This window comes from Petromyzon marinus, chromosome 11 (genome assembly GCF_048934315.1).
Source record: "Petromyzon marinus isolate PM22_M1 ecotype Great Lakes invasive population chromosome 11, UKy_Petmar_22M1.pri1.0, whole genome shotgun sequence".
Lineage (NCBI taxonomy): Eukaryota > Metazoa > Chordata > Hyperoartia > Petromyzontiformes > Petromyzontidae > Petromyzon > Petromyzon marinus.
The window spans coordinates 6,905,593-6,977,681 of NC_133677.1; the positions used below are offsets into that span (position 1 = coordinate 6,905,593).

The 72,089-nt window shown below is 44.9% G+C and overlaps 1 protein-coding gene and 1 long non-coding RNA gene across 2 annotated transcripts in view; one reads left to right on the plus strand and one right to left on the minus strand.

The window, feature by feature from the left end:
• The first annotated feature begins 9,521 nt into the window (after positions 1 to 9,521).
• ERGIC1 (endoplasmic reticulum-golgi intermediate compartment 1) lies at positions 9,522 to 57,193 on the plus strand. The gene is made up of 10 exons (XM_032952169.2): positions 9,522 to 9,870; positions 17,129 to 17,190; positions 36,435 to 36,507; positions 37,343 to 37,437; positions 41,629 to 41,753; positions 42,631 to 42,735; positions 43,642 to 43,702; positions 44,600 to 44,700; positions 48,690 to 48,812; positions 54,173 to 57,193. Exons 1-10 carry the CDS (start codon positions 9,851 to 9,853, stop codon positions 54,278 to 54,280), a joined length of 873 nt encoding a protein of 290 aa, XP_032808060.2. The 5' UTR covers positions 9,522 to 9,850; the 3' UTR covers positions 54,281 to 57,193.
• An 11,505-nt stretch (positions 57,194 to 68,698) lies between these two features.
• The window catches only part of LOC142924278 (uncharacterized), a 5,266-nt gene continuing 1,875 nt past the window's right edge, over positions 68,699 to 72,089 (minus strand). The window contains exon 2 of the long non-coding RNA XR_012941466.1: positions 68,699 to 69,786. This is a non-coding gene — a long non-coding RNA (uncharacterized LOC142924278). The remainder of the gene's footprint in view (positions 69,787 to 72,089) is intronic.

Below are 72,089 nucleotides of genomic sequence, written 5' to 3' on the forward strand. Positions count from 1 at the left end.
CACCACTCGACCATCATTGGTTCTGCGGGCTCGAGTCAACTCCGGCTTAACTTGTAGTATCCACCAACCACCCCAAGATCGCCCAGACGTGCCGAGGGGGTCAGATTGGCCCGGGATTCACGAATGTGTGTGTATTGTGGCAAGTTCATATATTTGATGGAATACGTGCTTTCTTTTTTGCTGTCGAAAGACATCGAGATGTGGGTTTGAACACCGTGGATGGTGGAATAAGGAATTCTGATCCCTGGGCCCTCCAGCAAACCTCTGGGCGGCCCTGTTCATCGCAATCACCGCTCGACCATCATTGCTTTCGCGTGCTCGCATCCGCCCCGGACAACATCTAACATTCGACCCTGCATGACCACCCAAACTCCACCTCCACAGGCCACCGAGCTTGACTGCTTGAAATCCCCCCCTCCGCCCCCACCGCATCAAAGGGAAACGCCAAATAAAAGGGAACAGATAACGAAGGTTCGGCGCCTACGACAAACAGATGGTGACTGGAAGAGCAAGGCGAGAGAGAGAGACACACACAGAGAGAGAAAGAGAAGAAATCCCCCACAAAACCTTCCAGGCTATTGCACCATGCTTCGCTAGACAATGGAAAAAAGGAAATAACGCACGTGTGGACAGGGCGGCTTCACGGACGACGCAATAGGGGCAACTGGCTGGCACGCTCGCAATGATGTGTGTGGGCGCCCCCCCCCCCCCCCCCCGTCTGTTGTACGAGTGGTTGGCGTTTTGAGAGGAGACGGGCCCACTTGAGTGCCAGTAATTGCTGACTAAAAGAATCTACTCCCCAAACGGAAGTGGGGGGGGGGGGGAAGCCCCCCATATAGCCTGGCGCGGCTTTATCTCGCAGGCTCTCACAGTCGTAGTTTCCACACTTCACGGTCATACTTCTCGATCGCACACCGGTACACGCTCATGCTAAGACAAATACCCCCCCCCCCCCTTGTATAGTCATAACAAATCGTTGGGGCAAGTGCTGTTAGCGAGCAGCACCAATGAATGACGGCACGGCACACTCGAGGGGGTGGGTGACCACTAACTACGCGCGGCCGCCTTTGACTCCCGAGTGGCGATGTTCTACAACATCGCACCAGTTACTAATTTCAGGCTGAGTCGACCTAGGGAAGGCCCCAGGACCGGTTCAGATAATCGTCACTGGTGTTGGCCGTGAGCGGGGATTCGAACTCGTATCGTCGGGTTCGTGGCGCAGCGCCCTAACCGCTACACTACCGCTTCCCATATAGACAAAGACACAACCACGACAAAGTTCACATTTACGCACAATGGCGGTGCGCGTATCTGCTTAAGTTGGCAACAATGCAGCGAGGTATGTGTGTGTGTAGGAGGCGGGGGTGGATAGTTATGTGCACAGTTCAATGAAAATCCCAGTCGTCCGCGTTCTATACGCCTGTTACAGATAGCCAAGCGAAGTCATCATCGTCAGCCATGCTCAATCCACTGTTGGATGAAGGTCTCCCCAAGCAGTGCCAAACTCTAGCACGGGCCTGTAATGCAATCACTCGTGTCGCTCCTGCTGCACGTGGCCTGCCTTTATCGATTTATCTCCGTGGTTGGACTTAGGCCTGTTCTCTCTCGTGCGTTCACTGATTTGGCTGCCACTCCTTCATTAGTCTCGACCACCAACCATCATCCCTTGTCGCGACGCGTCCTGCAAGCCCAAGCAGTCGAAATTACGCATGTAATCTTTCATACATTCTCTATCCACGTGTTCCTCTTTTAACCTCAATATAATTACAAGCGTGCATCAATCCATGTTTTTTCGCACACATTTCGGCGAACTGGCATGTTTGAAACAAGCAATTTCAGATTCACGATGACTACTATGATGGAGGGAGCTATCGGTTTCATTCTCGACCATAATAAAAGTCGGTGGGTCCGGTGTTGTGATATCCGAACCCGTTCTTGGGTCTGGTAACTTCACCAAGACGCACTGACCAGCATGGTCAAACAACCCTTTGCTTACCTTTCCTATACTTTACTTTGCACTCCCATCGTTTAAAAAAAAGTTAATTGTTACGTTCTGACCCGCCCCTATTGTATATTTGTGAAAGAAAAAAGAGCTACATAGCTAATCGGATTTCTCCAGGGTAAATAAAGATTCTGAACCCTCCGAATGACAACGGCGTGGGGGCATGAGTATTACGCTGTCCTCGCTCTAGCCTCACTTGTTAATTAATTAATAAATAGAAACACGGATGCTGTGACCCAAATCCCTTTGCATAATGTACTGTAAAATGATTCATATTCCAATCCGTTATCTCTGTGTATTAATGGAGGGCCGGGCTACTCGTGTGCTTACGTTACGACCTCGTCTACTAAAATGCACGAGTCAATAAAATGAGAACCACTTTTGTGTGGGCAAATCAACAGCAGATGGAATATAGATACACCTGCCCCCGTCATGGGAATGTGGAATTAACCACCAGTGGCTCAGGGGCTGTAAACAGGAGATGTGCAACAGTAAAACAAATCAATGGACTTGTCAAAGACACGCGAAGACAAATATACCCCGTGCAGCCTTTTCATCAGACTGCTGAAGCAAGTAATTGGCGGTGAGCGCCTATTGAGGCCGAACCCAGCGCACGAGGTCATATGCACAAAGTAAAGAACAAAAATATTCGCCACAATTATAGCCCCAATAGGTTATAATTGGGGCAAGTGCTCTTAGGGCGCAGCCTACGACGGCCGGCCAGAACCACGCCCGGCCTCCTTTGTCTCCCTAGTGCTATTTTAAAGCGAAGTCGACATGCGCGCGCACCTACGTGGACACACATACACACACACACACCAAATGCACTTCTGAGAATAGCGCCACACAATGAATAATACAAATACAATAATAATGATGAACACAATTTCCATACCCATGCTGACTCCTTGACGAACGCCAATGTCAAACAAATAAAGCACTAAAAGGGGAATCAATAACGGAGACTTATGTTTTAGGGGACTGTTACAATGTATATATAATGAGAATTGGACTGGACTTTGACTAATCAGTTCGTATTATCGCTGCACGTCATCGTGCAGATTGGTTTTTTTCCTCTACATAGAGAGAAAACGCTGACTCACACACACACGCTTACAATGGAAATACCATCAAAAAAATCCTTACAAATATAGATTTTCTTCAATGCATGCACCCTTTTTGTGTGCTTCCTGCAATGACGTTACACGCGGGTTTCAGTGTCCCGTTTAGTCTCGGATGTGCACACCGGCAGAGCCGTGTCAAGCAGACAACAGCAAAGCGGTGGAGTGGAATCGTGAGCAAATTATTTACACAAACGCATTGTGCCACACCTTCCAAGGTCACGTTTGTAAGAAGAACAAACAGATATAACGTCGCAATGGCCTCGAGCCTGGTTCTAAATTCATTCAAGAATATCATTTATCCGCTCAAGCCGAAGCATCCCATTTGTGTTTAGGCTGTTTACGGGTAATGATTAATTTAATTAATCGTAATAAATCAATTCATCCTAATTATAATTTGAAGCGCATCCATTGTTGGCTGTGTTTTAGGGGACTATTACAATGGATATTTGATGAGATTTGAACTGGTCTTTCGTCCATGGATTACCCATCTTGTCTCCTTGTCGCGGGGTTGATTGACCATCGAATTGATTGACCAACTTTGGTGACCAGGTTCACAGCCCAGTGATCTAACCCACTATGCCAGGGGTAGGAGGTGATTCAGTTATCACTCATCACTGTTGTTAGCCTTGGCCAGTTATCGAACTCGGGTTGCCAGGTTCATAGCCCAGTGAGCTATCCGCTGCACCACCACTTCCCCAAGCTAAACACTGTGACTTGTGCAGTCCAAACAGTTGTATGTATGTGTGTACGTTGTCACGTCTTCGAAGTTCAGACGTAATTAACGACAATGAAGTAGCTAAGAATTGTAGGTGAATGAATATATTTTTTCAGAATAATCACAGAAGACTCGTTGTGACAGGCCACGTGATAAGGGCATCCCAGATGTTGTAGGTTTGGACTGCTAGGTGACTTGGAAATGAGAGAGCAGTAACAGACTGAACCCATCTATGCAGAAATTTTAGTATTTTACTTTCATATGTCTGGGGTCTACTCCAGATACGCTGGTTGCCTTCCATACACCAAACTCTCATAATTTGATTGCCCAAACATCCCAATGCAGAATTCTCCTGCAAAATAGCTGTGAGACTTAGCGAGGCTTTTATGGTTAAAAGAACATGATTATTATTATTCAGTAACATTGCCAATGGGAATGTGATTTTTGACAAGACTTCGACTTGGGTGCCTCTGGGACATGAAGGCACTGCAAAATACAACGTTTCAAGTTATTGGTCCTCAAAAGCAAACAGAACTGGATAACTGCAGTGACACCAAGCTGCAGCCACACATTGAGCCAGCTATTATTCATAATAAAGGTTTTCGGGTTAGATCGCGTTATTTATAAATGTGTCGTAACCCTCCACCACCCGACACGGCCAATCAGCAAAAAAAAGGTGTCACGTTGACAAAAGACAAATAATTCACTACTTTAGCCCACCGGTGTGTTGAAGCGTGAATCCACAACATTTACATTTTGAGTACGACGTTTCGCTGGTAATTACATCCAGCATCATCGGGCAATTCGCCAGAATGGTAAAGCCCTCGCTTGCTCCCGGTCTTAAATAGAGCAGCAGGGTGACGTCATCATTTAACTCATTTCAGGTGCAGTGATTTGAGGTGGAGGGGGGAGTATTGTAATTATGTAATCGATTAGTAATCAGTCAATGGTTATGATTAGTAATGAGTTGTAGATTAGTAATTCGTTGTAATGTGTGTTAGTCATTATAAGCTATGTTAGTAATCCGTTAATTAGTATGTGTTTCCCCTATAAGGAATTGTAATATGTATTATTTAATAATACGCTTCCAGGCCGCACTAAGCCTGTAGCTGTCAGAGCGATTAAAGTTATTTTTATTTCTCTCAATTTCAATGGATTCTCTAATTAGTCTTTGCCAGTAATAATTAGTTTTACACAACACTTCAACGTTATCAAAATCAATTGAGTGTCCTTGTTGACAAGCATGTTCTGCCACTGCCGACAGTTGTGTTTGAGATAATTTAATATTTCTTTGATGTGTTAAACAGAACTAGATATTTTTAAGGATCTCCTAGACAAAAGACGACATTACAATTTTGGGGGCACGATTGAGGGAAATATGGTTAGACGAAGGTGAAAGAATGTGAAAGGCAAGGGCACTAGTGCGTCGGCCAAAGTATAAGTTGGCACCAAATAAGGTAGCAAATATTTATTCGCATTGATTGATCCCACTCATTTCAGATGGTTATCAAGGATGTGAATGTTAGAGACTCTACTGACGTGAAGACCTTTGTAAACTATCAAAATACTGTCATGGCATACACCAGGCATGAAGGCTGTGGTGTGATTGTGAGCATTCAAATGAAAGACAACACAGGATGGTGATGATGACAGTGGGGTGATGATAACGATGGTAATATGTCACTGATGACGATGATAACAATGCAGATGATAGGGATGTGAACACGATATTGCATGATGTTCCACAGAGCATTTCTCTCTGAACTTCCCAAACGGATAGGAGATTGCTCCTCTCCGCTGGCATTCTTGTCAAGTAGGGTCTACGGTTCTTATACGCGCCATATAAACTCCTAACACCCAGTGGGGGGGGGGGGGTATTGCGGAAACCTGATGTGCACCATATGGGGAGCAGTTAGACTATCGCAGCATGACTGCAGTGGACAGCATGCGGCCAGCTCTGCAAACACAAGTACCAGTCGGTGGCCTCGCATCGTTTAATAGCATAGCACCTCCTCCTCTGCATTCGTTTGTACAGCTTTGTACAAACACAAACGTCTGCTGGACTGCTATATACACACACACACAATGGGACACGTGTGTGCTTTCCAACTTGGGTGACGTATCACTAAATACGTGGCCTGACATATAAACCCGCTTTTAAGAGCTATAGCAATGTTGGAGACTGGTAAAAACAATAGGCCACATATGGCCACCACCATTTAACGCCATAAAAATGTAGGTCAGGGGAGACAAATATCGTCGGCATTTAATGCTCCATTTTCGGACCTCCCTTGCCAGTATCAAAATATAAGAAGAGGTTTTTACCCTTTCTGGGAATAAAACAGTTGTGTTAAGATGTTAAAACACCAAACTGAAACCTTTTGCAAGGAATCATGTCTGCATTAACAACTACTTGTGGTGAACATGCAAAAAAAAACATGTTCTGATAGCATATACATTGTCTGGTGTGGACCAATCAGTTTTAAAGACAATGCATATCAGAGCATGTTTTTTGTTTGAATGTTCACCACAAGTATATGTGGTTAATGCAGACATGATTCCTTGCAAAAGGTTTCAGTTTGGTGTTTTAACATCTTAACACAACTGTTTTATTGCCAGAAAGGGTAAAACCTATTCTTATATTTTGATACTGGCATGAGAGGTCCCATGATGTAGCTGCTCACCCCGAGCTCTCAATGTCCTGATAGTGGCATTGTCTTTGTGCTGTTCGCCTTTTGGCGTCCTCTGGTCTAACACCGTTTGAGACTAGGCTCTAAAGAAATCTGTCTCTGGTGTGGACCAATCAGTTTAAAAAATGCATATGCTATCAGAGCATGTTTTTTTGTTTGCATGTTCATCACAAGTATATTTGGCATATGCAGAGATGATTCCTTCCAAAAGGTTTCAGTTAGGTGTTTAAACATCTTAGCACAACTGTTTTATTTCCAGAAAGGGTAAAACCTATTCTTATATTTTGTTAAGGGCCGTCATCCTTTAGCCTTACATACAAACTTTGTAAGTGGAGACAAAATAACTGGGGCATTGATGTTTTGCAAATCTCAGATATTTTGAACATAGGTCTTATAGACGTTTCAAAAACCCACTGCAAACTTGTTCTCATGTTGCCCTTCCATTTGCATTTATTGCAGACATGTGTGTGCCTCAAGCTACTATCAAACACCAAATTGTTATAAATAGAACTTCATTCGAACTTGAGCATATATTAATGTCATTATGTTTTGGAGAAAAAATCTCACCGATGTAAATACAGTACTTATTTTAGGATGGTTGTGCATTGATATGTTGGGACCACTCCTTTTTAAAATTATTATGTTGCATATATGGGATACATCCAATCCATATGAAGAGAGACCATATAAATATCCCTAAATACGAGTTCACAAACGCATTTTCTGTACTGCCATCTCCTGGCTATCACATATTCAACAAACATGACCAAATACCATATACTAATAACTCTGTTTTAAAAGAAAATAGTATAATAGGTTAACAATGCGGTAAAGGAGCGCCATGTTGGCAAGATGTTAACTACATTGCCAGGAGCATGTGGGTTCGATCCCGACCATGACACCTGTATATTTGGAGTTTGCATGTTCTCCCCGTGGTCGCGTGGATTTTTCTCCAGGTCCTCCGATTTTTCCCTTCACATTTAGAATCAACGTGCGTATATAGTATTTTGCTACTATACATTTACACATAAGCCACTTCGTTGAGCTATCATTTATGGCCAAGTTGCTTCTGAAAAAGAGCTGTATAGCTCAGTGGGCCTTACCTGGTAAAATAAAAATATATATTCTTGGTTCTTTCGGTAAAGTCACGTAGAAGGGAAACAATAAAATAATAAAAATATAAAACAATAAAATTCTCACGACGTTTCGACTGCAACACAAGCAATCATCAACACAAGCAATCATCATCAGGTGTGAAACCACAAGCAATCATCATCAGGTGTGAAACCACACCTGATGATGATTGCTTGTGTTGCAGTCGAAACGTCGTGAGAATTTGATTGTTTTATATTTTTATTATTTTATTGTTTCCCTTCTACGTGACTTTACCGAAAGAACCAAGAATATGAATCCCTGTAGTCACGAAAGCTTTAAATAAAAAAAATAAAAAAGTTACGTTTTGTTTGGTTAAATTACCCTTCTTCATTAGAGGGCAGAGATTGCTATAATGCAGCAACTATCATCCAATATATCAACTATCTTACAACATCTTTATACTGTAACATTTTGAGCAATAACCCTTCTTTACAGCGGGGTTACTATATGTCTAAGTTCTTAAGGCACCAACATGTACATTGTGTCTTCTATGGTGAAGTATGTTCAAACAACCTCCGCTGCTGAAACGGCGCGGACAAATGTGCTCGCAAAAACATCTACAACACCTCACCAATCGCACTGATCGTATATGGAAACATTTAATAATAACAATCCCTCCGCTTCACTATGGCTAAGCTGTGATGCATGTGTAGAGGAGTAGTGGATGACGTCGTGTCACTCAGGGGGGGGGGGGGTGCCAAGGGATGACGTCAGAGGTTACGGGGGACATATATAAGGGGGAACCCGTGACGTAGAGGGGGTCGTCGAGAGGGCCAGGAACGGAGAGAGTTAGGGAGTCGGGGTCGAGGGTAGGGGGAATCAGCGCCAGGCGAGAGTGATACTTCACCCGGCCGGCCGAGTTGGATGATCCCTCGGTCGGTGCCTGGGTGGAGCTAGGGACCTCCCAGTACCCTTCCCCTGGGGAGATATTAGGGTTGTCACCTGTTAGGCGTAAGCCTTTAATAAGTTACCGGCAGTAGCCCTTAATAAACCTTGGCATCAGCCCCTACTAAAGAACCGTGTCAGCGTCGTCAGTTGCACCACAACAACACGTTTCGGCATCAGCTGCGCATATTGCAACGCGCAAAATGGAGACATTACAGAGAGGATATTTTATTTCAAAGCATCTTCATGTCTCCCACCAATTTCAATGCAATTATTACATCTCTCAGCACCCTCTGGTGTAACATGGAGAGCCATCGCTGACACAATTGAATTCATTCGCATGTTGAGAATAAAAAAAATACAATTTCAGAGCAAGGATTTCATTTCAGCCGGAGCTGTCCGGGACAGATCTCTTGGATGAAAAAAAAAAAGTTTTTCGTAGCCCCAATCAATTATCGGTGGTTGTGGGGGGTGGGTTGGTGAAGTGGGGTGGGGGGGGGGAGTGCCCCTGAAAAATATTCCACGAGAAATGAAGCTTCTCGGCAAGTCAGTGGGGTATTTATAAAGGGATCACCCGACAGTCTCGCTGCTGCTGCTGCTCTTACTGCGGCGTGTTCACGAGGAAGCGAACACGTGGCGCCGTGGCGACCACCACGTGGCGCCGTGGCGACCACCACGTCCTGACGTGAACGCGGAAGACGTCGGCCTGCCTTGGCTTGGTCAACCCACCCCACCCCAACTTTAAACGTAGCACTTTCCAAAGCGACCCCAAGTTGCAGCGGAGGCAGGGCAATCCAAAGCGAACGAGCGGAGAGGGGGGAAGGGAGGGTGTTGCTGAAAAAATAGCAAATCGCACACGGAATAAGTGGCAAGAGGACCGCAGCTCTGAGCGTAGGGATTGGACGAACCGACTCAAACCACCCCCCACCACCACCAACACATACCACACACCCCCCCTGAATAGCAAGCACGGAGCTCCGTGTGTGTACACCCCGCTCTGCCCAATGAGAGTTTTTTTTGGAGCGTGCACAGCGCCTTATGTGCACTGGCAAATCCACTCGCTCGTGCCGGGAACGCCGGGTTGTGAACGCACCCGACGAGACTTGTAGTTACACACCGACGAGACTTGTAGTTACACACACACAGAGTTGGAAAGTTACACGTCGCCATCGTCATCATCATCATCGTCGTCGTCAGCGTCGTCTCTCTACGTAAACGTCGTTGTAGGGAGTTAAATCGCGGAGCCGGTAGTTTTTTTGTGTGTGCGACTTTTGTCAACATGCCTTTTGACGTACGAAGGTCAGTCTGAATACGAGATACACGGTGGTAGTCACACACATGCACAGTCACGCACACACACGCACGAGATATATTCGTGATGCGATGTGTGTAACAACAGGCTCGTTCGGCTGTGACGTTAATTGTCGCAGCGATTTGCATCCACACCACCACCACCACCGTCGTCGTCGTCCCGCTCACTCTAAGTTTGGGGGCAACTTTTGGTTCGAACGAGCGATGGGCAAGTGAGTGTGTGTGTGGGGGGGTGGAAGGTGAATGAAGGCCCCCGTGGTTATTCGAGGGTCGTTAACCCAATTTAATGGCCCGCTTTAAGCCCTAGAAGGTGGTTCAGCTGCCTTCTTAAGAGGGCCCTCCCTCCACTTGGCCAAAAGTTGTCGTGGTGGCGCTGTCGACGAGGAGTTTTCAATTAGCGTCGAGTGGCTTTCTGGCATGGCCCTCTTCATCGTCCGTGCTATTGCCTCTTTTGCAGCGTTTGAGTGTTGCGATGGTCCATAGCTGTCCACCCTGCACGGTTTCACCCCTTATTCTTGTACAGGTAAATTGAGTTTTTTCAGGTCCATACGGCGTACAGACGTTTCAATACGGGCAAAAATAAAATGTGTCTTTATGTTCGTGTGTGTGTGTTTCCCTTGTGATGGGACTTTGTAGGATGAACGTTGAGATTTATAAGGCCACGGGGTGACCAATAATGTCTGAATTGGTCTGTAATAAGGTAGGGCACTGATAAGGGGTTGACAGGTTTGTGATGTGTTCATGAAAGGGTTTTTATTTTATTTGCGGTGGGGGGTGGGATTAGCTCGCGTAGATATAAATGTGTCGTGCTAAACCCATCAGCACCCGGCACAGACGATTAGTAAGGGGTTGTCACGTAAACAAAACGTGCCAATTCCTTTGTACTCAGTTCAGGACTCCCGGTGTGTTGGCGAGTAAAACCCACAAACATTTACAATTCGAGTCCGACGTTTCGCCGGCAATTGCAACCACCCTCATCAGGTGACAGCCAGAAATAAATATTGTGGGTTTATTCTCCAACGCACCGGGTGTGCTGAACTAGTAACTAATTGGCATGTTTGGTTCACGTGACAAACCTTACGCATTGGCCGTGTCGGGTGGTGACGGGTTTAACGACACATTTTTATTTTCGTGGTCTAACTCCCCAAAAAAACATCTTATGGATAATATTGGTCGCGAAAGCCTACGTCTTAAACTGTGATACGTTAAATTTCGATTTAAAGCTTTCGTGACTGCAATGATTCATCTTCTTTGGTTCTTTCGGTAAAGTCACGTAGAATGAGAATAAAATAATAAATTGATAAAATAAAATAACACAATAATATTCTCAATTTATTATTTTATTCTCATTCTACGTGACTTTACCGAAAGAACCAAAGAAGCTGTGATACGTTGTTGATGAATGATACATTGTTTACTTGATGACTGCTTGCTTTACAACTCGCAACTTTTCTGCAACTTCACGATGACACCGTGAACGTCATCAGGAAACAACGCAACATTAGTTAATATAATCAATATAATATTCTTTGGGTCTTTCGGTAAAGTCACGTAGATAGGTTGAAAGAAAATAAAAAAAAACTAAGACCCAAAGAATGATTTCCTGCAGTCACGAAAAGCTTTAAGTCAATATTATACTGTGGCGACTTGAGAAATACCTTAATCCAACAGTAGATTGACCATGGCCGATCGCATTTTAACATGACAATTAGCAATATCCTTGTTAACTACATGCCATCAAGTATGGTGGTTATAAGACGTAAGATCCAACATTTCGTGAATAATATTCTCGGCTTCTACCAAGGAGCAATGCGCTTCTGTTGTACAACAAAACTCCTCCCCCGGTCTCTTTAATCACACCAATGTCTAAAACACAATACCGCAGTGTTAGACGTCAAATATCATTGCTCCTAAGAGAGTGACCCCCCCGTGTCTGGCATCTATCATTAATACACTTAAACAGCTTTATGACCCCATCGGCGCTACTCCGCAGACTTAAAGCAAAATCGTGACTACCGACAAACATACAAAACTCAATATGCGTGCCCTGTTCTAAACGTTCCTATCAACGTCCAAACCCTGTGGTAAAAGCATACAGGACTTTGTCTCGAATTGCTATTGGTAATTAAAAATGCCGCCACAAGTAATACCGATCATCATCATCATCACGGGGCACATCGTGCCACTGTGCCAAATTATCCGATCACACTCGCCAATGCGATAATTTTCCTTGGTATTTACATTGCTTTAGGAGGGTACGTGTGTTAACAGTACCTCTAACTAAATCAGCGTTAAAACACGAAATGCAGGTATTCATAGCATTAAAACAAACTATAATAGAGTGACTGCAGCAAATATCTCACTTGTACAACCGGTACATTTGGTGTGTTTATGTAATTGCTGTGCTGTATGCCCAGTGCTGTGTGGCATGTAGTGATTGGCTAACAACTGAACATGTACCCCTCCCTTTGGGCAGGCAGAGAGTACAGTAATATGCTTTATCTTCCACTTTTCTAACTCATAGGGATGTTGGAGTTCTGTCTTATTGTTTCATAGTTTATACCCAAAGCCCCCTTTTCTTCAGTCCACTGCGAGACGAGGGCGTCCTCATACCGTGTCAGTCATGGTGGATTGTTTCGACCACGAGGTTTTTTTTTCCCCCTAGCAATCACTTGCCACTGCTGCGAACCCGTAGCTGGGAATTGAACCCAGCAGTGTCCACTCACCACGGAGCCGCCACTGGCTTTTACACACAGAGGGCTTAGCTTGAAGCAAACTTGTGTCATCAATGCAGCGCGGTGTATGGCGACAACTGGCTTTCTGTTTTGTCTCATTTGAAAGATACAACCAACCCCCCTGCATTAACACCCTGCGTGCCCATAATCCTTAGGCACATGCCAGAGACACATATTTCGCTTCAGACTCAGCTGGTGAAACAACCAGGGTCACGGTAAACTTAGGGGTCATAGCAAACTCGCAAGACTGTTATCGCACTGCTGAACAAGAAATACATTTTATTTATTTTTATATACTCCTCTCCACAGTATTTTCAGATGGGTTGCGGATGGGTTTGTACAAATCAAATCGGACGGCTGTTTGACTTTAATTCACTGTTCAGAAGAGAGAAAAAACACATGAGGGCACTCATTTGCGTATATGCTTCATTATGCAAATACAGTATGTAAATGCACATCCATTTTTTTAAATCCACTGCTAGACCAGGGCCTTCCCATGCTGTGTGGGTCATTGAGGTTATTTGACCATACTTCACTCTGCCAGTCAGTGCAGTTTAGCGAATGCAGGGAGCGTGGACGTGAGGACTTAGAAGGATAGTACAACAATAGAGTTTGCTGCACGGTGGTCACCCATCCAGGCACCAATTTCACTTCGCTTCCTCGATCTGATGAGATCGGGTACGTTGTGGGGGATTTGGTCATAGGCATGCTCAATTACCGAAAAGTATTTTGTAAATGCATTGCCTTCTATCAGATGCTATCTTCAGTGTCCTATCACACTGGCGCAGAGCCTGTATGTTCAAGGATAAGACTTTTTGCTCTGATAAGAAACTAGTGTGTGCGAGAAAGTGTGGCTCCATGATACTGCGTTTGGAAGTTTTTTTTACCATTACATTTCCAGGTAGTGATTGTCATTTAACTTGATTAAAGGGTTTCTCTTTATCACTTGCATACAAATGTAGCTTCTGTATAAATTAAACGGTGAATGCAACCCCCAGCAAATGTAATTTTTTTTTACGAAGATGGTTTTCTCTCTTTCCAAATTTAACACCTTCGGCTGGAGCAATGGGTGCACAGTGGGTTGCGAAATGTGCAATGAACTTGGCAACCTGAGTTGGATTCCTGGCCACAGCTAACATCAGTCAGTGGCAAGTGATATTTGAACTAGTCCTGGCACCAAACATCATTCTGCGCTGACCAGCTTGGTGAGGTATGATCAAACAACTCCCATGATTGACATGGTGCCTACATTATTTTATCCACCAATGGGTTGACAAAAGGCTGCATATAAATAAGCGAATAAATAGCTAAATACCATCTGCAGCAGCTAGCAAACACCAGCAGCAACCAGCAACTTTATAGTTGCTGGAGAAATGTGAGCTGCTCCGTGCAGTTCCTGAAGAAGCTCCCAGCTCATAGAGCGAAACGTCAGACATCGTGCCGAACAATACGCGGTACAGCCCAAAAACATTCCGGAGAGCAATAATTTTTTTTGTATTAGTATGGTCTCATAATTCAGGATAACCACTTGCTTTTATTAAACAAGCCGGGCATGTTTACACAAAGCGTCGCCCCTGGCATCACATTATAGCCAACACATAAAGAAGTAACCAGGAGATCAAAATTTTCGTGCATGTATAGGGATACAACATGGCAAGAGGTACATTTCCATGCATGTCCTGCAGTATTTGGCTGCTAGAAATTTTCACGTGATAAGCCACTTTGTTGAGCTATCATTTGTGGCCAGGTTGCTTCTGAAAAAATAACTACAAAAATATAGCTCAGTGGGCCTTAGTTCGTAAAAATAAAACAAAATAGTAGTTTAAATTGTTAGTTTACATGCCATCATCATTAAATAATAGTGAATACATTATGTAACGGCCCCTTGTCAATCTACTGCAATGTGAAGGCCTCCACTTGCCGTGTGCACCATGGGGGTTTTCTGACCATACTTCACCACGCCGATCAGTGCAGGTTGGTGAAGTGGGGGTCCAGGACCGGTTCAGATATCGCTCGCCACTTGTGCTAGCCATGACAGGGAACGAAGTCTGGTAGCAAGGTTTATAGCGCAGTGTGCTAACCAATGTGCCATGGTTTTTACGTTCATTCGTCAATACCGGACACAAGCGACCCTTTGTATCCTGGTTCTGTGTTTCTGTATTTGCGTTGTTTAATGTATAAAATAAACACTGCGGGTATGTATGTTGAACTTCTTTCGCACCATACGTAGCCAAACCTGCTAGCGCTCCGGCACACAACTAGTTTAATAATTACTCATTTATACATTCGTCTTGTGCAAACACACGCAAGACAACTTGCTTTTATTATATGGAGACTGACAGTGCCAGAGGACTGAGAAATGAGAGGGCACAGCATTCATTGTTTGGGATTTGATTTATTTAGTTTGTGATTTATTGATTTAAAATATTTAGCATGGATGCCCAGCCAAGATGCGACATCTCGAGTGCAGCGCGCTTCTGTTGATGCCATGGTGCCATGTGCCATTTACTGATTTATGTTCAATAAGGCGGTGAAAAATACTCCTTTCAGAAAACTGTAAATAACTTTTACGGTGGCCAAAATTAAATCCCATCTTCTCTGCTCCTGATATATTGTACCCGTGACTTTTTAGATAACCATTCTTCCTCATAAAATGTCAAACGTGAAAATAAAACGGAAATAACTTTACCGTATATTGACGCCAAGGGTTTTTTTTCTTCTTCTTCTCGCACCATGATTGTTGTACGCACCATCTCGCGACCTCCGATCTGCCTCAAGTGACCTCCTTAAGCCTCGTCTCTCGCGACCAGACGAGGCAACGTCGTCGCTTCTCTGTTGCCACTCTGGTCGCCTGGAATTCACTCCCTCCTCTCACCGCCCGGTACATCGGCGCCGCACATCGGCATCAGTGCCACCACTCGTGTCGGAAATCTGAAGACTTTTCTCTCCAATTCATTCTCCCGCCGCTCCCCTGTCCGTTTGAAGTGCAATTTGCGCGCTTTGTAAATTTAACGATGAATTAATTTGTTTTATCTTGCGATATGGCGACGTGAAGGTGTCCCATTGAACAATTAGCCATGTTGTCCACGTCTCTAACGGAAAACACAATATAGTACGCATGTACTATATTGTCAATTTACTGCTGGATGAGGGCTTACCCATGACGTGTGGGTTTTGTTGAGGGGGTTATTTGCCCATACTTCACGCTGGTCAGTGCCGGTTAGTGAAAAGCATACATTTAGAATTTGGAGCATACAAATACAGTAAGCAATGGATGTTGCTCCACTGCCTTCTACCGCTCCACATGGAGCTCCACAGCAGCCTATAATAATGTTAAGCGTGGTGGATGGCCATCCAAGTGCTATCCAGACTCGGCCCTGCTTTGCTTCCGAGGTCTCACGCGATCAGGCGCATTCCAGGTGATTTGGTCATCAGGCGAAAGTTGGGTAAGAGAATAAATACATAGCTCGATGGAGTGTTAAAAATAACCCCTTAATTGGTAGTTGGCATCTGTTTTTGCCGTTAGAAGTATGACCAATGCAATTAATTGGGGATCTCTATAAAAGAAAACAACATTCGTTTGTCACATCGTACTTTAGTCCGTCTGGTGTGTCCAGTGGTGATGGTTGCTGGCATGATTTCATCCTGTGTCATGGCACAACTCACGTTTGGCAACGGTCCTAACTGTGCGTTCGGTTGGGGGTTGGTTTCTTGTGTTTTTGGTAAACACGTTCGGGAAATGACCTTGCTCGCGTGCAATGTGTTGTGACTGCTAACGTGACATTTCCACGCTAGCGAAAAAAAACAAACTGTGCTTCCCTGGCTGTGCACGTCTGCTCTGATTGCGTTGATATCATTAACGCACTTTGCACCGCGCATAAATGGGCCAGCACAACAGGTGGCCAGTTAATGAACTTAATTCCTTGGACACGTAATGAGAAGGGGTTCATTTTCTGCGATGAAAATCGCACCGACTCTCCCATTTATCACAAAATACCGTACCCTCCGAATGATAAGATTCTCCAGGAAAAAATGTGGATCCCAAACTTTAAATTCATTTTTTAAAAAACTCGAAAATACGACGTTCCGGCAAAGTTTTCAACAAAGTTGTAAAATAGAAAGTAATAAAATAGATAGGGGTGGACGCTTGTAAAAAAAAAGCTTTTTGTAATCTAGAGAATATGACAATAGGAGAAGACAGTGTGTAGTGGCAATACAGTTGTTGACTCTACTTGTTGCCACCAAAGTTATTCAAATCTGGTCACACATGTGCTACTACTGATGGACGTGGACTTGGTGGCAATAAATATTTCGCACGTTTGCTTTTGTCCTTCCCCCACACCTCCGATGAGCACGGTTGGCTACGTACGGTGCGAAAGAAGATCAACATGCAATATCCAGGAAGAACGTGTTTTATAATCTGGAGAACACGGTAACACATAAGCGTGTTTAGTGCTATCGTTGTTTTGTATTTCGATTACAAATCCATTCTCACCCCCACTCTCTTTTAGGTTGGACATTTACCGTAAGGTTCCAAAGGATCTGACTCAGCCAACCTACACAGGGGCACTGGGTGAGTCACCTCCACGTTTCATCCTTATCTGGTTTTCATGGACCACTCAGACGAAGCAGACACAGCAGGATGTGGCCGGTTGTCACACAGTCCTATCACAAGTGCAAATTATTCATTTAAAATATATATATTTTTAATCGCATTCCTGTTGCGGTTGCCATTTTAATTTGCAATTCCGTGTCGATGTTCGTTCATCGGTGAATTGCAGGGGGGGAGGGGCAATTGCCGCCTTGTGGGAAGTTGAGTAAAATTATTGTGGTTATGTTACACTTGTTCATGTGATTCCATCGTCACGGTCACCAAGTATAATCAAATAAGTTTATTAAAAAAAGCCCATTCCAGGTACGGTGCTCCTCTATAACTTGCAATCTCTTCTTCATCTTAGCCTGGACGCCTGTGAAAAAGAGCTTTATCGCTCATCGGATTTCTCCAGGATAAAGAATCATATTCTGAAACCAAATGTCTCACTCATGCGTAGGGTTAGCTGTTTTGATTTTCTTCCTCTGTATACTTGTATATTTTATGCCTCTTCTCTGGTAATTTAATATTCTGTGCCTCTTTCTATAGTTGGATAGCAACCAAATGGCACATTTTGGAATTACCTTTTAACGTGTTGAAATCCCACTTTTTAAGAATCCATTTCACTCTTGGCACCCATCCACCCAAACCAAATTATGGCATTTTAATGCCACAAAGAGTCATTTTGACAGTCGCTCGGCTTGATTACTTTGACCTATGCACATTGACTGACAACTGATGTGACCACTAAGCTCTCACAAGGTGAGTATTTAGTGGCTCATTTAAAATTTGCCAGTGCTCAGCTTGTTCCCTCTTGTCCCTAGCAGCACTATGAGCCATAGCTGCAGCCAACGAATGGCTACTCTGGCTGCTGCGATATACTGTGATGGTATGATACGATATTTGATTGCGTGCTTAGAGGATCATTGCACTATTGGTATTCACGTAACATTTTTATCGTCCTCGTTTTTTGTGCTTTGCTGCCCTTCCACTGCAATAAATGTTACTTCGAAGTTTGTCAACTGCAGGTCGCTCAACTAAAATCTTGCGGGAATGCCTCTTCTAATCGTTGCAATTTGCGGGGGCTTATAACGCACACGTTTAACATTGTTTTGTGATAATGCATTGGCGGTAGTGCATAAAGCACAAATATTGCAAAACCCGACACAATCGTCAATTGCATGCCTGTCAAATATATACATATGGCAGGCACAGTTGGCTACATACGGTGCAAAATAAGTTCAACATACATACATAGTTTAACACGTAAGCTTTCGCGACCAATATCATCCATAATAGAGGTTTTTTTTTGGGTTAGACCGTGATCTAACCCTAAAAAACATCTATTATGGATACATCATTCGTATATATATTTGTCTACACACACGCATATATAACATGTGTCGTTTGGGCAATGGCTCATGTTTTTAGGACTTGGATGATGTGGTCATTGCACTGAAACTAAATTAAATAATCCTGCGGGGAGTCCGAGAGGCAGGCCCAGACAGAGGTGCCACGCAGCGGTGAGTCAGATGATGAAGGACAGTCGCGTGGATGTGGAGAATTGGCCCAGGACAGGAATGTTGTGGAGAAAGAGGAGCGAGGAAGCAGACCCCCATGTGAGTGGGGGTAATCTCAGGAAGAAGACTGGTGATCGGGGATGCGCATTCACCCTTTCCCGTTCCGAGGCGACTGCAAGTTGCCGGGTGGGTCCCGTTCACCGCTGAATCTTAGAGCATGCAACAGTTCAGCGTTAATTTTATTTAGAGAGGCGTAGCGCCGTTGTTTTTAAAGACATTGAACTCACCAATGAGAATCGTAGCGACGCGACCATACTTGATGATAACTGGCACCAAACTGTGCCACACGCCCTCCTGCATGGCCTTGTGGGAACCTCGCTACCGATAAAGTTATTTTATCTTATATTCTTTGGGTCTTTCGGTAAAGCCACGTAGGTAGGTTAAAGCCACGTAGATGAAGATTGCTTGCGTTGCGATCGAAACGCCGTGATATGTTTATTATTTTTTCTATCTACGTAGCTTTACCGAAATACCCAAAGAATATGAATTCCTGCAGTCACGAAAGCTTTTAAGTCAAGATTTATTTTATCTTAGTTTTTCTTCCGGTTCCATACATTTTCAGAATGGAATTGGAAGAAAAACTGATGACGTACACGTACATCATCGGAACGGGAAAGGGTTAATATGCTTTATAAACTGCATGCGAATGAAGCGTGCGTACGTGTAATATAGAGGGTGTACTCATGGGTGGCACTACACAGAGGATGCAGGTCTGGTAGTGCACCTGCCGCATGCATTACAGCCACGGTGTGACAGCTTTTGCTTCGCTTTATTGCGTGCGGTTGTGGCGGAGATGACTCGGTTGGGTGGAAGGCAGCGGCTTAACACGTGCGCCGTGTGTCACGCGGAAATGGCGTTGCACTTTCGCCAAATAGCGTTCGCAAGACCATCGCTGCCCGCCACCTTAGTTCCACGAGTAATTCTGGCATCTTCATACCTGCCCCGCCCGTTTCAGACTATGATGGGGAAAACTCCGAAAGCCAAGTTACGTGAAATATAACTTGTGCAAAATGTGACAGTAACCCACGAAGCTTGTAATAATTCATGCCCACGACTGGACTGCAGCCATTCATTCCTTTAATAGTAAAATTTTTATTATCTCGTATGTGTTTGCACGGTTGTGTATGCTCCGATTGCCTAATTTGACACATGAGGATACATTCAGCATATAATTAGCATATATTGTAGGTAATCAACATTAGCATGCTTGATTCAATGAATATACGAGATCATAACATACTATGTTAAATGATCAATTAATGCATCATAACATGCCTAATGCCCACAACCCAAAATTTGGGATGTGTTCCCGATATTCAGATTAATCCGACAAATAAAAAAATAAAAACCCTAATTGTCCCTAAAAATCCCAAATCTAAATTTTGGTGAAGACCTGTGAAGGTTGGCCCAGCGCACAGGTGGGCAATTCAGACAGAAAAACGACCGCCTTTGTCTCCCTAGTGCTGTTGTTTACAGGTACTCATTTCGGTCGCAACTGATGTGTGGTTATCCGTGGCCGGGAATCGAATTCAGATGGTTCATCGCGCATCACTAACCCCACCACGCCACGTGGACACAAGGCACACAGACAGCTATGATTCAAGCATTTGCGCACACATTCAAATAGTCACGAAAGACTACGAAGGCATTTCAAGTGTGGTATGGTGTGACCATGCATCTAATTTAATACTCTCGCTTGATTTATTCAGAATTCCTGATTCTTGTGGTTGTGAGTCAGGTGTTGTTTTTCTCCTCCACATGAGAGTGCGTTTCAGCAGAATGGTTATTCTCATGGTAGGAATGGGAAATAACTGCTTATTCCAAATAATTGTTTTGGTACGGTTGTTGAGCAAAGCCCCAAAATTACAAGTGGTCATCAACACACAGCCCTATTTAAATTTTGATTTAAAGCTTTCGTGACTGCAGTGATTCATATTCTTGGTTCTTTCGGTAAAGTCACGTTGAAGGGAAACAATAAAATAATAAAGTATATTGTTGTTTTATATATATTTTATTCTTTTATTGTTGCCCTATTTAAGCACGGTGTATAATAACAGATAAGGGTTAACATGTTTCCTGAAAGGAGCGAGGTTCAAAGAGCTTTTGGACGATGGGAGGGGATTCCAAAGTGGAGCAGTGCGAGGGAAGATGCAGAAAGAGGATCGTTGTGACCTGCAGCGTTGATGGTGGTGGTCGAACACCACGTGGATCAGACAAAACAGTCTGGTAGGTAGGAGCTCTCAACGTGGGTGGAGGGATCAATGAGTGATGCTCATGGAAGAAATAACCTTGGTAGTAGCAAAAGGAGAGTGATAGGGAGGTGATGGACCTCAGGTGGGTCATTGAGTGGAGTGAATCAGGAAGTGCTGGATTGTCAGTCATTGCTTCATTTGAAATTATATCAAGTCGTGTATTCCAACTTCAACCTAATTTGTGTTGTATACTTCACGCATTTTACTCGGCGGTTTCAGCCGTGGGCAAAGAGATGCTTAATTAAAACAAATGGACTCGCAGTGCTACACTTAGACCAGCTCTGTGTTTACATTATTTGTACTTTGGAACAAATAAAATATACGTCACGAGACTAGCTGCATTATTTCTACATTCGCTTAATGTTACTGTACAGCCATTTGCCTATCCACTGCTGGATGAGGGTCTACCCACGCCCTGCAGGGGGGTTATTTGACCAGACTTCGCCACATGGTCTCTGTGGGTCGGTGAAAATTTTGGAGCATAGGTGTGGGAGCATAGAAGATGATGGATTTTTGTTTCCCCACTGCCCACTGCCACTCATTAGAAATCTCCCTGGTGCTGTACTTGGCAGAACATCCCAATGCAGCTGTTTAATGTTATTAACGCATGCTTCCGATTTACTGCATCAACTTCTTAGTAGTACAAACCCACGCCTTGGCTGGAAGTCACACCCATGACCATCTCAGCTGATCTCATCAGGTCTCGGAAGCTAAGCAGGTTTGAGCCTGGTTAGTGCTTGGATGAGAGCCTGCTTGAGAACACCAGGTGTTCTGGACCTGGGCTGTGAAGTGCATGCCCGGGAGCCGGGAGATGGCAGTCGAGCAACAGATTTTTGAATCTATCAGTGCAGAACTTTAGAGTGTTTTCCCATCATATGCATGAGTTTTTTTTTCCGGTACTCCGGTTTCATCCCGTATTCCATACACATGTACAGTCCTTTTGTCAATCCACTGCTGGATGAGGGCCTTCCCAAGCCATGCAGTTGTTGGGGGTCATCTGATTTGAATCACTATACAGGTCAGTACAGGTTGATGAATGTGGGTGGGCATAGAAGTATAGTACTGTAGGATGCTGATAAAGTAGTCTTAAAACTCAGTGAGACTTTCCTGGGTAAAGGGTATTCGAATAATGTGAATGGTGAAACCTTGCAATGTACTTTATTGCTTACTTTGACAAGAGGTTGACCTAGATACCTTTGGGATACAATACAGCAATCATCATAATAATTTACAGCCCTTTGTCAATCAAATGCTGGATGGAGGCCTCCCATTGCCCTATCAGTTATGGGGTTGTCGACCATACTATACCACGCTAGTCAATCGGGGAGGGGGGTTATGGTGAAGGTGGGGAGCAGAGACGTGGAAGGAGTGGTTAAGATGTCACTTGGCAATGATATCAGCTGTGGCTGAGTTTATCTGACTCGGGTCGCCGAGTTCATAGCGCAGTGCGCCGACCGCTGCACCACCACTCCTCCCCCGCGACTTAGATGTCACTGCGAATTACAACTTACCTAGTTAGCCGTTGATAGTGAGCAGAACCCGAGCCTGTGTCTTGGTGAAAACGCGCAGTGGTTTGTGGATATCAAATTCGATGTTTGGCTCAGCTTGTTCATGGCGCATGCTCGTATGCTGGCGAACGTCGTCCGGTTTTCTGGTGAGTGCATGTCAGTAAATCAACCGGCAAAGGCTCCCAGTACAAAAAAAAACCCCAACGCAACCCTAATGAGTATTGTTGATGTATTTTTACCTAATTTAATTCGACTGCTTTCGTTCATTGTCGCAGCAGCACAGGAGCACCTGAATGTTAAACTGAAAAAACATCATTGCGAGCGGTGGGAAAGTGGCACAAACGTTGCCACACAATCTCAAGAGTAGACACCAGGATGTTACCTGTAAACGTGTAAATGGGCTCCGTGTTTGCACTCAGGAGAGCGTGTGTGTGTGTGTGCGTGCCGAAGCACATCTGTGCAAAAGAGAATTTAATAGCTCGCTGTATTTCTCCAGTATGAATACATATTCTGCTTCTGAAAAATATTCTGATGTGTGCTTTTTAAGCTTACTGGTGTTTATTTGTATTAAGTTCTGTAATTTGGTTATTGCTCAGTTTATTGTGCAGCAATACCTGTCACTTTTAATAATATCACTTGCCGCTGATGTTAGCTGTGGCCATGAATCAAACTCGGGGGCGCCTGGGTCATAAGCGCGGTGCGCTTACCACCACACCACCGCTGCACGCAAAACAACACATTTGTCGGCAACACTGCTCTACATATAAATATAATAGATGGGCAACATTTCAAGGTAATGGACATTCTTCACAGCAAGCTATATCTCTTTGAGGAATGAAAGTTTTTGTTTTACTTTACGTATGTGTGATATTTTAATCATACAAAATTACAAACTGGGAATTTTTTTTGCAAAAGGTATACGAGCGGAAGACAGTTGCCCTGGCCGGCTTAAAGAGATCCAGAGAATGGCCGATTTTTTGTATGCGACTGCTGAGGATTTGTACAGTTGGCTTGAATGTTCAGTTCATCCTGCTAAATCGCCTCCCACACAACTCAACAAACAACAAAGACCAAGATCTCCCGTATAGCCTGGATCGGACTTTTGGGGCAAGTGCTGTTAGCGAGCACATATGAAGGTCAGCACGGCACACGAGGCGGTGGGTGGCCAGCACCACGCACGGCCGCCTTTGTCTCCCTCGTGGCGATGTTTACACACCGCACCAGGTACTCACTTGAGGCAGAGTCGACCTAGGGGGAGGCCCAGGAACGGTTCAGGTAATCGTCACTGGTGTTGGCCGTGAGCGGGATTCGAACTCGGGTCACAGGGTTCCGTAGCGCAGCGTAGCGCTCACCGCAACCACTTTCCCTGCCCTACCAACACACTTGCACATTGAACCACACATGCCCCCACCGTCTCATCTTGTAACTTCACCAATCACCGCGCTCCTCAAAATTCCAGAGACAAAATTTCCCCGGCGCGACAGCCCGTTAGGCGGAATGCCCCTCCCCCCCCCCGTCAGACACGGGTGGCCGCCGTGTTCCGTAAGGTTTTTGCCCGATGCTTGACAAAAAGACGTCCTTGGCGTAAAGACCAGGGCTCCGCCTGGACTCGTCGTAAATGAAGTCTGAGACGCGGCGAGGGCAATTGTGCCCCCGCCTCCACCACCTTGCCAATGGGGTGTGTGCGGCAGGGCAAGCATCTCGTCTCCTGGAGGCAAATGATTAAAAATTGATGGCTGAGCTATAAACAACACGGCGAAGGTGCCTTCGCCAAGACAATTCGTTTTAACACGTAATGTACGTGGAAGTGCTGGCGTGTGTTACATTGCGATTTTCTCAATTTACAGTTCTATATTTATTCGTGTGATTATGTATATGTTGTTGTTAAGTGGGTTTGGTGTGTGTAAACAAATATTTGTTTTATTTTTGGGTTTTTAAATATCACTACAAATATAAATAGGCACAATTGTAATTTCTCATCCATCTTCATGTAGTTATTATCAGTGCTGTCACAAAATATTGGATTCCATTGTATGTTTATATGTTGAACTTCTTTCGCACCGTACGTAGCCAAATGTGCCATTTCGAGGTGCAGAGGGGAGAGACAACAAACAAACCATTTCAAATATGACTTATGGGTTGGACAGTTATGTATAAACAATTCATAATTACATTTTCCTTCATGCCAAAATTTTTATCTGAAAATAAATGTGTACGGTTGTTCTGTATACGTTGTAAAAATGTTATATTGCTGCCATAATAATGAGAAGAAATGGAGAAGCGGTGGTGCCGTGGTGAGCACACCACGCTATGAACCTGGCTATTTGAGCTCAATTCCCGGCTAGATATCAATTCCCAGCTTGCATCAGTGACAAAGTGATATCTGAAGCAATCCCGGGCACCCCATTCACCATCCCGATCTGTCCGGCAAGGTGAGGTACGGTCAAACATCCCCGGCAACTGACGCAACCTTAGGAGGCCTTCACCCAGCCACTGGACTGGCAAATAGCTATGAGTGGTGAGTAATTTAATAATTAAATACGCTCACGTGCATTTGCTCGGTGGGTTATTACGTCGGAGGAGGACTGCGCGAGATGGCCACAAACTTGGGGAGGCCCTCTGTCCAGCAGTGGATTGATCGTGGCTGTTAATGATGATGAATGCTAAAACAAATCTAAAATGTATTCTTCACCGCAGTGTAATTGCTACGATGGACCTAGTTGTATCCAGCTTCACCGTTAGTGCTCAGGAGCCTATACCTTTTAAGTTGTACCTCCACGTCCGTGGTTGCATATTTTGAAGATCAGAGTGAGCAAAGGCGGGTGGCCATAAGGCATACCTAAAACATGAGCTTCGGTGTGTGTGGGCGAATGTGGTTTAAAAAAAAAGGGTGTAAGTGGACAAACATTAATTTGTTCTCCGTTGTATCATAGCTCCCACTTACTCATGGGCCTGCGAGGATGCGTCACGCACGCAGCGTATGAGAAAGGCGTGTGCAAATATATATAACGCGTTACGAACGAGACAAATGATGCATGCTCGCCTGTGCTATATCGACAACACTGGTGCAGATGTAATGTTTTGTGGAGCCTTGTGCAGGAACATCTGTGGTGTGTGCGTCCACATCCCTATGTCCATCAGTATCGGAGCACCAGCTTACAATGAGTAATGCGCCATCCTGCAAATGCAAGTGTTACACGCCTCCCACGCTAAACACACACATTCTAAAGTTGTGTACTCACAAGCCACAAGCACGCTTATGGCCTCCACACTCCCAGGCAATGTGGGTGAGTGATATGTGCTAACTCTTGTCCCCGGGGCAATTTCCGATTGATGAATCTTACGAAGAAGCTGGCCCACACACAAGCCCGTCTCGCATACTCTTTAGGTGTTGAGCGTGAACGGGAACCATAAATATGCTGGCCGCATCTTCGAAGTGTTGACTCCCAAAGTCTCAGAGCTCTATACAGCAATGCATGCGGTTTTTGTTGGTACCGAGCCATTTAACTCGAAGGCGCAGGGATGCCACGGATGGGCATGTTCTCCCATGGACGGAATGCTTCGTCACTTTCCTGTCCAGTTGTGGCAGTTTTGATCTGCCGATGATCGCTTTGCAAGAGGGCAGTTGAATGATTTTGGACGTGCACCAGAGAGACAGCCACATTTCCGGCATTGTCCCACTGGTGCTAGACCAATATGTTAAAACTGTCATTCAATATCTTCATTTTGGCGAAGGGGTCCTATAGTTACGTGGGTAATCGTTATAAGAAGTGTAAGTCAAGTGAATATTTTACTGCGGTATAGTTTGTTAAGCAATTCGGACTGTCATTCAGATTTAAATAATTTGGCCACCCTTCTTGCTAAGAAAGTAATGCTCGTAAAATGTCACTGTGTCGCACGTACTCGGATGAACTTTTCATGCACGCTGCGATGGCACAAATGGTGCTTTCATTTTCACGTGTCAAACCTTTCCGCTTATTCCATAAATAAAGCCAGTTTCTAAAACTGGCAATAATTACTTTCGTAATTGCACACCTTAAGTATGACTTATAATTATTTTGAAATTTTTACTCTTGAGGTTGCTTAATTTATGGAAATTGCCCAGGAGTGACCTCCAGGCTGCCAGTGGCATACCTATATTAACCATCCATTTTACAACTACAGGTAGTCCCCGAGTTACGATGGTCCGACTTACGATATTTAGATCTTACGATGGCGATAGCGATACGACAAAATTGTAAAATATTTTAAATTTCGCGCGGCAGGCAAACGCAGCAGCGTACGAGGTACGAATCTTGGTGAGTACAGTACAATGTGATACGTTACGATACGTTCAATGCATGTATGATAGGTAGCTTTAGCGATTTCATTTTAGGGTTACCACGATACGATACATACGTTCAATGCATGTTAAAAGTTTTTAAACTTTCTATTGAATTGTAATTCATATAGGTAGGCTAAGAATTTACCTTGTTTTTTTTACTTTACATTGTACTTTGCAATACAGTATTGTAATTAATAAATACATACAGTATATAGTGTATACAGTACGGTACTGTAAATTGCTCTGTTTTGCTAAATTATCACCATTCTTTAAGACTCCTGGGTAGACTAGGCCATCTTCGACTTACGATATTTTTGACTTACGATGGGGTCGTCATAACGCATCTCCATCGTTAGTAGAGGACTACCTGTAATTGTTTCCCCTTACACAGTCGGTGGGTAGCTCTCTGTAAGTGGGTAAACTGCGTAATGGTGCCGGTTTAAAAATGTTCGTTAAATCAAACAGAGACTCCTTTCAAACAAGCGATGTGAGATTTCGGTGACCTAAACTTTGAAGAAATTGTTTAATCACTTATTATATATATAAAAAAAAAAACTTCGGATTGCATTGAGAAAAAAAAGTTCGTAAGGATTTTGGTGGTGGGTGAGACCAATAGTGCAGTGGTCAGCACATTATTTTATGAACCCGGTGACTTGATATTGATTCAAGGCCATGGATATCAATGATGAGTGATATCTGAACTGGGCTCGAATCACCTCCACCTTCTTCACTAACCCAAGCTGGTGAGGTATGGTCAAGCAACCCCCATTACCGACAGGATGTGCAGAGAGATCTTCATCCAGCAGTGCATTGACATAGGGATGAAACTAATTTAAGTACAATATCGTATATCCGCCCATAACATACCCACCGTTACCATTAACCACTCACACCCAGTGCAGTATTTATGCTTGGTCTCACCATCATTTTCTAAAGATGATCACAAATCCAATCTCTTCTCACTCAGTAATGTATTCTTAATCTCGTGTACATTTGCATACTTCTAAAGTGCAGTGAAGCCTTGTGCCATGTTTATCGAAGTTTTCACTGTATTTTTGTTTAGAAACCCATTTATCCAGTTGCGTAACTGTCAATAGCTCTGTCTTTACATTTCCGACCTTTTCATAGCCGCCTATAGCTTAGTCCCCAGAGAGTCGGATATGCGACGATGTACTATATTACAAATTATAATAAACAAAATGGCAACTTTATATGAGCCAGAACGTGATTTTGTATTGTACTTCTTTGAACTAGAGCTGGCCAGGAAGGTGAATGATTTCACCGTGCCCAGCGTGAGGCGTCGATATTCTGGCAAGCACTCCACAACGAGGCATCGGTCAACTCGATATGTTTAAATCACTCGAAGCACTGTGTGGTTGTGGTTGTGCCACATGTGGCCCTCCCTAGCCAGGCAAGCGGTACGCACTGACATTCTTCACCAAGGTCAGCTCCCTTCTCAATAAAACTACAGCTGCAGTACAGAATCCATTGGCTATTCGTTCCGCATCTTTCATTAATATTTTTCCATACTTATTTTTGTTTCGTAGCTTTCCGACGTGTTGTTCGGCTTGTTGCTTTGTTTGACCGGCACGATATCTTGACGCTTGACTCCACGTGCTGGGGCACTTCTTTCAGGAATTGAATAGTTCCTGAAATAATCGCGGTTAACGGTTGCTGAAGAAGCCCCCCCCCCCACCTACCACAAAAACCTACGCGGTAAGAGAGACAGGTGACGTGAACGAAGAAGTGTAGGTAAATAATTTTCTTCTCGTCTGTGGCGCTCATTATTATTTAAAGCACGTGGACAGCATGGCCGTGAAGTGAACACTTCTGCGCGGGTCCATTAGCCGTGCCCTGGCCTCTCTGCGCCCTGCCGATGACTCTGACGTGGGAAACCGTTCTGCGCAGCCTCTGCTACCCCACCCTTCTCCAGTGGCTCGCTTAGTCACTCATCCTCCTCCCTCTCTCCTCCTCCTCCTCCTCCTCCGCTCTATCCTAGAAGCGTGTTCCAACAATGAAGCGCTCACTCGCTGCGGCCAGCGCCCTGGGATGCAGGGACGTGCGGTCAGGGGAGGCGGGGGAGGCATTGCCTCACCTGTCATACTCCAATGAAAATAGCTGTTACGAAAAGTAAAAAAATAATAAACTAAAAATTACGATTTTTTTCCCCACTGATCTGTGTTATAAATGTAATTTCTGTACGATTCCAATCATTTTTATCGTCAAAATCGCCAAATTTGCGAGAGGTGAGGCAGCGACGAGCTCAGCCTCCCCTCTGATTGCGCAACCCCTCAGAAACTGGATGAAGCGCGGGCAATAAGCACGTGCCTGTTACTATTTCTCTGTGTGTCACCAATTTAATGTTTGTAGACACCTTCATTTCATGTCCTCGCCTTCCATACTCCAGGTTAACTTATTTCACGTACGTGTATAAAGATATTTAGGCTCGCTGACCTCGTCATGAAACTGCAATGAAAAAGCACCAGGGAAGGCCGCTATCGCATCTGCCTCACTGAGGGGTGTGTGTCAGACACGCCCCCCTCCGTGAGGACACGCCCCCCTTCAGTGTGTGACTGGTTCTGACACTAGCCATTGACCTCACCGCACGTCACTGCTGGGATGGTAGATGCAGGGAAGGAGATAAAAGCGCCGGAGTCTCTTACGGACCCGTGCCCTCGTTTCAATAATTCGGGGCCCGCTGTCCCGTGCGCACACACGCACGCACGTCCGCAGGATATGATTGCGAAAACCGCGGCTGGTTTTCACGTCGCCCAGAGTGTGTGTGTGTGTGCACGTGTACGCAGACCGGCGTTGAGCGGCAGTGCAGCGGTTCGCGCTACGCTGCAGCTACGAACACGGTGACCTGGCTTCGATGCCCGCTAAACGGCAAACACCGGTGACGATTATTTGAAACTTGTCCTGGGCCTCCCCTAGGTCGACTCAGCCTCAAATGAGTACCTGGTGCGATGCATAAACATCGCCACTGGGGGAGACAAAGGCGGCCGGGCTTGGTGCTGGCCACCCACCCCCTCGTGTACCGTGCCAGCCTTTATAGGTGCTTGCTAACAGCACTTGCCCCAACAGTCTGTTACAGGCTATACAGGGGGGATATTTGTCTTTATTAGCGTTTCAAATTGTGCCAACTGCACCTTTCGGGGGTTAATAATTGTTGACACTACCGTGTCTCTCTGATTATACAGTGAGGGAAAAAAGTATTTGATCCCCTTCTGATTTTGTACGTTTGCCCACTGACAAAGAAATGATCAGTCTATCATTTTAATGGTAAGTTTATTTTAACAGTGAGAGACAGAATAACAACAACAAAATCCAGAAAAACACATGTCAAAAATGTTATAAATTGATTTGCATTTTAATGAGGGAAATAAGTATTTGACCCCTCTGCAAAACATGACTTATAGTACTTGGTGGCAAAACCCTTGTTGGCAATCACAGAGATCAGACTTTCTTGTAGTTGGCCACCAAGTTTGCACATATCTCAGGAGGGGTTTTGTCCCACTCCTATTTGCAGATCTTCCCCAAGTCATTAAGGTTTCGAGGCTGACGTTTGGCAACTCGAACCTTCAGCTCCCTCCACAGATTTTCTATGGGATTAAGGTCTGCAGACTGGCTAGGCCACTCCAGGATCTTAATGTGCTTCTTCTTGAGCCACTCCTTTGTTGCCTTGGCCGTGTGTTTTGGGTCATTGTCATGCTGGAATGCCCATCCACAACCCATTTTCAATGCCCTGGCTGAGTGGAGGAGGTTCTCACCCAAGATTTGACGGTACATGGCCCCGTCCATCGTCCCTTTGATGCGGTGAAGTTGCCCTGTCCCCTTAGCAGAAAAACACCCCCAAAGCATAATGCTTCCACCTCCATGTTTGACGGTGGGGATGGTGTTCTTGGGGTCATAGGCAGCATTCCTCCTCCTCCAAACACGGCGAGTTGAGTTGATGCCAAAGAGCTCCATTTTGGTCTCATCTGACCACAACACTTTCACCCAGTTGTCCTCTGAATCATTTAGATGTTCATTGGCAAACTTCAGACGGGCATGTATATGTGCTTTCTTGAGCAGGGGGACCTTGCGGGCGTTGCAGGATTTCAGTCCTTCACGGCGTAGTGTGTTACCAATTGTTTTCTTGGTGACTATGGTCCCAGCTGCCTTGAGATCATTGACGAGATCATTGACAAGATCCTCCCGTGTAGTTCTGGGCTGATTCCTCACCGTTCTCATGATCTTTGCAACTCCACGAGGTGAGATCTTGCATGGAGCCCCAGGCCGAGGGAGATTGACAGTTCTTTTGCGTTTCTTCCATTTGTGAATAATCGCACCAACTGTTGTCACCTTCTCACCAAGCTGCTTGGCATTGGTCTTGTAGCCCATTCCTGCCTTGTGTAGGTCTACAATCTTGTCCCTGACATCCTTGGAGAGCTGTTTGGTCTTGGCCATGGTGGAGAGTTTGGAATCTGATTGATTGATTGCTTCTGTGGACAGGTGTCTTTTATTCAGGTAAGAAGCTGAGATTAGGAGCACTCCCTTTAAGAGTGTGCTCCTAATCTCAGCTCGTTACCTGTATAAAAGACACCTGCGAGCCAGAAATCTTTCTGATTAAGAGGGGGTCAAATACTTATTTCCCCCATTAAAATGCAAATCAATTTATAACATTTTTGACATGCGTTTTTCTGGATTTTGTTGTTGTTATTTTGTCTCTCACTGTTCAAATAAACCTACCATTAAAATGATAGACTGATCATTTCCTTGTCAGTGGGCAAACGTACAAAATCAGCAGGGGATCAAATACTTTTTTCCCTCACTGTGTCTTTCGGTACAGTATTGTGCAATCGATACTTAAATTAAATGTCCAAAATATCACTGCTGGATCACGTGAGATGTTTGCAAAGTGATTTTTTTTACAACAGCTTATTTTCCCCTCCCTAGGAAATACCCTCACGTCACGGTATTCTATTTTATTCACCCTCTCCCGTAGGCTCATTAATGATCGGTTTTGAATGTCATGCTCATCCCGATTGGTGGTAAAAACAGTCTCCAACCGTTATCAACCTGATCTCGCTGGCCTCTCCATGTGCTTTAAAGAAGGCCCATTACCTGAAACGTTGCCTATTATATACCTTTTCTTTTGAAGGACACAGTGCTATTGACAAAGGCGTTGAGTTTCATGGACAATAGAACCCCTATTAACGATCGCCCTTGTTAACGACTCATCGCTTAACCACGGGCCTCCATTGAGCCCAATGTGTAGTGTAGAGTAGTGTATAGTGTATATTGTAGTGTATAGTAGTGTAGTGTATAGTAGTGTAGTGTATAGTAGTGTAGTGTAGAGTAGTGTATATTGTATTGTATAGTAGCGTTGTGTATAGTAGTGTAGTGTATAGTGTAGTGTATCGTAGTGTAGTGTATAGTGTAGTGTATAGTAGTGTAGTGTATAGTAGTGTATAGTGTAGTGTATAGTAGTGTACAGTGTAGTGTATAGTGTAGTGTATAGTGTAATGTATAGTAGTGTAGTGTTTAGCAGTGTATAGTGTAGTGTATAGTAGTGTAGTGTATAGTAGTGTATAGTAGTGTAGTGTATAGTAGTGTATAGAGTAGTGTATAGTGTAGTGCTTCCATAGAGCCCAATGTGTTCGCTTACCGACCATTCCCCTGTTAACGACGGGCTGTTGTAGGTAAATATTAATAAATGCATTGATTAACCATGTTTCTTTTAGTACTATGTTTTATAATGTCGTTAGTATCTTTATGTATTCATATCTATTGTTTAAATATTATAAAGTACGTTTTTTGGGTGAAAAGGGTAACTTTTGATGCAATCGGAACGAATTAGGCCTTTAACATGTATTTCCTATACTCGCTTAACGACCAAATCACTTAACGCCCGGTTTCTTGGAACCAATTGCCATCGTTAAGATGGGTTTTATTGTACAGTACCGTATATATATTTTATTTGTTGCCAGTTATCTTTTTCTGTGGAGAGGTGGCATTGTGGTTAGCGCACTGCTCTCTGAATCTGGCGTGCCGAGTTCGAGTCTCAATAGCGGCGGCGGTGAGCGCTACCTGAACTGGTCCTGGGCACTTCCTTCACCAACCCATACGTGGCCATAATGGTGAAGTATGACCAACCACTCCCATGGATGACGTGGCACGGGGGATGCCTTTATCCAGCAATGGATTGACGTCTGTAAAATGCAGTACTATTGGCTTACAATATATTTAGTATAATATTCCATGTTTCGCCATGTCAAAAACCGAGGTTAACTTAAGCATAAACTTGAATCAATAAGTACCCGTTATTTGTTTTAGATACTACTGAACAATTTAAATCAAAACATGAATCTAAAAATCATTACATTTTGATTTAAAGCTTTCGTGACTGCAGGGATTCATATTCTTGGTTCTTTCGGTAAAGTCACGTAGAAGGGAAACAATAAAATAATAAAAATATAAAAAAAATTCTCACGACGTTTCGACTGCAACACAAGCAATCATCATCAGGTGTGAAACCCACAGCAAGAAAATTTGAAAAATCATTGTTTGCCATTTCCGAACCATCAAAATGTATTGCCACACAATTAGCTAAGCTCTTCCAAAATCTGGCTTCAACCTTTTGAAATAACACAACCTAATGCACGCACATACGCCGCTGAGTAATATAATTCATATGGGCACCAACACAGCCACCAACAGTGAGTGAGTCACCAATTATTCAGTTGTGCTCTGTGGGTGTAATGAACAGGCCCGGGCATGCTGCGAAACAGCTGTCTCTGCCGACAGAAAGGTGAAATGTGAATCAGTAGAAAATATGCTAATCTCCATTTATAAAAGGGAAATTTGTGAATATGTGTGTCTGTTCAAAATGTTTAGCGTACTTCCCGACATGCAAAAAACTTGAAATTTGCCATGTGGGTACTTTCCAGACTGTACACCGTGCAAACATTATAAAAATAGACTTTTGTATATTTTTTTTTGGGGGGGGGGGGCGCAATAATGCATAAGTGAGCTGTGACGTCACATCTGTCATGTCACCTGCATGCGGAAGCGTAACAGAGTGTGCCTGCTGATGTCACCACCCCAACCCTCCGCGGGTAAAGTGAAATACAAATGTGTTGCAGGTCTAAGGCGTTCTTCGCGCAGCATTGCTTTATTATTTCAGTCGTTTACTGCCGTACGCACCTTGAAATTTGTGTGTGTGTCTGCAGCAAGCGCGTGTATGTGTACCTGTGGATGCGCGTGCGCGTGTGTGTGTGTGTGTGGGGAGCGGTAGTGTAGTGGTCAGCGCGCTGTACTACGAACCCGGCGACCCGAGTTCGATTCCCGCTCACGGCCACCACCGTTGACGATTATTTGAACCGGTCCTGGGCCTCCCCTAGGTCGACTCAGCCTCAAACGAGTAACTGGTGTGGTGTGTGAACATCGCCACTGGGGAGACAAAGGCGGCCGGGCGTGGTGAATCCAAGTCCCGGGCGAAGCCGGGTAGTAAAGCTAGTTATGTATATAACAGTACAGGAGCAGCAATCATAATTTACAGACGTCTGTCATTCTGCTGTTGTATTAAGGCCTCCCCCGCAGGGTCGTGTTCGTCACGGGAGTCGTTTGACCATACTTCACCACGCTGGTCAGTGTGGGTTGGTGAAGGTGATGGTGGGGGCCACTATAACCGGTTCAGATATCACTCGCTGCTGATGTTAGCCATGGCCGGAAATGAAACTCAGATCGCTGGGCTCAGAGTGAAGTGCATTGCCTGCCGTGCCACTTGTTCACCCCAGATAATATATACGCATCATTATTATATGTAATGGTGGTAGAAAAATGTGTTTATTTCGTTCAATTATTAAACTGAGGATACATTAATAAAATTGCGTGTGTAAGAATCAGTGGATTCGCATCACCTCTTGCAGCCACTAGATGCGTCACCATTCACCAAAATTTTAAAACAAGAATACATTTTTGTTTTGAATAATGATCCGAAAATCATTGAATTGCTGGGTGGGTAGGGATGTGCGGTGCGGTTGGTGGGGGAGAGTGGGGAGGGCACAGTCAGAGGTTAATCCTACCACCCCAAGTATATAATGTCTAATATCGCTTCAACATGATCTAACATGTATTTGGTGTGACAAATAACATTGCATTGCCAGCAACTCTTATATAACCAATGTGACAGGAGAGCTGAGGGCTACCGCATATTGCGATGGAGACATAGCTTAATTGGTAGGGGCAGCAGGAGACTCCAACCATGAAAACATAAGTTCACATTCTGTCCACGGTGGAATCAACCCCTCAATGTGATATTTTACGCTGGCTTTGACACTATGTTATTGATGCTGATGAACAACTGAACTTCTCTTCTCGATCACTTAGCTCTATGCGTTGAGGTCTAGAAAGTGCTGTACTGTTGTCACTCGCTGACAAAATGTCACACTGGAAAAAAGAGACTTCAAGTCTCAATGGATTCCTGGCTGGTGGAAGAAAGTCAGTCAATCAATGAATGTCTCAGGCATCGTTAAATGTAGCAAAACCTGATGAAGTTACATGATTCGGTGGGAAGTCGAGAGTGCTTGCCCTAAGTAAAGAATGGCCTCCGACATGGGAACATGGCATTTTCCCAACCCTGGCTTAGGACTACGAGCAGAGATGGGCACTGCCCAACACTTGTTTGAGCGTGGGGGATGACACTAACAGTTAACAGTATTCCGAATGCAAGAGAACGCGTCAGACAGTACTATCCCATCACGGAGATGGAGCAATGTGATTAGCTCATGAGCAGGGGATCGACTTGCCATCGCGAGTAATATATAAAATTAAAGGAAGAGGGACACACGTGTTAGACAACGTTACGCAAGTCGAAGGCCATCACATGGACTGAAGACTTTATTAAACAGATCAAGGCTGTTGCTGATAATGATGTTGATGATTGCAATAGGCATCCTGTCTGTCAATCCGCTCACCTCTTATCCTCGATGTGCGGGACGGAACTGGGTCTGGCAGAGCAGGCTGACCGGAACTCTGTGTGCCGGTCCACATCCCGTCTCTACAAACGTGGCTGCAGTGCGGACGCTTAAAAAAAAAACACGTTCATCCTGCATTCACTGTTTGCGCTAACAAGTCGAGTGTCCTATTACTCGAAGAGGATTTCAGTAAAAGAAAAAAAATATCCGAGCGTGTTTGCATCGCGAGTAATTAGAGCGACAGAGATGTACTTGCCGGGATGCGATGTTTGCCTTTGGGTTTTCCTGCACTGTGCCATAGATGTATGCACTTTAGCCCTAACTGTGACATGACGCAGATTGCCCACTCGTGCTACAAATGCCATTATCAACAACAGGCAGACGCCGCCGTCGCCGCCCCTGAGAAAGCTCTCGGGGAGCTTGGTGGCAGCGCATCTGCGGCTGTGAAATTGCCGTTTGTGAACTGCGATGGGTGGTTTTATTTTCATGCCAGAAAATCGCTGGTACACGGGTAATCAATATTGGAGAAAATAAGTCTGACACTCATTTGTAAATTGCATTGTGATGTGGGGCGCGGGTTGGGCCTGTGCCTTGTGTTCCAGTGTCCATTTGCTGCTGCGTGTTCATTCTCTTCCTCTTCCTCTCCGAACTCTCGGGGTTCATCACCACTGAAATGTAAGTTTTTGATTCACGCGTCGATGCTGTCTTTGGCACCGTTAATGGAATATAATTTAATTTATACCAAGGGAGAGATAGGCCTACGACCAAATGGCCTTCGCATTACTCAGAATGTACCTGGTAGCATCAGACCTTGGACGCGCAGCAGGATATTGATCCTTGTTAATACTTGGATGGGTGCCCCCCTACCAGGGCTTGCCAGGAGTGGTAGGCATGGGAGCTGTGAAGTGTGGCCAGGAGATGGCGGTGCTAAATGCCTCTCCCCTCGAATGCGGGGCTGGTTTTTTTCCGGGTTCTCCTGCCCTCTCCTACATGAATGCAAATGCTCATTCATGGGACTGGCCAAAGTTCCTAATGCAAGGATCGTCTTTAAAAGAGTATTCAGACTCAGCGGTGCTTTCCTGAGTAAGGAACTACCACTTTATATAGTAACGTCCATTTATAGATACCCCACTGTCTTTTAAGTCCCTTTTTAGGAGAGTGGAAAGAGTACTAGGAGAGTGTAAAAAGATGTCATGAGTGTATTGAGATTGGTTGGAGACATGCAGAAAAGATTGAATACAAATGTTCTATGACTCAAATCTTGAAAAATTATGGCAAAAACCGAAAATGTCAATTGATTTTCTTTGACTCAGCAGAATTTATTTTTTCTCTTGGTGTTAAATTGCAAAATGTGCTGACGTGTAATAAACCCACTGTTTTGTGGTAAATGATTCACTCGTGCAGTCTCACTTTTGCCTCTTTCATTGGCATTTCCTCGGGAATATTTTATGCTGTCCGTGTTGATGGGTGGATTTTGTTGTTGTTTTATGTTGATGTGTTGTGTTCACAGCGTTAGTGAGCTCTACGTGGACAACCCGGAAAAAGACAGCACGGGAAAAATAGAAGTTAAGCTGAATATCAGCCTCCTGAATTTACAATGCGATGGTCAGTAATAATGCACCCATGCATGCTTATATATGTACATACATGCATCCACCATGAGGGGCATCGCAAGATGCACCTCACCTAGGTGCACCCTAAACCGCATCCGCACAAACCATGGCAGATGCGGATACCTGATGCGCAAATGAAACATTTTTAACTATCCAGTTTGCGAATGTGGTCATCCAGAACAGACCGTGCAACGTATAATGACGCAATGCCCGATCCACAAATGCGACGGAGACATCACAGCGACGCACTCCGCTACTCATAACGCGGTTATCTGGCTTGACCACCTGAATGTGAAATTTTAGTTGTTGCTCTGCATCTACATCGGCCATCCGAAACAAGAAGAAGAACTGCAAGACGCAATAAGAAAGATATTAAGAAAAGGTAAAGGGGCAGGACTGCAAATTGCTTGCTCACGCCGCTGCTGGTGGAAGGGCCTCCAATACAGGGAGCTTGAGAGTACTCCTAGAGAGAGGGGGCATTTTGCCCCCTGCTCAAACACGCTGTCCAGAAGTCTTAGAAGAGGTGAGAGTACCCACACTTTACCCCGCCACACATGGCCTGCCTCCTTCACTGACTGCGGTGTATACACTGGGAGATTATGCCGGCGACCTCCACATTTAGACAACGGCAGAGCAAAGGGAACGTAATGCCACGTGCCATTACCATTCGCAACGGCTGCTTGTAAAATAGCCATGTAATGCTTTAATGGAGCCACCACGTGGAATGCTTTTGAATGCAAAACAAACAGAGCCACCTTGTAAACGAGCTTTTTTGCAGTTCAATGGACTACTCTGTATACAGTTACTCAATTGAACGTAAACAAGGACTTCTTGTAAAACTAGACGCACGATTCAGCTTAATGGGAGCACACACAGGCTCTCTCTAATATCTGCAGTGGCACCACTACTTGTGTACTCCTAAGGATATCTTAATCGATATGAATGACATTCACTCGGTATACAAATATAGTAAGAGTAATACTCTTTACCCAAAACTCATTGAGTGTCAAAACTATATTTTTTCATGAGGGTGCTGATTTGGAACGTTTGCCCAATTACATTTTTCACGAGTGTTTGGCTCCTTGTGAGAAGAAATTTGAGTACCAATAGAACGCTCGCGGATTTGAGAAAGTAATGCTCAAAGCGCCGGATGGATGGATTCATTACGTCCTCGCTACAACGCCCATTTCCTGGCCATATTGTAGCCCAAGCCTACTCTGAAAAGCATTGTGTGGTGCGTGGATCAGATGCTTGCATGTATGTAGAACTTCTTTTGCACCGTACGTAGCCAACCGTGATCAGGACACAAGATGAAGCCAAGTAAAAACTAAAAATATCGGGCTTCATGTAAACGCACTGCCCATTCAACTTTCAGACAAAATAAAGCTGGATAAAAATAGTGCTTATTAATGCAATTTTTTGGGGTATATTCCACTAGTTTTACTTCCACATTCGTCTTTATAGCCCTTCTAAAACATCATTAGGAATTAAATAATTTGCCTACTCAGGGAGTTATGATTGTCGACTGGATTTGTTTAATTCAGGAACTTTATTTGAATGTCAGCGTAGAGATCGGCAAATCACCATTGTCTCTGTCTATATAAAGAGGGCCTATTATAGGAAACATTATTTTTAGTGCCTTGGAATGTTTTGCATTTTTTGACAATTACGTTTTGATTCAGACATTAGAATACTTTTATAAATTGGCACATAGCTGAACTTACGTAATAGACACAAAAGAACTTAAATGGTTGAGGAGACATTTAAGTAATGTGCAGAAAATAGCAGTGATTTCATTAGCATAATCCAAATTGGTGATGTCATATTCGTACAAATATATATAAAAAGTCTTTGCACCTCCACTAATGAATTGTGTGATGATAAAAATATATTATTGGGCCTTCTTAGCTAGTTATCACGACATCGCTTAAAAAAACAGAAACCAAACTTTGAAAGGCGATAACACACAACACTCAAGCTAAACAATGACAGCTGTTTAAATAAAGGCATCACAAGACAGACCTAAATGTTGGGAATCTTGGGCTGTGAGTTGACAGCTCTGATCTGGTATGTGGGCACAATGACAAAGATCCCCCATAGAGCCTTAACAGACTGTTAAGGCAAGTGCTGTTATCAAGCACCAATGAAGGCCAGATTGGCACACGAGGGGGTGGGTGACCAGTACCACACCCGGCCGCCTTTGTCTCATTCGTGTCGATGTTTACACACCATACAAGGTACTCGTTTGAGGCTGAGTCGACCTAGGTGAGGTTCCGGACCGTTTCCGATAACCGTCGCTGGTGTTGGCCTTGAGCACGAATGGAACTCAGGTCGCCGGGTTCGTAGCGCAGCGCGCTAACTGTGACATCACCGCTCCCTATGTGGTCACGCCAACGTGTACACACGTGGCAAGTAGAGGCCTGCTCGCAGGCAAAGCGCCGAACCCATTCCAATTCCACAGAAAGTGATCCCCCCTGGCCCACCCCCCGCCCTGCTGCAAACAGAGTGTGACTCTTCTGACAGTGACACACCGTGCCTTAAATAGCATCGGGCAGCAGCTTCGGCTGACTCGACGTGTTTCGGCATAATTAAAGAATTCTTTTGCAGCTGCACCCAGCGGTGCTGTGCCTTCCGGGGTACCACAGACTGACAAGTTGAGAGGCAGGGAACGGACTCAGAATAGACCTCTGCTTCACTCACCCTTGTTCGGATGTGGGCTGTGACTAGCCGTGGCTCTGTCTGAAGCACTAGGTTTGTTCATCAGTTGTCGAGTTGTCGATAACCAGGTACAGACCCTATTATTGATTTGAAAAGTCATGGGAACGACAATCAAATCCAGTTCCATTGCAGCAACGGTGGAATAAGCCGGCACTCGAGAAAGTTCAAACCGTGCAGCACGTTTGAATGTCATTTGTCGCATGCCAAACCCATTACATGATATATACACACACACATACATATATATAAAAATCTGCAGCCTTTGGCTGGATGAAGGCCTTACTGTTATGCTGGGCATGGTATGCGTCTGACCATACTTCGCTGGTCAGTGTGGGTTGGTGAATGATGGTAAATCACCATAGAGAGCACCAACTGTGGCTCTCCGAGTTCCACCAAGGACTCTGTGAGTGCTCTGATGTGATGTTTTTCACGGTGGTAGTTGTCACACATCATGCAGTGCCCGTAAACCAAGAACAATGATGAGGTTTGTATCGGAGAGATCAAGGGCTCCCATTGCTCTGTGTACCGAGTTGTGAAATAACTCTTAATCATCCACTGGTATTCAGTTTCGAGAAAGTGCGTTGCTGTTGACTGCGAAAGAGTCAACGATATTTCATGAACACCTGGCAACAATGTGTGGTGAAATATAAATGAATTCATTGTTATTCTTGGTTCTGTCGGTAAAATCACTTATATAGAAACAAAAAATATAAATAATAAAGGAAAAAATAAATAAATTGTTTTGATTATTCTAAATGTATTATTTTTATTATTATTTTATTTTTTATTTTAAGTAAAAAAATATATTTGTTGTCTTCTATCTACGTGACTTTACCGAAAGAACCAAGAATATGAATTCCTGCAGTCACGAAAGTTTAAAGTCAAAATTGATATTCATTCTACGTAGGGTGTTGAGATGTTAACTACCTCGCCAGGTATACAGGTGGTTATGGGTTCGATCCCGACCCTGACACCTGTATATTTGGAGTTTGCACGTTCTCCCCATAGTCGTGTGGATTTTTTTTCGGGTCCTCCGGCTTTTCCTTCCACATTTATAAATATGTGTTTAGAGTATTTGTCGTGCTATGCATTTCCACATGATAAGCCACTTCATTGACCTATCATCTGTGACCAGGTCGCTTATGAAAAAGAGCTGTAAAAGAAAAAATAATAATTTCGTTTTTTTAGATGCTATACATATCAAAATCCTAGCGGATTTTTTTGAATAGCATTTACCACGTAAACCTGGCCTGCATTTCCGCCGAGGTCCTCAGTCCAAGATGATAACTTGCTATGGCGTGCTCAGAATCTGCACTGGGGAAACCAGCGGCCATTCACAAAGTAGTGGTTGCATCACTGCTCACACGTGTGCCGTGCCGGTCTTTGTGGGCTCCGGCTTAGCGGCGCTTGCCCAAGACGGTTGTCTCCGTTGCTTAACCGGAGGTTTTCCCTCTCCCCCTTCCAGTGGTGGGTTTGGACATCCAGGATGAGATGGGGCGGCACGAGGTGGGGTTCATCGAGAACTCGATAAAAATCCCACTCAACGAGGGCAGCGGCTGCCGGTTTGAAGGAGTTTTCCTCATTAACAAGGTGTTCAAACGTCACGTATCTGCGGCAATTTACATTTGGGGTATTTTTACATTATTATTGATGTTACGAGCCAAAGGGAAAATGTATCAACATATGCTTTTTACTTCTACGCAACAGGCCTTCATCAAAGCCTCACTTGAAGAACCAATTTTAATAAATAGATGTTTAACCCCTGTGGAGGATAGAAAGAGTCAGATTATAAACAAGAGAGTACCATCGCACGTTAAATAATGAACACATTGTGAAATATGCCTCTGCCCATGAAATACTTTGTTTATTGGCCTATTAAGTTGTTTAACAGGCCTGACTGCTGACAAGAAACACTGATTATAATCGAAACAGGTCCACAGTCTGCCTGCAGAAAAACAATGGCCTGGAAGTCCCAAATGTCGATGGACAGAAAAGAGAGTGAATCCTATTTTACGTGCAGTGACAGATACGTTGTGCGCTCATATTCGCATCACCCGTGGTCATTAACGCCAGACATTTTTTGTTCGTCACTTGTAATTCCGGTGCCTGATCGGCATTATGCGATTCACGCTTGAAAATCGTCGAGCCGACCGCCATGTAAGTAATGATACAACGATGTAGCCTTGGCAGCTATTACAGCCGCAACCCGATTCTCGCGGTGCATCACCGTTCGGTCCCCCGTTATCGGTAATCCTTATTTCGCAATTGACAAGGCTCACTTCGCAGGCCTGCGATGGGTTCCCCTACGGGGGCACGGGGTGGCGGAAATTGCAAATATTTCAGGTGGAGGGCGAGAGTGAGAATGAAAGTGCAGCCTGCGAATTACTTTTTTTTTTTTGCGATCAATATACAGTACGGCCTTATTTTTTTTTTTAACGTCGGTAAAACGCGTGTCTAATGCTTGCAGGTCCCGGGCAATTTCCACATGTCGACGCACAGCGCGCTCATGCAGCCAGAGAAGCCGGACATGACGCACACGATCCACAAGCTCACCTTTGGAGAGAAGATTTATGTAAGCACGAGAAGGCAGAGAGGTTATCTCTGTGCACACAGGCTGCATCGCTGCTGCCCGCCGCTGCCGCTGAGAAGAACTGATGTTAGAACGCCACGGGAAGTGCGGCTCTTTAAATCGCAAGGGTCATTTTGTAACTTGGGGGTGGAGCGGTGGCGAGTGGTGGTGTCGTCAACCCATTAGTGGCAGGGGGGGGGGACCTGAGCACAAATTATAATAAAAATTGTATTCAAGTATTTTCAGAGCGGCCCCCACACCCCCTTTCAGTTTCTAAGCTCCTAGTGAGATGACAGAAGAGATTGTGGACAGCAGGAAGAGATTTAGTGAGATGAGAGAAGAGATTGTGGACAGCAGGAAGAGATTTAGTGAGATGACAGAAGAGGGCTGCAGGCAAAATATAAATGAGATTCTTGAGAAATTTGGATTTTTATGTTTTTTAAGGATAAGTATTCGAGCTGACATTTGGTGCATCTTTTATTTTTCTAAATCCGGGGGGGCCCCTTCAGCTGCTTGGGGCCTTTAGCTTCCGCTTACTTTGCCGATGCCTAGCGCCATAGCCGGCGGTGGCACAGTGGTTAGTGCACTGCTGTACGAACCCAGCCACCTCCATTCGATTCCCAGCCACGGCTAGCATTTGCGGCGAGTGATATCTGAACCAATCGTCCCGGGTGCCTTTTTCACCTACCTACACTGACCGGCACGGTGAAGCATGATCAAACGACCTTCATGACGGATATAGTGCGGAGATATCTTTACGAAGCAGTGGGTTGTCAGAGGGCTGTACATTTCTTCGTGATTTGCAAAAAAAAAAACACGTGCAATTTAAACATTGTTGGGCTCTGCGTATCGCATTCTAACGTCATGTTTGTTTGGTGTTTTTGTTGTTGTTTTACTTTGTTTTTAAAGGGAGCAAACATTCAGGGTGCATTCAACGCCTTAAAGAACACCGATCGCATCGAATCAAACCGTGAGTTTTATTGTACACGGCGTTCCCGTTCTAACGCGCATTCACTTTCTTAGAATTTACTGAGTATTATGTTCAATTTCCTTGGAATACACACAAGCAAATGAAAACAATTAAGTACATTACAGAGACACTACGAATCCAAATGATCATTTTAAGTAATATATGGGTAATTATACACTAACGGAATAAAAAGGGCAAGTGCGTAAGAACATTTAGAAACTGATGAGTGATGCTTCTGTGAAATTATCCGATTTTCAGGAATTGTATGCCATGCTGTGGTTCCATTTATGTACAATTGACATTTAACCAAATGTAAACATGAAAAATATTCTAATTTATCTTTCTAGATAGCTAGAGTTGTAACTGTGCACTCGCCAGCCATTCCGATGAATTGTCACGATTTGACGCACGTCTCGTCTCCCTAACATCCCATATACCACGGTGGCGTGAGGGGCGCCGTGGTGGTGTGATGTTAGATACCTCGCCTGGTATGCAGGAGGTCGTAGGTTTTATTCCGACCCTGACTCCTGCTGTATATTTGGAGTTTGCATGTTCTCCTCGTGGTCACGTGGATTTTTCTGCAGGCCCTCTGATTTTTCGCTCCACATTTAGAAACACACGTTTAGAGTATTTGCCTGCGATAAAATTCCACATGACAGGCCACTAAGTTGGGCTATCATTTGTGGCTAGGTCACTTCTGAAAAAGAGCTATATAGCTCAGCGGGCCGTACCTGGTAAAATAAAAAATAGTGTAGGTGTAGTTTAATTTATATACACCCACATAGTATGTGGGTATCCAACTCGCCAGCATTGCCCACCATGAAATGTAACCGTCAGTCACCTTTACGGACTGATTCATGATAAACGATGAGCTGTAGCACTTGTTTTTCTTCACAGCTCTCTCCTCCTACGATTACATCATCAAGATTGTGCCGACGGTCTATGAAAACCTTCAAGGACACCAGCAACTCTCTTACCAGTACACCGCAGGATTCAAGGTGAGTTGAAGGAGCTTCATGGATGACAGTGTACCATGGCAATTGTTGTCAACCATGGTCAATGGGCTGCTGGATGAAGGCCCCCCCAAGCCACCGCCGCCTCTCAGGATCCTGCGATACAACAATACACTGGCACAGTTAAAAGGGTAAAACCTATTACTATATCTTGTTACTGGCAAAGGAGGTCTCATAATGTAAAAAAACAATACACTTGGCACCTGCTTGCACGCCAGCTGATTTTCATGGGTCCCACCTCCTCGGTGGGCATCTTCTCGGATGTGCGTTCCGTTCCTTGGTATATTGTCACGCAAAAAAGTGTAGCAATGGTTCATGATGGGCTGCTAAAGAGTAATACACTACCTCAAGTGAGATTTCAAAATGAGAACCACTTGAGTTGGTTCTTTTAATAAAAAAAATTCCCTCAATTTTATACCAATTGTTATCTCAGTGCCACGTCGTGAGATGAAGTGGCCGGTTGTAACTCTTCCAGGGCTGTTATAGAGAATGTCCCATCACAGAACGTCTTCCGAAATCTCTACACGTGACCCCTTTGTCAAAATAGAGGTGTCGTACTTTCCAGTGCGCCCTGCTGTAGAGATGTTTGTTCCGTGGTTGTCGAAACAATTTTTTTTTTAATTCCCACAGCGGAAAATGTTAACCAAGGGAAGTAAAAAAGTTATTTAATATAATTGGGTTTTTTTTTGTACAGTCATTGGTGACCGGGGTGAGAATCTGAACCCGCTACTTGGGAGAACCCGGTTGAATCACAGATGATCACCGTGTTTAGACCCAGGTCTCAGCGGCTCCGGCTCAGTGTTATGACCCGCCAAGCTACCCGGCCACCTGTGTTTTACGTTTTCAATTAAATAAAAAATAAACTAATCTTTCTGTGCCTCGTATGTGATTTATAACTGATGTGGAGACTGTGAATCTGTGTATGAGAAGTGGTTAAAAATGTTCATAGCAAGGTGTTAGAATAATACACAGACATGTAGCAGCTTGTTTTAGTGATCCACAATAGGCATACATGGTTATTTACAGGACATATATATTTTTTATTTTTAATATATAAACGACAATAGGTATTTGCATCAACATAAACATAAGCATGGGTTAGTCCAAAAGTCGAGGGACATTTTTTCAAACAGATGATGAGCAGGACCCTCGAATTCCTCTGTGATTTTTCAGCCACTGTCGCCTACTCCAGCTTGGGGCTCTTCCAACTTGAAATCAAACTACAACTAAACTTTTTTATTTATAAGGCCCACTGAGGTATGTAGCTGTTTTTCATAAGCGACCAGGCCATAAATGATAGCTGAACGAAGTAGCATATCAAGCGGAAATTTATAGCAGTCAATTACTCTAAACGCACGTTTATAAATGTGAAGGGGTAAAACCGGAGGAATCGGAGGAAAATCCATGCGACCACGGAGGGAATATACAAACTCCAAATATACAGACTTCGGGATCGAACCCACGACCTCCTCTATACCAGGCGAGATAGTTAACATCTCGCCACCGGTGGCACCATTTTTTTTTTGTTAACACAGAAATCAAATGTCTGTGTGTCTGTTAAGTGTTCAGATTGTTTGCCTTCGTCCTTTACACATTTTTGGACGACAACCTCTCTTCCACGCGATAAGAGAGATTCGCTAGCAGAAATCCGTTTTGTCTCTCGTCACCGCGTCTCTTTCATCTTTGCCCGGAAATGTAAATGAAAAATAAATAATAAATAAAGGACAATTGCGGAATTATTATTATTAAAGTATTTTTAATAATTGATTAGACGAATAATAAAATAGTTGGAAAATAATCCTGGCTGTGGCACGGTGTTAATTTTATCGGCTGCTCACATTCACCGTGTTGTTTGTTTGCGCCTCCTATGTAAATATATCAGCTATATAATTTAATATTAGCACCAATAAACTTTGCACATTTCTATTTTAGTCACTGCAGAAAAAAAAGATGAGGCTCATCGTTCACTTCCTGCACGCTGTGGGTTATAATTACGCTCATTAAATACATTGATTTGATTAACAACATGTGCAATAATTAACTTCCACGCCAGCAAAGGGCCCACATTTTCATCGCTGTTCAACGTTATATTTATCATGAAGGCCGCCCCTAATGTCCTGGTTTAGTTTAGTTGGCCTCTGTAAAGTGTCGCTGTCAAATGTGTAATAGCTAATGGAACCGAATCGAAGCTAAGTTGTGCAAGAGGGCGTGAAAGCAATTTGCTAATTGATGGCAGCAGCAGGTTTGTTTGTGTAACTGGGACAAATTCACGGCACCCTCTCTTGAGAAAAAAAAAAACCCAGGTACAGTGCATGGTGGCCCAGTGAGCTGACAGCTCGGAGAGAGACTGGATACGTAGCCGGATCTGTTGACAAAGTCAGTCTCTGTTTACACACAGGCACCACTCTGGCTTTAAAAATGTCCATTTCCTTCCGGTTCGGCACGGCTGGTGTTTCATGTGGCTTTAAAAGGATCACAGTTGTCTTTTAATCTCCAGCTGGGGGGCGGGGGGCAGGGGGGGGGGGTTGGGAGGAATGGGATTGGATATGGGCCAGGGGGAAGAGAAGGGGAGGGGTGGGTGGATCGCTAGGTGTGTGTGGTGTTAGGTTCAGGCAGAGGGAGAGGTGGTGTTCAGTGGGGTGATTGAATGGAGGTTACGGGAGCCACCAGTTGGGGTGGTGGGGGCGGGGTGCGCGGGGGGGGGGGCATTTCCCTGATTGGATTTCACGCGGCGCAGGCCGCGAATTTGGCTCCCGATGCTCATCAGCAGATAGCACCTGCCAAGGCGCTGGCCACTTTGATGTAAGGCAGTCGGTGTGGAACTCGGCCACTTGACTGGGGATGTGAATTGGCTTACTTGTGAAAACGACCAAGCGCTTTGTTGCCAGATGGGACATTCGTCCAGGAAGTGTCCCCTTTTTTTTTTTTACAGCCGCAGGCCATCCAGAGAAGTGGCCCTGCGGTGTGATATTAACTCGGACCTGAAAGGTTCCACAAGACAGCAGTGTGCATCACTGCCTAAATCCTTAGCCAAAATGTCAACGAGTTTTAGAGGAATACACTTAGCCTCTGCAAACAAGGGAGGTGAGCATCGAGCTACGTGCGTATACGAGTCATCCCAATGTTGCTGCCCTTGTTCGTAAAGATTAGTTGGGATTGAAAGTTATTTTTAAACAAAAATACAATTGTCTTAGATTGTAGGCATGTCTGCTTCATTGTCACATTGTGTGTTCTCCCTTGTGCCTCAAAAACAAATCTAGTTACCAACATATATCCTGTTCGTTATTATGGAAGGGAGCTAAAACTGCTCAAAGCGGCTTTGCAGGGAATGTCAAAATGAACGAGAGCTTTTGAAACGAAGGATAATTTTTTTTTTCTGCCGAGGTGGCATTTGCCCACCGGAAACAATTCCAATTATCGTTATGATGTAAGGAAACATTTAAATCTATTAATCTGCTTAGCCCATAAGGGGATTAAGCTGAGCTTTTTTCTTGGTGCCATTCCGGCCACTGTTTAATGGCAGCATCGTTTGCGCACTTCCGCGCCGCGTAAACAACCGCGACATTCGCGTTAGCACCCTCGCACATGTGCACGTGTGTCTCGTGCCATCCTGGGGCGGTGTCATCGCGCGTTTGCGTGCACGTGTGTGTGTGTGTGCGTATGTATGTTGAACTTTTTTCACACGGTACGTAGCCAATGTGTGCTCATCGGAGCTGTGGGGGCCTGTGCCGGCGTTGACGTGCATCCATGTGCCGAGCGGTGGCACGGTGGTTGGTGCACAGCGGTGATTAAAGTAACCAATTCTGGCCCTCCCCTAGGCTGAATGAGCCTCAAATATGTACCTGCTGTGGTATGTAAAAATCAGCACTTGGGGGAGGCAAAGGTGTGCCGTGCGTGGTCACCTCGTACGCCCACGGCACTCACCTTACTTGTGGCTTTGTGCGTCCACCCTTGTCCACCCCACGCATGGTCAGGAGTACATGGCATACAGCCACACGGGGCGCATCATCCCGGCCATCTGGTTCCGCTACGACCTGAGCCCCATCACTGTGAAGCACGTGGAGAGGAGGCAGCCCGTGTACCGGTTCATCACCACGGTGAGTGAGCGCCGGCGCCACCAGTGTTGCTCCAAAATGGTCGGATTTTTATTATTATTTGCGCACCAAGGACAAAGATCTCTCGCATACGCACGCGATGTCAGCGAGCGCATATGAAAGGCGCTACACACCCCAGTGCTAATGGTAACACACCCCACACCAGTCACTAACTCATGGCTGAGTAAACCTAGTGCCAGTCACAGTACAGGCTCCAACACCGCTTGCCGACTGATGTTAGCCATGGTTGGAAATCGAAACTTAGGTCACTGGGTGTGCTAACCAGACTGCGGCAACGCTCATCAGAAGCACACATGCACACATGCACACACACACACATTGTCATGTATATATTGACACATCCATAGACATGTAAATTGGCAGTCTCATGCACACAATGAAGGATGAGCGATCTACCAACTCTGCATCTAAAATCATTGAGTCCAGGGCAGCAACGTTCGCGCGCCCAAAAATTCGTTCTCCGGTTTTATTGTTGAAAATTAATTATGTATCAGGGGAGTCGGTGGGGGGTGGAGGGAAGTGGTGGTGGGGGAGGGGAGGATTTGTCCAGCTCAGAGATTGACTTGGGTGACTCACAGTTGCATTTTTTTTTTATCCGGGTCAGTAGGGGTTAATTCCCACTGCCCTCGTGAATCATGCACAGCATTCGGAGCACGCCACCGGCTCTTTAGACGGGAACGGGGGCGACACATCCCGTCCGACGCCCCACGGACGCGATCGCCCTCTCCTGAGGACTGCGGCCCGGAGGAGGGTTTGTCCCCTGCTAATCCCGGCCCCGATGCCACCATCTGTGGTCACCTGACTCTAAACCTCGTGTGGTCACCTATGCCGGCCCCGGCCAGGTTTGGACCCCGCTCGTTGGCTTGAAGGATGCCAATAAGGTCAGGCTGCAGGAAGGTATGCCCTCCGTGGCCTCTGGAAAAAAGATAAGCTGCCGTGAGTGGAAGGGGATCTAAAACATGCACGTTTGGGGAAATGTGTCGCGGCTCCGGCCATCTGCGCCGGCTGTGGCGACTTTTTAAAATTAAATGCCACGAGCTGAGCTGTCACATCCTATTCTCACTTCCACTCACTTTGTGGCATCTGACGCCTTCGGTACAGAGAGCATTGGGTTCTCGACACGTGAACAGGTGTTCACATGTCACTTCTGTCGAGACGCCGCTACTGAAACAGCAGCTGAACAGTGGCAGGAGTGTGTCGGTGAGCGTTGTTTCATGAATATATTCTTTGACGGTATGTGTTGGTATATAAGAATACCGAATAGCATTCTTATTTGCACTAAAGATGTACATCGGGGTGCTGGTGTACACAATAACGTTCAGTCACCGTCGGGAAAGAAGTGTACAGGCAATGGCCTCCATCTGCCTGTATTCCCATAACGCAGCCAAACTTCTCTTTTGTCCTGCAGAGAAAATTTAATTTCGCAAAATTGGTACGTTAAATGAAAATTATACCGTGTTTTACCCCTCCATTTTGATCGCCGAAAAACGATTTAAGTGCGGCTCTCTGCACCGTTCTCCCTCTCGTTTCCTCCGACACCATAAAAAAACGCGCGCGCACACACACAAAAGCCACCGTTCACCCATCAACAAATGGGAATGGCGTGCTGTGGAATCCACCATTTGGCAACACTGCCAGTGACATTTCTGTGTTTGAATTTCCGGCGCCGGCAAAAGCTTTGGCGATAAACCCACCGACCGAATGTGTGGCGCCCGTTGCCAAAAGCTCTTTGTTTAAGCGAGAGTGCACCTGCTTCACGCACTGCTGCGATAAACATGCTTGGGTGTGAGACGGCGGTGTGGATTAGCACAGTAAGGCACTTTACGGTGCTGGAAGGGTGCCGGGGAGATGCTGGGCGGGTTTATGGGATGTGCGGGGAAAGGAGCAGGTGGTTGTGTTGGTGGTGGTGGTGGTGATCGTAGTGATGGTGCTGCTGGTGGTATTGGTTATGGTGGTGAAGGTGCGGTGCTGGTGGTGGTTGTCGTGCCGGCGGTGCAGCTTCTGGTTGTAGTGGTGGCGCTGATTGTTGCTGTTGGTAGAGGTAGTTGTGGTGCTGGTGTTTATGGTGCTTGAGGTGGTGGTGTTGCTGGTGGTGGTGGTAGTCTGTATAGCGGAGTGGTAGTGGCTAGTACGCTGCACCATAAACCCGGTGACCCGAGTTGGATTCCCGTTGAACCGGTCGCAGACCCCCCTGAGCTCGACTCAGCCTCAAATGAGTACCTAGTGTGATGCGTGAACATCGCGGCTAGGGAGACAAAGGCGGCCGGGCGTGATGCTGGCCACCCCCACCTCCTCGTGTGCCGTGACGGTCTCCTTCATAGGTGCTTGCTCACAGAATTTCACTCAACAGTCTTTTAAGGCTATCCGAGGGATCTTTGTATTTTGTGGTGGTGCTGGTGGTGTTATTGTTGGTGTTGGCAATGGTGCTGCCCCTGCTGCTGTTGATGATTGTTGCTGTTGATCTGCTGCTGTTGCCGACACGACGCGGAAGCTTTGGTCGTGGGAGCCGGCCCCGGGGGGGGCGGTGGCGGTGGGTCGGGCGCTCGGTGACCGGGATGCTGACGGCAGTTGACGTAGGCCGCTCCCCTCCGCCACCCCCTCCCTGCCTGTCGAGCGTACGCACTTCCTGTGACGGCACCACCGACTCGATTACAAGCGACCGTGTCGGCCCCCCCCCCCGCCCCAACGTGGCCATCCGCATGCCGAACTTGATACAGGGGCAGAGGCTGGCCCAGGGCTTCCCGGTGCTGCCCTTCTTGTCTCTGGCTTGTCCGGACTGAAGCCCGATCCGGCCGCTTGGCACGGAGCACAACAACAACAGAAAAAAAAGAAGAAGAAAATTCCCCTCCACCCCCTCCGTGGAGGTATTCATTGGCTGCTGTCTTCATGCGGATGTTAAAGATTCCATGACACCCTCGGGTTGGACTTGGCCGTGGCTAAATTCAGATGCCCTCTGCAAGTGTTGCATTATGTAGGGATACGAGTACGCGGGTCGTGGGTTTGTCCGTACGTGAGCGCGTGGATGTGTGTGGTCATAAGCGCTTACGTGAGTGTTGATTATTTGTTATCGTCTACTTTATAAGCAGGCGAGAGCACGGTGAGACTTACCGTCTGCTCATCCAGGGAGGATCTGGGTCAAGGAAAGCAGTGCAGTAAACGTGTGATGAAGGTCAATAGCAGTGGCATACATAACCTTAAATGATACAAAGAGCATTAAGCATTAATGACAGCCGAACATTAAACTTTAAATAGAACTTTAGTTTAAATAGAATATGGCCTGTCACCAACCCGCACGGGTCAGCGTGGTGACAAAACCCCATGAGCAACACAGTGCAGGGAGGTCTTCATCCAGACGTGGATTGACAGAAGGCTGTAAATTATACTCATTGTATTAAATACATTTTACACACGGCATCAATTAATGGTAAAAATCACTTTCATTCATACTGAGGGATTAGTCTTAATTTCCATGACATACAGCGCGAAAGAAGTGCAACATACATGACAAGGATTGGTTATTAATATAACAGATGCGGTAATATTACACATGTCAGAAGGCACGATCAAAGCCTGTTTGGAAATGAACTCGTGGAATATGTTGCACAGATCAAATCTCACGTCAATTCCGTACCATCTTTGTACATAAAAAAAACTATCACTGTCGGTCAAGGTCAGTCCACTGCTGGATGATGGCCTCCCAAACCACCGCCGTCTCTGATGATTCTGGCACGTAATAATCCAACCCGCACCTGTGCAATGGGGAAAAAATAAAACATTCTTGAGATAATGCCCAGGCCTCACCTTGAAGGGTTGTTTATGAGTCGTCAATCTTCACGAAAGTCTTCATTAGACAGACATTACATCGGCATACGAGTCATGTGAATGAGTGGATTTGCAAATGGCTTGGCTACCACCCTAGAGACACGTCATGGCCTAGCCCACTCACTGATCTTAACAGTTTGAAGAATGGAATTAAACTGCATATGTTATTGTATGTGCACTCCTCGTGCAAATGTAGTAAATTGTGGCGTATTAATAGCATTTGTGTAGGGTGATAACTCGAGCACCTGGTTTCAATCGGCATATATAGTTTGTTCTCAAAACATTTAAAACAGTCCTGTAATATGTTTCTAGTTTATAGTGTATCCGCACATGTGAGTGTGATTAGCCAATGGGGTCCGCATTTAGTTGATAACCCTGCATTGATTTAATGAGAGGGAGATAATTACTGGGTACAAACTCACCAATAAAAATAAATCATTTCTTGCCATGAGCAATAGTATATTTTTTTGTAGAACAATGTGTTAATTGCCTTGTGTATTTTTAGGCACGGCGTCTTACATTAATCTAAATTTGTTTTGCGTTACATGGGGAAAGTGGCCCCACCAGAAAAAGGGAGAGTGTGGGTGCCCTCTATCGTTCCCCAGGGAAGGGCTGTGATGAAAATAAGAGTTTCATCACGGTTATATAATTTCGGAGCATGCGCCGTCGGAACGTGCATGTTAGGCTATTTATCATTCCGTATCAGGTTAGCTTGAAAGTAACTCGCTTGCCAATGCAACCTCTAAGGTATCGCCAAGCCTGCTGTTATGTACGCCTGTTAGTTGGGGGTAGGATGATTTGATGAATTGTTGCAATTCCGGATCATGATTCTCTGGGGGGGGGGGGGGGCGGGGTGATTTTTAAAGTTCATTGAATGATAGTGCCTCTAGTGGCTGCGAAGGTGACGTTAACCAATTACGTAAAACATACAAAAAATGTACAATTTATAGACCCTCGTCAATCCACGCTGTTGGATGATTGCCTCTGCACGCCCAAGCCTGGATTTGAACCTGGCATCTTAGCGGCTCCCGCTCACTACTCTGACCTCGGAGCTACCCGGCCACCTCCAGCAATGTCGCCCATTAACAGCACAGCCTGAATACACGACGACGGTACGTTGCGATGCAGTGTTCAGGACCACCACGACAATGGAATGCCGTCGGTCAGCACACTGGATTTGTAATTCGGACATCACCGGTTTCGAACTCCTGGCGCGGCAGTTGAAATAATGGTGCGAGTTCCCTCAATATTCCCACCTCTGTCCATCCAGCAACATTTAGTAGTTACACCCCACTGAGTCGAGTGGCAAGTCGCGTGCGGTCGGATAAAGTGTGAGTACTCCCCGCCTCTTCAAGGACATTTGGCCAACGTGGAAGAGTAGGCCAAATGCTCTCTGTCTGTCAATAATTATCTATTCGTCAAGGCTCTTCCGTGAGCAGTGGCACAAGCAAGACAATGGAGGGCCCACACCTTTGTATCGCCTTTCTGCCAAAACGCTGCTTCTCTGTTTTCCTCGCCAGATATGCGCCATCGTGGGAGGTACCTTCACCGTGGCCGGGATCATCGATTCGGTCATCTTCACCGCCTCCGAGGCCTGGAGGAAAGTGCAGCTCGGCAAGATTCAGTGAACGTCCCCAAGCTTCGACGTGGTCCGGCCCTCCTGATGAGCTCCCCTCGGACTCGTAGTTGGACTTGTATTTAAATATGAATTTGCTGGGAAGGTGGAGGGAAATTAAATTGTGGGGTTTACTGGGTGGAGGGTAAGTGGCAAAAAAGCATTTCTGTATAAATCCCCCTGCGATGGGAGTAAGGCTTAATTTCAATTGGCACCGTGGCCTCAAATGCACGCTGTCACACTGCAAACTTTTAAAACATATTTTGTTTTGGAACAATTTTTAAAACACCGTTCTGTTTCAACGTAAAGTAATTCATATAAATGGGTGGAATAGAGATACTGAACATTATTTAAATGTACTTGTTTTCAGGCCAAAGGAATGTTGGCACATTCCCCTGTGAATGTTATCAGTTTACTAAAATAGGAATTGGGAAGCACTCACGCTTGAGTATTGCATTTTGTAAATAATAGATTAACTAAAATAACATTGGTTGCAAGCCATTTGGCTATTCCAAAATTATCTTGTTTAGAGAAGTTGGCAACTATATGTAGAGAAGTTGCCTTCCGTTGCGTCCACATCGCTTCATTTGTTTTGCAGGTTGTGCCGGGGTTTTCTCTTCTTCCATTTAGCCTGGTTTTAAAAACGTGTGCGGATTTAAACAGGCATTTTAAGTCAACACATTTTTAACGGCCTTTTTTCATTCAAATTTAAGCCCAAGTCAGGATGTTGGCCTGGCGAAAAAGATAGCGTGTCTATGGCAATATTATTTTCCATGTTAATTCACCAAAGGGAGGTATTTATTTGGGAGGTGGAAGAATCTAACGGTAACCTTTGAAAAGTCCTGTTTTTGAATGGTTGCCATATTTTTCGATTCGAATAGGCCAGCAAGGATGGGCATTTCTTCAAAACCCAACTGGCCAGTTGGCTTAGCGGTAGATCGAGCGGTTCGCAATCAGAATTTTACGAGTTCATCTCGTGCTTGGGAGTTGACGCAGCCCATCATCCCTCCGGGGTTGATAAAGTAAGTTACCCATTTTGTGAGGGAAGCCAACAGCGGTTGTCTTATGGACAGACACATCCCCGCTATAGGATAGTGTTGAATGTCCACCACCGGCTCAGCTGTCAACAGGAAATGCCGCGTGCGAATCCCCCGTAAGATGGGGTGCATTCCATTACCCCAATTCTTGTTTTGCGAATGACGAATGATGAACACTTGTATCGTCACGACGCATTAAATATCAACAGTTTGGTGGCAAGTGACAAACGTGTGCATCGCAACAACATTGCCTTGGTAAATCCTTCACCTTCCTGGGGCTGATATCATTTGTCACCTTCTGATCATCTTTCACTTGTCCGCTTTGGCGTTCGCAGGCTGATTTTAATAGGAAGATCGGATTATTTAATGGCTAATTTTCTTTACTTCCGCCTCTCATTTTAGGTGAAAGGGAAATTCTCATTTATGTAGAGAAATTCAACTTGTGTTGCGGCAATCGCTATTTAATTTTACTGGCACTACTCTGCTCAAGTACAGAAAGTCTTTATTGTAAGTGATGTGTCATTTCTCGGGGTTGCAGTTTCTACTGATATCAACTGGCCATGAATGTCAAATATATAATTTAAATACATAATAGTGAAGCACTAAAGCTGGCACCATTCAGATCCTGGGTTCCAATCCAGGCTGCTGCCTGCGATTGAACCTCATGTGTAGTGAGTTGATGGTCCGGTCACCAATGACTGCACAGGCAATCTATCGCATTACATTTGGTTCTGTACTCAATTTGGCTAAATTCCCGCTGTGAGAATTCAAAATATACTTCGACTGGCATATGACGAATCTCTCTCTCATATGCAGCTAACACTTTCCAACTGCAGTATGCATCAGTGGAAGCTTTGAGTTGGCTTTTGAAGACTTTTCGAGCAAAGCTTACACACTTAGGTGCATTTGTTTAATTTCATTTGAGCCACTGAATGTGCTTTGGTTTTAGTAAATTGTCATGATTTTCTGATGTATCTGGAAGAGATTATTTTGTTGACATAGCGTTTTGAGGTCACAGAAATAATCGTAAATTAACTCTGGAGGCCATGTCTGTCTTAGGCAAGTTGTTTCATTGCTCTCCATGGGACGCAAGCACTGATATTATGAATACTAATTGGCCTTGTTAAATATTTCTTTTCTCCAGTGTGTACTAATTAACAAGGAAATGATTAGGACCACATCTAGTGACAAAACTCTACCAATAGAAGCCGTAAAAAAACATTTAAACAATACTACAATTAAAATATGCACCAATGAAAACGATATTTCCACAGAAAGTAAATGCTAATTTTGTTTAAACAGGGTAATAAGTACAGTGTGTGGCATTAAAAGACTACAGAGATGTCAAATATTTTGTTTTACACGTCCAGCAATTTATGGTTAAACCAGGAATTATTATTATTATTGATAAACTCGACTGGTTCATTTAAGACATATATGGATTCCTCGCTCTGTTTGCCGAGCCGTTTATGAATGACAATTTGCAGAATTCTACCTTAAACGTTGTGCAGAACTACTGGACAGTCATTGAATGTTCCGTTTATTTAATTGACATTGCGAACACAAAACTGAAATTTCACATCCTGTCTGCGCAATGGGGCTGTTACTGACGCATTATGCGGGGACTGTTGCAGTAAGCAAGATCGTGTTCCACCCACGCACATCTCTTGCAAATAAACTTCGAATCCCTGCTAAATACACTCCACAATCTTCATCGTTCCAAAGTTTCTGCACTAAAAGACGCGTCTTCTTCTTCTTAGCTGTAAAGACAGCCCAGTTCGTTGACAGTGAAATGTGAATCCATGTTCATGTTATGGTTTTTTTTGTCGTTGGTGTTTTAAATGGTGTGCCTTAAGTATGTTTCCTTCAATAAAGAGGAAGTTAAAGTGCGTGTTCCGAATGAATGATTAACACCAATATGTGCACGTGTGAAAGTCAAGGTGGACTTTTAATGGTCTTGTTTTTTGTCTAAGTTAAGAGTGTGACAAACTGATGTAGCTTGGTAAGGTAAAAAAAAACAATCTGCTGATGGACTATGAACTATCTATATTTGTTTTTACTTGTGGAAAACATAACTGAAAATTTCCTGGTGCAATATGAGATTGTGCCTGAGACTAATTAACTCCCTCTTCATGTGTCTCAGTGTGATTTGAAGCAGGCACGTTTCCGTGCCTACGTTGCACACCTTTCAGCTTGTTCTTTTGCCCGTTTTTATAAGTCAATGTCCACATCTCTGATCCATATATAACGGGAAGAGGAACGCGTGGTTTAGTGTAAAGTGTCCAAGTTAAAGACGCAGCATTCAATTCTAGATTTTAAGCTTTGGTGACTGCAAGGATCCATACTCTTTGGTTCTATTCGGTAAAGTCACGTAGGTAAAAAATAAAACAACAAAAATCACGACGTTTCGGCCACAACACAAGTGGCCTTCGTCAGGTGAAGGGACCGTACTGTCCAGAGGACAGCGTTGGAGTGAAGACAGCCAATCCCAGGTCGCGTCCTTTGTTCTTTTGCCAGTTTTGCCGCGACCACAAGCTTAAAGGACGCGACCTGGGCTTGGCTGTCTTCACTCCAACGCTGTCCTCTGGACAGTACGGTCCCTTCACCTGATGAAGGCCACTTGTGTTGTGGCCGAAACGTCGTGATTTTTGTTTTTTTACCTACGTGACTTTACCGAATATAACCAAAGAGTACGCAGCATTCACTTGAGAAAAGTAATTTGGCTTGGGCAGGACACATCACTAGAAGGGAGAACGACTGCCGGTGACCAAGACTAACGATGGAGTGACAGCCATGGAAGAGAAGACGCCTGATAGGATGTCGAGCGCATAAGATGGAGCAATTAAATCAGTTTGTGTGCAGGCAGGAGCAAGACGAGATTGTTACATCGCGAGAGAGTGATATACTTTAAGGCGATGACTTGGGGAGGCCTTCATCTGGCAGTGGATAGATCATGACTGATGATGAAGTAAACATTGGTTTCACGACAGTGAACCTGGCAGGCTTGAGACGAAGTTCGCTCCAAGCGCTCGATTCTTCTCTGAACAAACGTGCTCCATTCACAAACTTCCTCAATGTTTTTCACCCCCCCCCCCCCTCTCCCCATGGTGCATCTCTGTGCTAATAACGTCTTTCCTTTGTGGCCGAGCCACTGGGCTTATCTGTCCCGACGTCCACGGGTGGCCACAGCTGCTCCACACCGATAGATGTCCGCGTGGTATCCAGCACACGCCGAATGCGATCCCGTGGTGAGCTGCCGATTCACACGCGCACACCGGGCACTCCCACGCTTCCCGGACGTCCGCCAAAAAATGTCAGTCGCACAAATGTGGGTTTCGAGGTGAAAAGGCTAAGGGGTGCAGCGCTGCCAATATTGTGCTCACGTCACCATCCCCACCAAGCGTAGTGACTTGGGGAAAGTGGCCTTGGTGTGGTACGCGTCGTTAGAAGGGATGGATGAGCCTCGAAGGTCGTCATCCCTTCGGTCGCCAACGAACGTGGTGATGGCGGTTATTTGTTTATTCATTTAAAAACATGAATCGAGGGCCGGAGTTTGCATTGCGTTAATGAACCCGGTGAACCGAGATACATTTCCAGCAACGACTAATATGCGTGAGCGAGTGGTCATACGTGAACTAACATAGCATGGAGAGGCCATCCAATAGTGGTTGTGAAAGTGCTGCAGATTGGGATGTTGGTGTTTAATAGTCGGACCAAATCACCCTGAATGCGCTCGGATGTCACTGGATCGTGTAAGCTAAGCCGGGATCGGGATAACATTGGCGGGCTAACATCAGTGGCGAGTGATAACTGAACCGTTCCTGGCCCTCCCATGCGCTTTGCCAACTTCCCATCTACCAGAAGCATACTTAACCCCCATGAAGAACATAACACGTACAGGCATTCACGTAACGTTGGTTGTAAAAAAAAAATGAAGCGAGCGAACAAACCTTTTTCAACAACAGTTTATTATTTTTTACATGCGCAATGCATCGCGTGTTTTTAATGCAGTCCCAATTCTGTGCTGCCATTGTCGAAAATTATTCACGGTCACTGGGAAGGAAATGCGACATGGTTAAACATGCAACTGAATCCTCCTGGGCACCAAAGCTGAAATTACATGTGGCCTTGCGGTAATTACATGCCTGGCTTCTGTAAAAATGTGGATGAGGTCGGACAGAAGGTCATGGTGAAAGGCCGATGTGCACAAGGCTGTGGCGTTAACACGTCGAGTTAGTAGCTTATTGTTACATGTTTTTCTGCATTTTATTTTATTTGAAGGTTTTCATAATTTGTTCGCCACTCAATCTTCCACCTTTTTTCCCCCACCCAAGGAGGGATGTGCGCTTGAAATGCAAAAACGTTCACAGTTCGCTTTCGGAGGTGTCACTGCCGCTTAGAAACAAGCCTGGCGCACCATCAACATGATTACATAATACATAATAAAAATAGAAAATAAATAACGTCCTTGTAACGCAGGAAAACCTTGCCGGGTCGCAAGACTTTTTTGTTAGTTTTTTTAACGAGGGTCCTGCTGCTTTGTGATGTTTGCCCAATCCCACGAACGAAGAACGTTGGCTTCATGCGAGACGAAATCCGGAGGACACGGTAAAAACCCACCGAGCATACGAGGAGGCGGGGCACTCGCTACTGGCAACTCCCCGAGCACCTCACAACTAACTGCGCGCCAACAACATCCGGCAGGCCCCGATGGTCATCCGTTGATGTACGATCCAGAGCCACACCTCATCAGAATCTTCACGTATAGTGGAGGAGTTCGATGAGCCATAACGCTCTTTGTTCGCAGATGTCCACGGTAGGGGTGGGTCAGAAAGTTACAACAGCAAGCAATACAACACGATAGGACATTTGACAGGATGGGTCACATTGATCTGGATTTGGCCAAAGGAAACCTGGCAACCAACACACGTGGATAATGACTACGTTCTCCCCCTGAAAATGTAATTTTGGCAACAAAAATGTAGCATCGTTAAATACAATATTTTCTCATACGTAAAAAAAAAATTCCTCGAAAATCCTGTGCCGTTTATTCTTGTTTCATATATTAATGAAATGGACGGAGTCTTAAGACTAATTATGAATGCGCACTCTACTCCTGCTAATACTGTCAAACAGAAATTGCGTTTCAAGAGTTTGCTACTGTGGTAAGTGTTGACCATGCATCGTTCTTCCCCAAGCGCGTGTTTTCCAAACGGTTTTGTGGTCAAATAAAAATGAAACAACAAGACCGTTGCCCTGGGATTCCATGTGCTGTGTTTGCTGTAAAAAAAAACGAAGCAGTTTTCCTTTAGTTCCTCTTAGCTATTGGAATGCTTTTCTCACCACGTTAAACGGTCACTGAAATACCTCGCCTCTGACAAACCCACTCGATCGCTCTCAATTTGCCCTGGAGGTGAAATTGTGTTCGTATTTGGATGGGAGATCACCTGGGGGGGAGGCTTGGTTGTGGCCATGGGGCATGCGACGCGTGACACGGAGCTGGCGGCCCAGCGGCAGCGCCGCTCGCCGCTTGTCACAGAAGTTCGCGGTTCGAATCCCGCGGCCGCCCCCCTGATTGATTAATGCTGTGTCGTGTAATGACTATGAAATAATACACGTCGTCTGCTTTACAGTCGGATGTTAAAAGAATCCCTGGGTGCTATTTGCAATTGAGGGCCGTTGCGTGCCGGCTTTAGGGTCAAAACTTGACAATAATACACAGCTCATTTGGAATATGCTTGGCAATCTGCTTGGCCAGGACCACCCAGGAAATGATTCACGAGACTCGGCGAGGTTCTGGCTGGGTAAACAAGTCCAACGATTACTCAATTCGAACGCTCGGCTGGTTTTCCCTGGGTTCTCCTCTTCCCCCATCACACGAACACAAACAAGCACTCATTGATAGAATCGGCCAAACATCCTAATGGTGTAGCAGGTCCCTCCGAACAGAAAAAAAAAACTTAGATTTCTTACGACTCAGGCTTTATTGAGTCAAAGGGCAGTATTTGTTATTATTATTATACCGCAAAAAAGGTCAATTTTTATATGCGACCTTCATTTCGCTAACCGGTTGCGTTACTTGCTCCACAGGTGGCATTTCCCCAATAACTTGACGCACGTTCACCAACGCTTACATTACGTCGCCACGGGAGGTGCTAAGGTTTTCTTTCTCATTTCCCAAGTGACCTCCCCCTCTCCTTCTCCCCCCTGTAGGCGGCCGCACGGTTTACGCTACACGTGGGCACGCTCGAAAGAAAAACGGGGGGGGCGGGGGTGGGGAGCTCCACGCACTGCGTTGCCGTGTCGAAATTCTGAGAAGGGAAGCTCGGTCTGGTTTCTGACGATCAGAAAGAACTAAAAAAAAATAGGAAGTGTTCAAACCCAAACTGTGTTTGTGTGGCAGTGGAAACTGGGAAGTCCGTGGTGTGGGGTTTTGGCTCGGTGGGATATATATATTTTTTGCGCGCGCTCTCAACGTCGCAGCGACCCTGCCCACCGGCCTGGGCGCAGAGACGGAGGGGAAGAGGCATTAACAAGAACAACAACGATACATATGTTATTTAATTTGTACTGCTATTTTTATATATTTTTTTATATTGCACACTCGATGATTTTTTTATGCAAACGTCGATGCACGTGAAAAGATCGGAGCGAAAACATCGGTCGGTTTTTTTTTACGAGCTATTTTATAGGAAAGGACAATGTTAAATATTCAAAAGCAATGTTTATTATAGAAGAAAATAGTGACTTGGTAACCCCATAATATTTCGTAAAATATGATGATGAACATTTCTAAAGTCAAATACATAGGCACTCAATCGCAATCTTAAGTCTGCTTTCAAAAATATGTCGAAAATATAAATGATTACACAAATGTGTTAGTTCAGGACCAACACTCAAGCGAACAGCAAATTAATTCTACTTTCCAGAATATTAACTTTACACCAATCTACACTCCTGTCAACCACATTTGGAGGCGGGATCAATAATTAAAATTGATTTTGATCAAATATCTTCATGAAGGTGGCTCATAGCTGGGCGGAGGATATTTATAAACACAACCTCAAGAGGTAAACATCGACGTTCTGATGTCAACAGAGGGACCAACGTGGATGTTAAAGCATCGATGTATCAAAACCACAACATGAATGTCACCAATGTGTCCATATTTTTTTTTCCCCCATCCCTACTTACAGCACTTTTATATTCAATGCTGGATGAATGCCTGCCCGTGCTGCATTGGTTATTGGCATGGGGAGTCCTTCGTCCAGCAGTGAGAAAGGGCTGTACTCTACATTATTTCAGTCAATTATAATTTATACAGCAGCAGTTGTTTACAATACCATTACTCTACGACTGTTGTTTACAGAGGTTCGTAATAACGTTTGGCTACATGGCTGGCTATACGTCATTGTACATGTACAACGTTTTTTTATTAATCCACTACTTAATTAAAGTTTCCCGGTAACGTGTCGGTCGTGGGATTTGTTCGATCACACATCACGGTGCTGGACACGGCGGTGTGGTCAAGTGGCGGGATGGAGGCGGTGGAAGCCAGATCCGGATGTTGACACAACTCTCCGCCGATGTTTTAACCTTGGTTGGGAATCGAACTCAGGTCGTGAGGTTCATAGCACAGCGTGCGAATCACTGCGCAACTGCCGCTCTGCCCGTTCTGTTGTTTGCGTTGTCTGAAATTGTTACTGCTGCTGCTGCTGTGAATACTAGTTTATCAGGAACGATGATGTGAACTGTTAGCTCATTGCAGAATACACATGTAATGGTAAATGGGTTCACAGATTAAAATAGATTATTACGCCCACAATACATAAAGTTAATTGAGCGTGTGCGAATATCTATTATTGATGATGTATGCGAATGATATGCTCGTATCACGTTTAGGTTAATGGAACAAAGAAGACAGAACGATACCGAGAAACAATATGATTGCGGTCGTAGCAATGAGAATAACAAACACGTGTTTTCGAATGTAATCACGACCTTGGATTGTGACAATTTATCGAATCGGGGGCGGGGGGGGGCTGGGGAGTAGGAGGAGTGGGGGGAGGTACATTTTTTTGAAATATATATACTCTTTGGTTCTTTCGGTAAAGTCAGTGGAACTACTGGATTATTATTTGTTCCGCGTGAGGACGACCGCTTGTGTTGCGATCGAAACGGTGTAATTTATTTTATTTTATACCTACGTGACTTTACCGAAAGAACCAAAGATTATGGATTCCTGCAGTCACGGAAGCTTCAAATCATTTTTACTTGGCTTTTTGCGGAGTGAAGCAGCAGTTTGAGTGTTTGGTAAAATGAGAGCCTTGTAACGTCAGGTGCTGGGGAACGGCAGCAGGGTTCCCGAGACTCGCTGCCATGAGCCGAGTGAGCGGGCAGGTGGCACAAATGCGGTGCTGGAACAGGCGTAGGGATGCAACTGTCGTTTTATCCCTCAATTGCAATGGATTATCTCACTCGAGGTAGACGCATCGAATCGTGCGTTTAAAGGATCAGTTGTTTTATGCTTGTGGAAAATACGCAAATCTTACATGCGGGCCAACGGGGCGAGCGAAGTCGTGCACGTGAAACGCAAGGGACGACAAGGAATACAAAGCGGCTTTCTAAATATTGGTTACAAAAAAAAATAGATCCTCATGAGATGCCACCTCGAATTGTGACAATTCATCGAACTGCGGGGTGCGGGCCGGAAGGGTGAATTGTTTCATGTCTATCACTGAAGATGCTTCAAGGAAGAGGAAAACAACACGTCCATGGGTGTCTTATCCTTAATCCTTAGAACGGTCTCAGATACCTGGGCCCAGAACGGCAATGCCCTGCCCAACTCTCCCTCACCTGCTCTGACGAGCCCGGTAATGGTAATGCCGTCCAGAACGTCAGGATGTTGCAATGTACGATGTGAGAGAGGATGTGGAATAACGTAACAAAAATATTTTTTATTCTAGATTTGAAGCTTTCGTGACTGCAAGGATTCATAACTCTTTGTTTTTTTCGGTAAAAGTCGCGTAGGTAAAAAATAAATAAAGTAAATGAAAACTAAATTAAATCACGACGTTTCGGGCGCAACACAAGCGTCCTTCTTCAAGTGGGGACAACGTAGCGAAAGCACAAACACCACTTAAGTGTGTCTCAGAGATGGCTGTGATGAGGGATTATATAGTTGCGGGGCATGGAGAGAGAGGGGGGGGGGCATGGTGAGTGTGGGGGCGGGGAGTGGGCTGGGAGGTGAAGTTGGGAAGCCGAGGGAAAAAAAATGAATGAAGATGCTTAATTAGCAAGCAAGTCAGCCGTGATTAAACCGACTTCTCAACAAAGGCTTGCGAGTTGATGGTCTCAGCCCCGCCATCAATGACTGCACAGCAAAAGCCATTGCAATCAATGTGGTCTTGCACTTCGTTTGGCTAAACTTAAGCTCTGAGAATGAAAAGTGAGAATTTGCGCCGTCGTTGCAAAGCACGCTGCCATCACCGCTAGCACGATTGGGGAACATTCTATGGGGGGAAAGACAAAAAAATATTTTTTTAAAAATTCACAAAAATTATGAGAATGAAAGAACACCCCAAAAATATGAATTGAGGAGCCGATCATAATTGCATTGACAACGATTATTACATGCAGAATGTATCTGCGAAAGTAATTCGATTAAAGCCGAAACACTTAATTCCTCGGTGTCTGTGACATGTGCATGCACTGCTGTCATGAAACTGTTGTGAATGAGCACAGATATAGCCAATGGCAATGTCCATGGACGTATATTAAGTGATGCATAAACGCTGGCCCTCCTAGAGTACCGTTACGGGAAGATCTCCGCTTTCTTAATTGTGTTATCTCTGGGGTATGTATGTATGTATGTTGCACTTCTTTCGTACCGTACGTAGCCAACCGTGATAATCAGTGGGTAATACCACACGTGACTCAACCACATTACAGTGCCAGTTTTAGCAGCTTGAAACGCGCGTGTTACGCGTGCACGTGCGCGAATGTCTTCGAAACGTCGCAACGCCACCGCATCTTACACGCGGGCACGCATGCGCCAGTGACGGCACCAAGCCGTCTGCTGGTTGGGACGTTGTTTCGTTGAAATCGCCGCAACCTTTTTGCGTCAAAATTGGTTTTTTTTGTTAGCACTGTATATCACTCGCCACCGTTTTTCAGCCTTGACCGGAAATTGAACTCAGGTGCCGATATTTCAGACGCAGTGGGTGCACCACGACGTCTCTCCACTCGCCCCCCCCACCCCCACCCCCCCCAACAGGCAAGGGGCTGTCCATAAATGACGTCACGCGATTTTGGACGATTTTTGACCCCCCCTCAAATATGACGTCACAAAGCTCTGCCCCCCCCAAACATATATAAAATATGCTTCAAATAGCTTTAAACTGTTGTCATTGTAGTACGTATTTAATGTGGCGCTGCACTCTGATGTTGTTGGAGAAAACATTTATTAAAAAGTCTATTTAATTGAGTAGAACGTGTTGTCTATATTTATTTAAAGTTGCGCATTTTGATGTGACGTCACATTTCTCAACCCCCCCCCCCCCCTCGTCACACATCGTCACAAATGTCTGACCCCCCCCCCAGGTGCGTGACGTCATTTATGGACGGCCCCCAAATGGTCACCTTGACGTGAATGTTTGGGCCAGAGGTGACTTGTTGGTAATTACCAGGAAACTTAAAAAAATGTTTTAACACTTACATAGGACTCTCGTTTTTAATGGAAAAAGTACGGATACTGCACTGTAACATGATAGCAAATCCATAATACAGGTGTTTTTTGGTTAAATCGCGTAAATAAATATTAAAATACATATTTATGCGATCTAACCCACAAACCTGGTGTTATGGATGATATTAGTCGCGAAAGCCTACGTGGTAAAATGATAACACATCCATGTTAATAGCTTCAAAAGAGTCTCCACTTGCTCGCCATCGTTGTCAACACGTGACCTGGAATCTTCTCCAGGTCGTCTCCAGAGCCCGGAGGCAGCAGCACATGTCACGTGGTGTTGTTGCAAATTCTCCGAAGTGTTAACATGTTTTTGAAGCACCCTGTATATGTGGCATGGCGCACATTGAAACGAATGCCGGCTGTGGTGTTCGTGGTTAGCACACTGGACCAACAGTCCAGAGCACGCAGGTTCGATCCCCCGGATCAGCAGCAGGTGTTCGTAGTGCAATGCGCTAACCACTGTGCCACTGCGTCACCCCCATGCATTATAGGTCCCTAACTTTTCAGCACCTGATTGGGTGCTTGTGGATAATAAGGCAGCCTGCGCGCTTGAACGCCGTATGCAAGTTAATGTGAGCAGTGAGGACAAATTGTACGTGAATGGTAGTGACATCCCACATTTATTTCAGAGTCTGTCCCACACCGTTGATGCACACGCGATGAGAATGAGAGAATCTCTGCTTTAATTTTCATATCATATGGTGTCTGTGCCATCAGCATTTGCTTAACCTGGTAAGGTGCGCTCGGTGTTACATGAAAAGAACGACGCAGCTTTTAAAAATGGATGTGGCAGTGAAACACTTAAAAGTAGTCCGTTTAGAGATTGATACCCACACAGCGGATGTTGGTACACGTTTGAGAGTGCGATCAGCCTAAAAAGCATTTAAGCTCAAGTTGAGTGTGCTGGGCGACTTTTTATTTGCTTATTTATTCGAGTTGTAAATGCATTCCCATTTTGGTGACCGGTTCCAGAAACCAACGTGAGTTAAATGCGGGCAGGCGCGCATAATTCTCATTCATTACCCATCTCGGCACACAGGGAGCAGAGGTTTTTGATTTAAACATGTGGAAAAATTCAGCACCGTCGCGCCTGGGGGGATGTACTGTATGGTTGGTGATGGAGTGAAAGGTTTGATGCTGCGGGTTGGGTGCACGGATGAGTGGGTGGGTGGGTGAGTGTCTTAGTGGTGGAGTGACTGGATAACTCAATATAGACGTGTTCGGATGGTGCAACAAAAAAAAGTCACAGTCCTTTGTCAATCCACTGCCGGATGAAGGCATCCATACACTGCGTCCGTCATGTGGGTTTGATCGCACTTCGCCACGTTGGTCAGAGGCGTTTAATAAAGGACAAGGGACAGGGACCAGTATTGGTTCAATTATATCACTCGTCATTGATCCTAGATTTGGCTGGGACTTGAGCTCAGGTCACCGGATTCACAGTGTAGTATGCTAACCACTGCGCCACCAGTTCACCCCATGATGTTCGGGTGGTTAAGGATGGTTAAGTTACTTGATAGCTCTATGGCTGAGCAATTTCTCAAAACGCCAAGGTTCATAACCTTAGCTTCCAAAATGTAATTCGATCTCACACACAGAATGCGTACTTTTTCTCTCTCTCTCTAAGGATATTATTTTCAGCATTATATACAAAAAGTCACGGTTAAATTGTTCATGTTAGTACACATCTCGTGCTGTCGTGAGTGGGCTGAAAATACAGACATTGGGACAACATTTACAATCTGAACGTGAGCAGGGCTGGGACCACGCATGCGAGAAGCACTTTTCAGCAGAAAGTCTGAAATCACCGCTGATGATGCAGGGCTTTTGTGTGTCAAAGGATCTTTAAACTACGACTTTGTGCCAGGCGTGACATACCAATGCCATTTTCTCTCTCTCTCTCCTACTGTGTAATTTGCAGGAATTAAATTCCTCCCTCTCTCTTCTCGCTCACATTCCCTTGTGAGCCGACGATGGCGTCACACCACTCGTGACGACGTCACGCCACGGGTCTAATCATTCTTGCACACACACTTTCAAACTGCACTGATAATAAGGTTATTTCCTATTGTGTTTGTATGTATTTTTACACATATGACTGCGATTTCCCGTCTAAAAAACATATATATCAAAACTGAAACATATAAAAAATGTATCTCTGTGTACGTGTACTTTCAGGTCTCCTTGGATGATTTTATGTGTCAATTGGTTCTCATCTGGTTATCAATAACGGATTGAATGAATTCTTGAGTGTATGTATAAATGTATATATTTGTCCTATATACGTAGAATATTTACATTTTACTCGTAAAAAATAACGTATATTAGGTATACGTCATGGGACCTCCTTTGCCAGTACTACAATATAATAATAGGTTTTCCCCTTTTTCTGGCAACAAAACAAATGCTGCCACCACCGCCACCCGTTTTCACTTTTGCATTCAAGCGGCATGCACAGCTTGGATTGGCAAACCAGATGGGAGCAATTGTCTGCAAATTTGTGTGACATCGTGATGGTGTAGGGAAGACATTTGAGAGCTGATAGTGGTGGGTGTCAGCTAATGCATTTAATTGTGCTTAAACACCATGCGTTCTGCAACAACGGATGTGTAGATTATTGTATATATATACACACACAGCAATATTCACTACGTTATTTATTATATCCCAAAGGTCATCGGGCGAAATGAAATGATGAATGTTTATTTTCTTCGCAGCCACAGAAACATTGGTGCATGTCGCATATGGAATACGGTATGAGCATATCACCAACGAGCAAATAATTGTAAAAAAACCACGTAACAATTATTACATTAAATAAATGTGCAGGTAAAATGAAATGTGATGCAATGCAATGTACGGCCATTTAAAAAAAAAATATTGAGTGCTCTGGATGAAGGCCTCCCAACACGTATGTTGGTCATGGGGGGTTGTATGACCATACTTCACCACCTTGGTTCGTACTCGTTGGAGGAGATGAATGGCAGGTGGCCCAAGACCGGTTCAGATATCATTCGCCACAGTAGCCGGGAATCGAACTCGGGTGTCTGAGATCAGCGCGCAGTGCACAAACCGCAGCGTCATCTCGTGCCCCCACACGCCAGGAGGGTGGACACGGCAGCGGGCTGCGCCAGAGGTGACCGTTGATCAAGTCTGGCATTGCCTTCAGTGACACGAATGCTGTCGTGGCGTGACGGTCAGCACGTTGGACGCAAGCCAGAGATCACCAATTCGATCTCCCTCCTCCTCTTGCTATTAAGGCGTACCACTAGCAGGTTGCACGTGGTGGGGTAAAGTGTGGGTGCGCCCACATATTTTATGCTGAGACGTCTCTCCAGCGTAGAAGAGTAGGCCAAAATACCCTCAGAGTCCGGAGGTTACTCTCATGAACTTCCTCTCGTAGATGCCCCTTCCGCCATCCAGTGGTGGCGTGAACAAGACGTTTCAGGGCTGCACCTTTGCCTCCTACGGTGGGGCGAGATTGTTGTTGGAGGGCGGCTTCGGCCCTGGAACGAGACAGCCGCGCGCTGTCACGGGCAGTGCAGCGGCGGCGCGCATCTGGGCAAGGCGGCACTTGAAGGCGGCGAGGGAAGGCGTCGAAGGGAACGCCGCTTCGTATCGCTGGTTGCCAATCATTTTGATCCTGCAGTCGAGAGCGGCTGGCCGTTGCTGTGCTCCCCGAGCTCTTTCGAGAAGTCTGCTGCGAGTCCGATGCGACTGCTAACAGAACACCTGCGCCGTGGGCAGAATTGACAAACAACGCAAATTAAATTTCCCTCTGCGTGTCTTAGCTGTCTTTGTTTATGAGAGTGAGTTTTTAATGCGTTTTTGTTTGTACGCGTTTCTTGCGGCTACTGCGTACGTGGCAACAGAATGTTGTAACCACCAAGAAGCAAGGATGCATTCAAAATCGTTCCCGTAATACACCGAAGAACTTTACACTCGTCGATTGAATACAAAAACACACGTTTGTCGATTGTGTCGCCACCAGACTTTGCAACGCCAATGAATGCTGGCTGCGTTTCATTTGTCGGCCTTATCTCTTTTGTAAGCATCGATGTGAACATTGCGTTTTTTGTTGAGGTCTGCTTTGTTCGTTCGTGGCCACGTGAGCACAGAGAACAAGCGAGACCTCATGCGGAATGTCCACCGGTCAAGCCTCGAGATGACTTTTTGAGATGGGTTTTGGTGGGGTTAGCGCCACCTTTCCGTGTTTCACATGAACCATCACAACTGTAACAGTGCCAGGGGTTGCACGTGAGCAAATAAGGGAAATATATATTTTTTAATTTACCAGGTAAGGCCCACTGAACTATGTGGTTCTTTTTTTCAGAAGCGACCTGGCTACAAATGATAGCCCAACGAAATGGCTTATCATGTGGAAATGTACAGCAGCAAAAATACTCTAAAACGCGTGTGGATTCTAAATGTGGAAGGAAAAACTTGGAGGACCCGGAGAAAAATCCACACGACTACAAATAACATGCAAACTCCAAATATACCGGCATCGTTAGGGTTGGCATCGAACCCACGACCTTATGCATACCAGGCGAGGTAATTAACATCTCACCACCTTTGTGTTCGGGTAAAAAAGAGGCACCGTCTCATGTGACTTCAAATACAGAGGTATTTTGTGATCCTATTTAATATTTTGTGTACATACCTTTCATATCGTGACAAGCAAAGCGCATACGCCATTGAAGACAATTATTCAGTGTAACAATTGATTGTCCAATTTATATATATATTTGTCTTTTGGTGTTTTCTTTATCACGTCACAACAACAACAAGGCGCGTGTTATCGCACGATTTTTTTCTGGGCGACAGCGATACCCATGTTTTAAATATAGCCACGCATCATAGCACCTACATCATTAGAGGGCATCCTGAGTGCACCTCTTACAGCTGCATGTATGATGCATCGTATACCTCCAATGGCACGTTTTATTTTTAGTTTCTCTCTCACACACACTAAATAAATAAAGAAACCAACACGCTTCACCTGGGACACACCAACAGTTATTTATTTACTTATTACTCCACTGCCGGTGTGCAGAGTTATTCAATACAGTAAGGTCACACAAGCTAGCCACTGCAATAGCCTTGAGATTTCGCATTCGCAGTGCGACAGACCCCACAACTTTTTCACTAAAATGCGGTTGTTATTTTTTTATTATTATTATTACTTAGTAAACTTTTGTTTTCATTCGATGCATTAAAAAAACCTATTTTTTTACGGAGGGAAACAACTTGAATAAGCAGCCGAATATCTATACCTTGGGCGATTATTGAGGGCAGATCAGGAAACACAGTGAATATAATAAATAGGCGAAGAAGAGAAGGCTGAAGTCTAAACTTTAATTGAATAAATGAAAATCAACAAACGAATGTACCCAATAGTGCATTTTGCTTACTGTGACTTGCACCAGAATCTTTGGCTAAGAAGATTAGTGAGCGAAAGCTGATGATTATGGACAGAAACGTGGAGAGATGCACGCTGGAAATGACAAGGAGAGACAAGAAAGAAAGCGACACGAATCAGGGAAGAAACAGAATAGCGAAATTATGTCAACTATTTAAGGAAATTAGTGGCTTGAGTGGTTGTTTGGGTTTATAATCGAAGCGCGAGACCTGCGCCAAAATAGCAGCCAAAAGGAAAGAACACGTCCGGGACGTAGACCTTTGTGGAGATGGAACGATGATATTACTTCATGTGCAGGAGTGGGGTGGATTGTGGCATCACGCGACGGTGAAGGGTGGCAACTGCATGGCGAGGCCTTCATCCAGCGGTAGATAGGCAACGGGCCAATGACGACAATGAAGCCGATAAAAAAAATCGTCATCCATTTTACAAGTTTCTGTACTGCTCCTTCACGTTCTTCATATATATATTTTTACAACAATGCTGTACTTTGATGTGTGGTTGTTGCAGCACTGTGTGGGGCCTGCTGTTCGTTCACCGTGTTCATGTGGAACGAGTGAACCCGCGTTGAAAATGGTTCAAGTTTCAGGTAGATTTTGTTCATACCAGGTGT

Excerpts from the sequence above, each read along its gene's own strand:
- ERGIC1 (XM_032952169.2), top strand. The coding sequence starts at position 9,851 with ATGCCTTTTGACGTACGAAG. Across the intron at positions 37,438-41,628 it reads CCTGAATTTACAATGCGATG|TGGTGGGTTTGGACATCCAG; the intron begins GTCAGTAATAAT and ends TCCCCCTTCCAG. Across the intron at positions 41,754-42,630 it reads GAGTTTTCCTCATTAACAAG|GTCCCGGGCAATTTCCACAT; the intron begins GTGTTCAAACGT and ends TAATGCTTGCAG.